Below are 72,089 nucleotides of genomic sequence, written 5' to 3'. Positions count from 1 at the left end.
AGCCTGTGTCTCTACAGTTTTATGCTGTTACTTAGCCATATCTACTTCTTTGACAAAAAAAGAATGACTACTAAGAGTCTGATCCTGCACTTTACTGATAATCCACAGCTGTCACATGGGATTGCAGGTGCTGAGCACCTCAGGACACTGCAGGATTGAACCATGGTTGTTCTGCAGGGCTAGGTCGGTGTCACACAGAAGGTGGCAAAAACACAGTCTGCAAAACTACAGTCATTTCCTTGGGGAACAAGCTGTAGGTTACAGAGTGTGCCAGACACTAATTAAATGTTGGCCAGTTTCTGGTTTAAATACTAAAAGTGCTTGCAGAGATGTTTGGGCTACAAATGAGGTGATAATGTTTAATCTCAGCTGGAAGGTTTGAAGAGCAAACCATAAATTTAATACAAGGTTATAACAGCAATCTCAGTAAAGGACACAAATTATGTTGTTTTACTCATGTAAAAATCCTGTGTGGGGTATGGGAAGAGAAGTGCTTCGGAGGTGATGGACTCCAGTGGGGTGAGGAGGAAATTTCTATCCAATGATTGCTGAGACTTGAGTGTTGTAGACTTTGAACAATGACTATAACTAAACGGAAAGATTAGTTCACCTTTTTTTTTTTTTCCTGAAAAATTGTGATAATTGTTAATAGTTAGTGTTCTGAAAGACATCAATACCATTATTCTTGTGTCTTCTAACTCCATTTGTTATATTTGTCATTCTATTAAAAGAGCTGCTCGGCTCTAATGATTATACATTTTTGTTTGAATAACAGCTGTTGCCTCTGTTTAATATATCTCCATGTACAACTTGTTTGCTGAAGTCTTCATTTCTTTCCACAAAGATAATATAATGATTTATTTCCCAGTTTTAATTTTTTTATGCACAGTAATGAAATGTTCCTTTATTTTATTTCTTGTTTTCTTCTGGATGAGCAGTTAAGTTTCGGTATGTCTTACATTTTGAATGTTAACAATCTACCTAGAATTAACTGAAAATTTAAAGGATGACATTTCCTTGAATATTTTTTAAAGAATTCATTGGCATTACTGCTGCTTCAAATAGACAAAGCTGGATACGGATATCTTTAATTATAAATACTTCATCTGTGGAGGAGAATAGGTAATTATTCTCGGTGTCTGCTCCACTAAGATGTTTTTTCCCTCTGTTATTGAGTTACAAGAAGTTTGGCAAATCCATCACGAATTTACAACTACACATCCTTGACTAAAATTAAGGACAGTCAGAATTTTTCCTCATTGAATTTTAAATGTTTCCTTCCAGTTCCAACTCTATAAATCTAGGAGAAAGGCATCATTTGTAAATGGACAGAGGTGCCACCTGGAAAACAAATGGACAACCGTGGAAGCCAGACCAGAAAAGAGGGAAGTTACATGGTCGTGCAGCCACTCTGAATAATGGGGTCATTATAATGGCTTTACAGAATGTGTAAATCTCTAACACTGGACATCTTGGGGCAGCGATAGCCAATTCCTGCTCCAGCTGAATCTGGAGTTAAATTGCCACTGATTCTGGCATGATCACAGTTAGGTCAATGCTGAGCTCTTTTGCAAAATCCACCTACTGAGGAATGAATAAAACCAGCATTTGTTTGTTCAGTATCATGATATAAAGGTTTTCTAACTGAAACATCCAGGCAAATATGGGTCTGTGTTTAGCTTCCCAAGTTATTCATTAGAATGACGACTTCATTTCCTGCCCAAACTGTGCACCAGTGCTCTCATCACACAAAAATCTGCAGTCGTCTCATCTCTTGTAGGTAGAGTGTGATACTGTCTGCTATAGTAGTTCTCTAAACGTTAGCAACCTTAAAAGTAATGCCTGTAGTTCCCCATAGTTGTCCATGTGCTAACAGAGCTTTTGACGATGAACAACAAAAAATAATTCTTCCATGTGTATCATCCTTTTCCTAACTTTGGGCCATGTTGTCAGCAATTCAGCATGATGCATACACAATAAATACTACTCTGTGCCTCAGATCTAGACAGCTGGTTCCCCAGATTTTGTGCAGAACTGTTTTACAACCTGTTTGTTTGGCATAGAGCAGTTCCTTGCTAAATTATTCACTTTGTTCTGTGGCCAACAGACTGGATGCTTGTGACATGTCAAGTGAAATTTGGTCACTACATCTGATGTAAACAAACTCTCAAGACTTGTCTCTTTGAGGAACAGAGCTTTTGATAATGTGATCATCTTCTTCCAGTCTGTCCTAGCACTCCCAAGGGAGGCATTAATAAAGTGAAGGCAAGATCCTCATCATTTGATGGTAGTGCACTCCCTAACCCTAGGGCAGCTTAGATCATGTTGGGATGAGAATGAGTAGGAATCAGAAAAGAAAAAGGCAATTTGCTCTCGAGAACCCACACCAGAAACCACTGTAGTAAAAGGGGGCTCTCCAGTAACCCCTGGTGGGATTTGGAGCTCACACGGATCCTTTTCAATAGATGGTGGGGCGGAAAGACACAGTACATATGTGGACATGAGCATCATTTTTTTCAGTAAAACATGTCTTGTTTGGGGGCAATCAGGTATGTTCTGGAGTCTGACTTTGGATTTTTGAGTCTTCAAGCTGCTGGCACTAGACACTAATCATAACAGCTGACTCTGTATGGGAGACTGCTTTATTTTTTCATCCCTAGAGTCAGGAGGTAAGGAATTGGGTGGAGGGTGTACTTTTGCCCCTGTCACGGGAAGGGAAGGTTGTGTGTTTAAAAAATGGCAAAATGGCACTGTAAAATTTAAGCCTTGAGATTTAGATTTCCTCAAATTGTAAATGTGGCATGGAAGCCGCCTATGTATCATTTGTTCTACCATACAGCCAAAACTGATAGCACAAATGAGATGGGATTTTTTTTTTTTTCTTCTAATACTAGGGAAAAAAACACTGGTTTAATTCCCTCTCTTCCTCAGGAAAACCTTGATGTGTCTTCAGTGGAAAAAATAAAGAAGATTGTTACCACAGACAAACTAGAAATACCACTAGTGAAAAATAAGTACTTCTCCAAGCACATTATAACTGGAAATACAAAATGCTTCAAAGAAAAAAAAAATGTGCTTTAGTTATAGGCAGTATCTCATATCAGCACAACATTCCTAGATTGCCTCTTTTTCAGGCCCCTTCCCTTTATCTGCAGGAGATTTGGAAACTTTTCACCATTTTCCTGAGCCTGACTGTGACGAGCCATGTACTAGGTCAGATGATGGAGGAGGGCTTGTAGGAAAGCTTGCAGCTGGAAGATCTGTTCCCTTTAAAGGCACTCCTCTGAGAACAGGAGCTGGGCCAAAAGCCTGCGCCCCTTGTTGCCACGCAACAGTCAGAGAGAACCCCGGGTACCAGACACAGCTCATCCATCATTTCAGGATTTTTCAATATCCTTTTCAAACGTGGCTACCAGACTGCACAGTCCTCCAGTCTGCCTCAGCTGTGCTGAAAAATAACTTTTTTACTCCTACTTATTAGTCCCACACATACGTTTGAAGATCCTGTTAGTATTTTATGCTACCACACCTCATTAATTTGTATCTCGGTGCTGTTCTGTCTCTGTTCATCATAACGCAACAAGGTCTCCTCATGTGAATTTAACAGCACATCAGTCCTAACATTGGACTCATGGCTCTGCTAAGATAAGATTCTCAGTGCGGGGAAAGCGGTTAACACATGGCTATGAAAAAACAGTCACTGATCCAAATTTCTCCTCTTTCTAAGTAAGCAGTTCCTATGGGAAGCTGTGTTCTTCAGGCTGGATTCAGGGTGTTGTTCTATCTGTGACACAGTGCTAGGAATGTGTTACAGGGCTATTTCCTGCCAGCTATGACGAAGACCAGGTTTTAACCTGTTGATCTCTCTTCCAGTTACATCAGTAATATGAGTGGCTAATGTTGAAAGGAACTAGTTCTTTCTTTATGTTGTTATAAACTGTATGAAGGTGTTCAGAGCATGTGATAAATGAGAGTTACACTTGTCTGCATGTGAGAGTCTCAAAACACTGCCTATTTTTAGACTGCACTGATAGTACATGCTTATTTTCAGTTCTTGGATGCGATACATTTCCATACATTTCCATTGATATTCAATAGTGAGTGCTTATTTGTGCAGTAAAATGCATAGCAATATATATACAATATCAAGCTATAAGGATGTATGTAGGACTACTGCTATAATCTCCTGTTGCATGAATGTAGTTTGTCTGGCTCTCTGCAAAAATGTGAAGCCTATGCCAAGCAGAAGATTATTGGAAGGATCACACAGTCATAGCCCATTTGGATAAAACAACCAGCAGGTTTAAGAAGAAATGGATTTAAACTTTAACAGCACCCTAATTACATGGCTGTAAAATTCAACTCTTATAATTCTGGTTACATTATTAGAAACTGTATCTTAAGCTATAGAAGAAATCCATTAGAAGCATAACCTGAAAGGGACATGAAGAGGTCAACTTTCATTTCCCTACTGTAAGGCTACATGGGCTGAAAAATTTCAAGCAATGTATTGCTTCAAAAATGGTGTGTGTACACTTGACTGCCAGGGGAAGTCTTAAAGTAATATAGTGTAAGTTTCCTATTTTCAGATGTCAAAATACGTAACTTGAGCAGGGTCAGTAAGACATGGTCATATAAATAAGAGAAAGATGGAAACTGAGAGGAGGCACATTTTGAAAATAAATTGGAACTGGAAAACAATCCTAGAAACGACGTGATAAATACTTGTGAATCAATACTTGTCAGCATGTTATTTGTGCATATTGTGATTTTGTTATTCAGCCAGCCGTGAATAAAACTCCATCTAAAGCTAGTGGTTATTTTACTGCACTTTCCATATTCAAAGACTGTTGAAATTAAGCTAGTGCATTAACAGTTAATACTGTGTGCTGGCTGTTTTAGTTATCATGCCTGTTCTGATCTGCACCAGTAGTGTCTAGGGAACACAAGCGGTAGTAGACTCAAAGCACCTGTAATTATTACTGCAAATTATTAAATTGACCTTGCCAGAAAAAAATGGAGCAAAAGTTCTCTTGTTAATTAATTTCCTCAAATGCTTTTGTAACTTGTGTGTATGGTATGGAGGTAGATCAGATAAAGAAAAGGCAGGCAGGGAAGAAATGCACTTAGGGTGGTAAATGATGGATGAAATGCGGTTAGCCATTTGGGCATTGCGTTTCTGCATGTACTAATCTGAGAAATACCACAATTATTAGGTGCCAGTGTCCTAAGAAAATAGGTTAAAATGTTCTAAAAATGTTTAAATATGATGGCAATTAAAAAGGATTTCTTTCTTCATTGCAGTCTGCAGGGTTCTGCTCTGGTGACAAGGACCTTGTGGAATATTCTTGTTTCAGTTGGTTGATCTTGGAATAGAGCAGTTTCCCTTATTTGCCACTGACTTGCAGGTTACAGCACAGGTTTGAAAGCAGAATTTATGGGTAATAGCAGTCCTTTTGTGGGAAGCAGACTTCCCGGGATTTGGGCCTTAGCCAGCACAGCTCGATGTAAGGGGGCAGAAGCTTCACAAGCAAGAAAGGGTCACTGGTTGTTGCTGACCTGCTGTTCAGTTTCTGTTCTGCTTACAGAGTTGCCTATCTATGGACTGCTGGCACACAGGACAGTTTGCAAGATACAGTGTTGATAAACTCTGAAATCAAGTTACTGGTAACATCCTGGGTATGTTTGGAGGTGCCAAAGGTTCAAAGGATCTCAGGTATCAGAAAAGATGGACTGATGAGATTTTTATTGTTTTGTTTCATTGGCATTTCTTATAATCCCAATATTCACTGTCTTCAGTAATTTAAATTCTGGGGCCCTAGGACAATGGGACCCTTTGGCTGGGCTGTAGATGAAGCAAGTGCTGGGATTTGCCTGGATCTGGAAAGAAGGAAAAGTGTTTCTTTCATCCTTTAAATCAAAGCCAATGGCAACCATTGATTTCATCAGGAAATTACTGCTAGTGTCAGGAGGAACTCTAGGGACATCCCTTCCCGAAAGCTCTTTTCTCTAGAAGGTTGAAGGAGTTGCTTCATATAACAAAGTTTCTTGCGTTTAATTTTCTGCTCTGCCTTAATTCATTCAGAGGGAATACTGAATGACCACCCCTGCTTTTCCGTTCTGCAGCCACGCTGCCTCCTTTGGCAGACTGGGAACGGGGTCAGCTCAGCGAGCTCTGCCAGCTCCTGCCGGGGCAGAACTGAGGCGAGGAGCTGCCCAGGTAGTTGTTGAAGCTGGTTTGTGCTTGCAGCAGATTCCTCCTCTTGGCAGCAGTTTCTAGTGCTTTGTCAAACTGGCTGGCTGTGTCACTTAATTGCTTGTTACAAAGTCATAACAGAGTGCTTAAAGATTGCAATGCACTTGTTAATTTGATTCTTTGAATAGTTTAGGAGACCTCAGTTGTGCTGGGCTAATACAAAAGCAATTTTACAAAGTACCTGCAGCAGGCATGCCTGCCAAAGGCAAGGGTAATCAATCAGAGTGCTGCCACCACTATTGATGTACTCCGAGATAGAGTTTGACTTGAAAGATGAAGAGGAAATTAAGCATAACAGAGTGATAATAGAATGATCAATGCTGCTTGCTGCGGACTTTGCATGTGCATTGTAAAGGAAGATACTTTGTCAATGCTAGCCACAGATGTGTAAATGAGCTGATAAGTCTTATCTGAAATTCAAAGCTAAATAGAAGTGACTAGTATGGTAAAGTTAACATTGGTGCTTTATTAACAAAACAAGAAAAAAAGGAATGATGAGATAATGTCCCAAACTTCCTCTTTCAAGAAAGTGTATCTATGCTAGTTCTGGTGGTTGCTGAAATTCCTTTTTCTCAATATTTGAATCATGGTTCTGTTTTCTCTCATAAACATTGAGTGTAAAGAAGGAATTAGCAGAGAAGTCATTTTCCTCTAGCCCTTGAGTAGCTTGGGTTGTGAACCAGAAATCTGTTGTCATAAAAACGCTTTCTTGCTATTAAAAGACTGCTTTCAATGGCAATAAAGGCATCAATTTGGGACAAAATTTTCCTTTTCAATGGGATATTCTGTAGAAGGAGTCTTCATTCAATAGCAATTTGTGCTAATCATGGGTCTCATTCATCTAGTGTGGGGCCTTTTGTTCACCAGTGTTCCTGAATGTTAATCTGGGGAGGAATGTATTTGTGTCTTACCTTGGGAATCCTCTGCAGTCAATAGGATTTGTCTCTGTAGCAAGTATGTTTGCAAAATTCTGTTTGTGTAATGTCATTTTGAATTTTTTACTATGTTCATAGTTCCTGCAAAGGAAAACAAGACTTCTGAATGTCTGATTGCTTATAGGATCTAGCATTTATTATTTATTCTACATGCTTTTATTGATGGTGGTTGCGAAAGAGATAAACTCATTGTTGTGGGTTCTGGTGCTTTTATAGAATGACACATTCTCAGGAAATCTTTAAGAAGATCATTAGGGATCTTCATCTATTTCCCATCCATCCACGCATGTAAGAGTTCAGTGTCACTCCACTGTTATTTTCAGCAGTCTGACTTGCTGCAAAGACTTAAGGTATAGATTTCCACACCCTGGGCTTTTTTTCACAGCCATCGAGGTCCTTACTCACAGCATCTAATCCACTCTCTGAACAGTTCTTAGCTACTGTCCTCAATAATAGCAGATGATGAACCAGATAATGGGATTGCCTTATCCCAATCATATGCTTTAAAATATCTCGTGCGGTCAAAATTTGATTATTTTAATCTTCCATTGACCACTCTATGAACTCTTTCAATTCACTGTGGAGTTTCTACAAAATTACATTACCTGGCAGTGGCTTGTATGAAATCTATTTTTAATATCCCTGAATAGTCAATAGCTTTTTAATACAAGTTTTTGTTCTAAAATTTCTTTTCCATGTAGTAGACTTTTCTTTCTTGGCATTACTGTTAATTCAAATGCCAAGTCATCTACTTTTGTATTTCATTTAATGTTAACCTCAGGTTAAACCCATTTACACCTCAATCACCACTTAGCTTTAAATCTTTGTAGATACGTTGTGTAGAACTTTTAATTAATTGAATAGATATCCATAGTGAATCATAGCAGTCTTCTAATCCAGAATGACTGCAGCAGTCTGACCACCACCTGAGCAATTCTATTTACGGTTTAGATGATGACAATCACTGCGTCATTGTTGGTGCTCTGAAATTGGCAGTTTGTCAAAACAGGAAGTTTTGAAGCAAACGGGAGAGAATTTAATTGATATCTGGGGAACCATTTGGAGACCAGTCACCAGTTTCAGAGATCATTTGAGTTTTAAAAGTCTTGGATGTGTAGGAATTTTTCAGAGTGCACAACAGTGAATTATGCATTCAGAGAGAAACTCGGCCTTGAGCAAGGGCTTGTAGTGAAGCTCTTCTCCATCAGTGTCCTTCTTAGGTTCTCTTTTCCACCCACTGCGGGTAAATTTCGGTCTCCCAGTATGAGTCTGTGTAGTTCTTTGAAATTAATTGCATTGAAAATGAGTCTTGTTGGGGATTTTCTTCTTTTGCCTTTAATTTTGTGAAAAGTTGTTTTTAAGTATATACATTTTCAAACTGGATGCAACCTAAGCCAAAACTCTTGAGTGTTTTCACCAGATATCTGGATTTGACCCAATCACATTATTTTATATGTGAATTTAGAGCATTGAGTACATTTGGATCCTACATTTTTGAGAGATCATGCTTTCCCTCTTCCTTACAATTGAGCCAATGCCAGTGCAGAGCAAGATCTGTTGTCATGGCCGGCAGGGTCTTCTTGATCTTGCCCATCAGTGATGTCTTCTGATAAATTCTAAGTGCAGCTGGAAATAAGCCTCCCTGCAGCACAAAGGGAAGAGTTCACTTCCTCCCCCACAGTGATCATGCCACTGTGCCCCTGCCTTGCATCGAGATACTCGATCTCTTGTGTTGGTGAAGGACGTGGGCTCCATAACCCCAATTTTTCACATACCTTCCCCTCTTGAAGGATTGATGGTAGGTAATAAAAATCTCACAGAGCTCATCTAACAAGCCCATATCTTTGAAATGAGTAAGAAGTACAGCAAGAATCGTACTTGGTGGATGACATGCTTTAACTGAGCTGAGTCCTTAAAGAATTAGTCTGGTGATTATAGGAAGACTACAGATGAGTGTCTTTTAAAATCAGGTAATTTGAAATTATCTTTCTTTTTCTTATCTAGTTAGTACAGTCCATTGTTCTGAATTTATGGCTCTGGTTGCTATCTGTTGTTTAAATCATAGCATTTCCCAGAGTGTCTCCTGATGAGTTTAATGTAATTTGAGACCCTTTCATTCTTGAATGCTACAACTGCAATAAGATTAGGAAGCAGAGCGGTTAAAATGAGTTTCCATTGCTAAAAAAGATATCGGGAGATAATTCAGAACTTTTCAAAAGAAAAAATAATAATTAAAAGACTGGAAGGCTGAAAGTAATCCATACTGAGAAACTACCTGCTGTCTGGAGCAAGCATGGAGTCCAGCTTCAACCTGCAGTTCCCTTTGCTTTCTGATAATACGCCAGATGTAACAAGAATGTCTCCCAGATCAAGTGTTGCTTAATAAAAATGGGTTAGAGAAAAGAAATGCAGTGAGAGCTTGCCAGTTCTACGCTGTGCAGCTCACCCTGCCTGCCAGGCAAACAGGCAGCACAGCTATTATCATTCAGATAGCAATGAGATGTGTGATTTAGGTTTTTCAGGTCTCTACCTTTTATACCCTCGTAATAGAAATGATTAGGGATTCACTGAAATATTCCATTTATCACAGTAAATTTAGATGACTGGTGACATTAAGTGCTGTTATGGGTCTGGGTCATGATTACTGCCAAGCAGAGTCCTGTTCTGGCTGAGTGAGTAGACATTAACTCAGATAGCTAGATTATTATCTGTCATGCCTGGTGAGTAAGGCCCAGTTTTTCTAGCAACAGGGTGGGTAGGAAAGTGTCCAAGAGAAGTGTCTGCCTCTTGCACCTGAGGATGAATTCAGGATCAAGTCTTCATTCTTTTGCTTGGGTAAAACAAAAGTGTTTGAGCTCATTCAGCCTTTCCAAACTGCACTTTTCTGCTTCTGCATGCTGACTGAGGCCAACTCCTATTTATGCACTGGAGGAGAGTTATTACCTGTGTGCCTAAGAAAAGGAAAGGAAGAGGCAGGCGTCTGGAGCCAGACAGTGATGATGTTACAAAGAAATTACACTCCCAACTACAAGCATACAGAATTATCACATACTATTAAGTGTTCTTCTCTTCTGTCACAGTTTTATGTCCAGTCTGTCACAGCAATCTCGCTGTGGAATTTGAAAGCTCAGTGAATCTGAGCCTTTAACTTCCATCCTCTCCAGACAGGTTTTTAGCTTGACAGCAAAAAATCAGGTGGCTTACAACATAAATTCACTGTCTCGAGTTCCAAACACTAGCTTTACAAATTGCACTTTCATTATGTAAAATAAAGCAATTTATATCCATTGACAGTAGGTACAATGCTCCAGTGAGTAGTGCTGTTTGGCTTGATCTGTTTGATAGCTTGAAACTAGCTGCCTTCCAAACGTACAAGTGTTTGTCCTTGTGTCGATAAGCACTAGCCTGCTCATCTTCCAGAATGAAGTAGATCAGTTTTAAATTCTGAGTTTAGCCATTTTAATCTAGAATGAAATGCATGGATAGAAGAAGTTAAGTTTTTTTTTTTCTTGCTGGTAAACCTCAGGCTTCTTATTATAAGGCTTCTTATTATAAGACAGCTTATCAGAAATAATAAATTTATGCGCTTTTTTTGCCTCTGAAACACTGGCAAGGTATAATTATATTATGATTTATTTTACATCCTCAAGACCAGAACCTGAAATATTTACTCAGGCAAAATTAGAAATCAAGGAGAATACTCAATCATTCACAGCTAGGGAACTGTAATTCTTTCTATGGCCATTTAGTAGACTGAGTACAGAATAACCATGTTCTTAGGACCTCTGACAAATGCAAAGAATAAAAGTCAGATTTATTGATTTCTAATGCCCTTTCACTCTGAGCCTTATTAATGCACCTCACCCTGAGTAACAGTCATAAACAGTAGTTCAGCCTTTCTAATACCAAGGGGTACAGGGTATTAGGGGAAATGGTGATAATTTGGGACCCCAGTTACCTAGCTAAATGGAAGCACTGGACAAAGCATCCTCCAACTTCCCATAGAATGTGGATATGGTGTATTGGTGGGACATCTTTCTCTGCTCAGATCTACTCCAAAAGCTACCAGTTGTGTAAGGTTGTGTTTGGGTTTTGGGGAAGGGATGTGTTACTGGGTTTTGCCCATGATATTTTCCTCTTCTCTAGGCCATGCTAGGCCTTCCTGATGGATACCTGCCCTACTGTGTGTTTTAAGATCCCAACTAGTCACTACAACTTTGGATGTAAACAGAAAAACTTATGGCATTTAGCTGTATGGACATACAAAAGTAGATTATAAATCAGCAATGTTTTCAGGGAAAAAAACTGCCCACCAAGGAATTGTTAAAATATGGGAAAACAAGCTGATTTGAGAAATAGCAATTAGTATGTCTCTGAAAGAATGATCCCTATTTTCAAGCCTGAATTTTCAGGTAACTATAAATCAGTATGCAGAAAATGATTTTTCATGTCTAATTTATGTTTAGTTAAAAGATCATAACATTTTTCAGATTCTGCATTCTTTTCATTTCCAGCTGTCTCAGGAAAACTAAGACTTGTCACCATAACTCTTAAGTCTTGACATGTGTTTAGCTAACAAAACATTTTGTAACATCACTCCATAAATCTTTACATTAATAGTCAATTTTTCAGCTTCTTTATTCAAGTGAAAGGTGAGTCTAGAATAATGAAATACAGTGGAATCCATGTCAACCAAAATCATTATTCAATGAAAATTTAAGTAACAGAGCAGACAGGTAACCATACCTGAGTCACAGAATGAGGTCAGCTGCTGCGATGTAAGTAATCCCTGTTCAATAATTTTGAAAGGTGCTTTGGGTTCATTTTGTAGCCTGTTAAAAATGAGACATCATCGTGTCATCTTTCTTGTCCCTTAGAAATGAACTGCACAGAGACAATCTCATACAGTTCATTTAAGAAATTACTCGCTGAATCTGTAAGAAGTTGGCTTTGTTTTTCAGTGGGGTTATGTTGGTTTACATCACCTGAGGATATGGTGGATATTGGATTTTCCACAAATCACTGCAAATACAATATTTTGGGAATACATCCCTCTGAGTGTGAATAAAAGTTTCTTGACTTCTGTGGGTTTTGAGATATGTTGTGTGTGGAAGGGCTCTACGCCCTACCTATCAAATATATGTAGGTGCATTTTGGCCAGAAGCATCCTGGAAATTACTCTGTTCATACCTTTGATTTCAAAAGTGGAACATTCACTGAAATTAGAATGGTGCATGTCAAATTGAACAGATCTTTTGCCTTCTGATTTTGTGTCTGTTAGGAAAGTTATTTTTCCAGTGGGAAAAAGAACAGCTCTGACATTTTATTCAGGCTACCGGAGCAATTATTCCTCCAAAATGGCTGTTTGCAAACAGTAACATCTACTGAATTCTTCCTTACAGTTTTTTTTCAGCTGCCCCGCATAGAACATGGGTATAGATATGCTCATCCGTTGCTCTTTTACAGATGCTGCTCTGGCAAGTGTCACTGCAGCCATGTCCATCAAAAATGTCACTCGAGAGAAACATTTGCCAGATCTGCCTGCCAGCATGAGCTAAATCATCTCACTGTGGATCAAATGTAGTTTGTCCTTGCCTCTCCCTCTGTAAGAAAATCATTAGCCAGCCACAGAAGAGCTGGTAACTAGCCATGAGTGACTTGCAGCAGATGCTAAATATTCTAACACTGATAACAATTAATTTTTTACTGTGAGATCTGAAACCCTAGAAACTTTATTCATTACTGAGGCATGGTTACTCTAATTTTAAGGGACTGAATAGAGGTCCTTGTGGGAACAGAACAAGCTTGTAAGTGAATATATGATCTGACTAATAAACATTTCATACTAGCCCTTAGCTAGGAGTACCCTGAGTTTAAAGCTAGCTCACATTCTCACTTGTTTATGCAGTGATGCTTAACACATGGACCTCACTGAAGCTACAGATCAGTAAGAGGCCTCCCGTGGGTTCACTGAACACTGATTTGGTTCATGTTTCTTGAGAAGAAGTACAAGGCAACATTAATTCAGGTGCCATAAGTGGGGTACATAGGAGATGGAGAGCAAAGCAAAATAGAAATAAAGGGAAATGGACTGTGAAGCTTGATTTGCCTAATCCCATTGAGATGAATGTTTCATGTACTTTATTACTAGTAAGTAGTTTTAACATTTTTCTCCTGCAGATTACCACCTATGTCTTGACCATCTATGCTGTTTCAGTATGGACAGTTGTTTGCTCCAAGACTGACAATAAATATTAAAATTAATTCATTCAGGAAGTCAAAATTAGTTCTTCCATTTTCCAGCATAGCCCAACTAAAGGATATGTACTGTGCAGAACTAAGACCCCAGTCATGCTGCTGCCAGTTTCTCAGCAGATCACTACATCCATGTCAGAACTTACTTGAAGGCAAGAAGTGCCCACTGCCAACTGCTGGGCCCAGACCTTGCCATAGGAGAGAGCTGACCCCAGAGCGGATGAGCAGGAACTTCCCAAGTGACCCTTCTAGCTGTCAGAGATTCCCACGGAGGTGCCTTTGATACCAAGGAGAGGCACGAACCCATGTATCACTGTTAAGATAACTAATTTTAGCAGCTGCATTGTGTTTAATTGGGATGCTTAGCAGAACATGACTGCAGAGTGAGCCTGAAGGAAAGTCAGAGATCACTGAGGTAGGAAATGAAAATATTTTAAAGCTTCACTCGCCCCTGGATGAATCCTTCCAGGAGCTGCAATATTTATGCTACTGCCATTCCTGGCCAAAATCCTGCATTTGGATGGGAAGTTTCTTCAAGTGAAGGAGAATATTTAATAGAAGTATACCAGAGATCTACTTAATATATGGCATTTCTCTGTCATACAGCATGATACTAAATATTTTCCAGAGCTTCTGAAGATATTTGAACATATCAAAGGCTGTTTTAGACCATTTCAATTACTTTCTTCATGATTTGAGTGCTGAACTCCTGGATTTTTTTGTTGATAGCTGTCAAAGGTTCCTTAAATACTAAAAATTTCTTTAAAATGTTCAGAACCTAAACCAACCTTTGAAAATCTTAAGTATTGCATAAGAGGCATATCAGTCGCTCTCTGAGTGTGTCTTACATTACTGAGAACTGTATCTGTCATTGTTATCTTTTACCTGTTTATCAGTCCTGAATGCCACTGATATTTCTAATAGAAAACTTGGTGAGAGGTGCTGCTGAAAATGTAATACTTAAATATAAAAGGCAAACCTGATCTAGAATTGTATCGGGAGGTTGGCTCTGAATTCACTATCTTTCTCATATAAAAATTAACATTATTTAAATATCATGTTAAGTTAAAATGTATCTATTTCATTGTTCTTTTGAACAATGTGACATTGCTGCCTAGTTAACTGGATATAACCTTTTCCGTCAATATGCCAATAGTACATTGTTTCTACATTTAGAAACAGAGTGCCAAAAGCTAGGGCTTGAACATGCATCTGCTTTGGATTAGATTTACAGACAGTTGTGGAAACACAAGAAGAGAATAAAGAGGCATTGCTTATAACCTGGAATAATCTGATTGCAGATTTCCAAACTTTGGTTGTTGTTCTCTTTTGAAAATGAAAGGTTGGCAGCACTCTCAGTTATGTGAAAGTTCCAGTCCCTTGTAGTGAGGGATTTTCAGTAGAACATGACATGTCAAACTGATCTTGTTCTCTTAGAAGATGGATCCTACAGCTGATAAGTCAGTGATGAGAACCTGAAATATGCTATATATTGTGCACTTATGTTAAAATAAACGTTGAATCTACCAACAGGTTTCTTTAAAATACACATAAAAACTTTTCACAGCGTTTTATCAGTGGTTTGCTGCATACCTTGTCAAACTGCAGCAATCTGACATGTCAGCCTTTTCCAGTTGTGTCAAACTGACCACCAGTGCAACAAAAGAGTCGCCCAGTTTATAGAAAGATTAATTATTATTAGTGCTAAGAAAAAAAAAAAAAAAAAAAAAAAAAAAAGACTGCAGATGCTTCCCGATCCCTAATGTTCTGTAATACACAGTTGGAAGCTGCATTCCCCTGGGAGAGGTGGATGGGAAAGTACTGCTGTTGAGAAAAACTTTGTCTTACCAAGACAGCGAGGGGGAAGCCAGCTTTTGAGAACCTGCAAGCTGTGAATTCTTTTTCCTGAAAAAGAAACAAAGGATTTTGTCCTACTGTTCTAGAGATTAGCTTTTGTTTAATCTTCCAATCTTCTGGCATGCTGAATCACTGACTACTCTAATAACGACATACTAGTTAATCCTTATGAAACATGTAGTGATAATTCAGCCTAAGAAACAATTCATGTTTTACTACTGCCAGCTAAAAGCTTATGTTAAAATTTCTGCTGTTACAGAAAAAAAAGATAATTTGTTTTTTTTCTTCTTTTTTTTTCAGTGAACTCTCTAATCACAGTAATCTCAGTTATTTCAGGCATCCTCATTTTAGATGGTCAGTTGATACTGGGTTTCATTTTATATTCTCTTAGAACACAGCAAAGATCCACCCTTTCACTTCATCAGTAAATAAGTAAGAAAAACCCCATTAATTACAGGTGATGTTTATGTCTAAAGATCTAATCTAGCTTCACATAAATCAACGATTTTAATTGTCTGTTTGGTAAAAAACCCTCAAAAACCTATAAGTGGAAAAAATCTGCAAAATGTCATTAATACTTTTTGTTGATATGAGGAAAAAATATTTAAAAAAAAAAAAGGACAGGTTGAGACAAAAAATGTCATATCAACTATTTCTCTTAAACACATTTCAGCAGTGTTATGCCACTTCAAAGGATATATATTCCTAATCTGCCACTTTCTGCTCATTTTCTGCAGAGAAAAATCATCCTAAAACTCCAGGTTCCATAGCAGCAATCATACAAGCTGGCAAAAAGATAACTTTAAATAATTTAAAAATTTTTAAAACTACCGGGCAAACAGCAAAATGTCTGATCAGAGTGAAATGTATGCTTTAAAGTATTCTTCATGGTCCTGCTGTGCTGCTTCATGCTTAGTATGTGAGACTGAACCAGTTGAGGGGCTTTCTCAGTACATTAATATGTAAGGGGCAGAGGGGTAGAGAGTTGGGTCAGGATTGAGCTGTGTAACTTTGTCAGGGGTCACCTTTGGTTTTTCATCTGGGATTAGTGAAAATCTTGCGTGGTGCTCTCCCAGGATTTGAATCTTCACATATTGTCAGTAATGTAATTAATGCTTTTGCACTGTTCTTGAAGTAGGGAACATCTACTTGTTAAGTAGTACCAATGAACATAGTGCTTCTACTGGTAACCTTACTGCATATTTGCTGCTGTCATCTGGGAGGGGAAATGGTCACATTTTTATTGTGGGGTGCATGCCACACAAAATGCAGGCTTGACAGGACTTCACAGACAAGTCAGTAAAAGAGTGAACATCAGTGAGACCTGATGATGACAAGCTTTAGCACTACAATTGAAGCTGTATTTCAAAGCATGCTTTTATGGCAGTGCGACAGCTCTCCTACACTGTACATGTTCCAGCCCAGTTCCCTGTGCAGGGACTCGCCTTCTTAACCTTGTCCACTGTGCTTCATTTTTCTCTTTTTAATTTGCCTCCTTCAGATCTTCCCACGGACTCACTCACTAGCACATCCTTCTGAGACGTATTAAAAATAGATGGCTGAAAATAAGAACATTACATAAAAATGTGGAACTACTAAGACACATGGAAAATTTACCTTTTGCTCTTCTGAGTAGACACCTTAATTGCCTCTATAGATAATACACTCAGTATACAACATTGCTGGACCTACAGACAGTTAGCAATGAGTAACCCTGTGTCAGACTTTGATTCAGTCACTTCAGTGGCTTAATCTGAAGGAAAAATCTACAGGCCGGACTGGATAATCAAAATCATGGGTTTGGACTTCCAGTTCAATGGAACCACATTTGTAGCTGTTTGTCAACGTAACATGGAACAGTAGTAACTACTGTGTCCAAGAATAGTTTTAAGAATTTCATGCTGGATTTCAAATAGCATTGGATATCACATACTCAGTGTATAAACAAACCATTGTCAAAAAATATGGCAATTATAGATTAAATTTAATGTAACATAAAAACATGAGGAACGGATTTAAATATTTTAAACGTGACATTTAATCTTTTGCCATTATAAAGATGTGAGTTAATTTTCAATATTCCCTATTTTCCTCTTGCTCTTATATTATTAACTTGAATTCTTTTTTGGTTTTGTGCTTAGATTTTTAAAATCTGGTTTACTTGTGTTTATTTTTAACAGAGATTTATCTGCAGTGGAAAGGCTGAGGTCTAAAGATCAATTTATTTTGTTATGTTTTCTTCCTGTCCACCTTTTCAAGTTTCAGAGCAATAAGGAGTAATCTGTTTGCTTTTCTGTATGCTTGCACACATTGTGTTTGCGTTCGTAAATGACAAAATACTAGCCTATTCTTTAATACTTCTGTAATTTGGCCCACTTGCTCTGATACATTAAAAAAAAGAAATAATTTCTTTCATCAGGATCTCCCAGGTAGCTCTTGAGCTATTAGTGGGAGCTTCCATTCTGGAAAGGTGCACATCAGTAATCAAGTCTATTTGCTTCTTTCATTGTGAATTCATTGTGAAGGAGGGTCAGTCCTGAAACCTCTCTGTGCTTGATGCCTCTGAACTGTGAAAGAAGCTGGTAGAAAGTCTCTGACAAAACCCACTGCCTTTTTTAATAGGGGCAAAAAGCTGAAAGTGAATTTCTCGCAGTGCATAACACAGCATTCTTTTGCTGCACTCTGTCCTGCGAAACTTACTGTGTCATTTTTCATCCCTCAGGATATTTTTTTCCACACAAAGATACATGCTTGGATGGGGGCAGCTAAAGCTTTTCCCTTTCTCTTCTTCCTTTTGGTTGCTTGGAGGACTTTACATAGAGACATAAAGCCCCAGCAAGTGAAGCAATATCTCTGTGTTAATTAATCAGGCTGGGGGATGAGGGCCAGCTGGGGATCATTATATACTGCTAGGAACAGCATGTAAAGTTCAGATGTCTAGGTGGGCAGAAGGAAAGGTATCCTCTTTTCTGGAGAGAATTTAGGCTGCAGGAAATAAGGAGGGGGTGTGTGTGTGTGTGTGTGTGTTTCTGTCAGTCTTTAAAGCTAAAACTAGTTTCTCTTGCATTATTTATTGGTTGTAGGGTTTCATGTATCCCTTCTGAGTGCTGGGGGAAAGTGTTACATGTATGTTGTCTACAAGGCATCTCTGGAGATAAACTGAGGGGTTTACTTAAGTTAGGGCTTGAATGTATTGAAGGTAGAGGCAAAACAAGCTTGAAGTCTAGTATGCTGAGATTTGCCAATACCTTTATCTTTGCAGCTGACCAGAACTTGTATTCCTTCAAAACCTACTTACAACCTTTCTTCCTAGTAGGAATCCAAGGCTGAGTAATCTGCCTGATGCTACTTGGATAGTAGTTTGACTGGCTACTGTGTTCTGGGGTCAAATTGTGCTTTTGACAGTGAGGTGTTCCCCTGAACTGTGTCAGTCTGTCTACTGCGAATTAACTACATATGCAGCTGCAGGCAAACACTGGAAGCAGTTAATTTTCTTTGGGTTGCTCATGATATATGGAATAATTATACCCAACTCTGAATACCCATGCTGACTCTTTTAAATCTTCTCTTTTTTTTTTTTTTTTTTCCCTTCCCTTAACACCAGAATACATTCCTGTCCTCTGGGTAAACCTGAATAAAACTTAATTTGCAATCTTCTTGCCTTCATGCTAAGCTACCCAAGATATTTTACTGTTAATTTCACAGTTCTCAGAACCTCAAATCAGTGCAGCACCTGTAAAGTCTCAAAACTAGTGAATGATGCCTATAGTTAGGAATGAGTGCAATGCTCTACTAAGCTTAGAAATGTGCTCAGCATTACATGGATTTCTGTTACTTTGTGATGCAAAGTATCTTGCTGATTTGTTCTAGCTCTCATTGCTTCTGATGGGGACAATGCAGACCAAGGTAGAAGCAGATTACAGAAGAGGTTAGGTGAAGGCAAAAGCATGACAAAGGTCTCTAGGTGATTCTGGGCAGGTGGTGTAAATCAGCATTTAGAATACAAAAGGATGTGATTGGTAACTGAGGAAGGAACTAGAAAAGCTCAGGTTGTGTTTCTTAGAGTGGGCAGGAAATCCTTTGAGTTAACTGGAAATTACTGTAGCAAGGACCTTAGTCTGCAGAGGGAATCAGACAACTTTTAATTGGATTGCACAAGATGTGTACTTGAAAGCAGGGGAGAAATAGGAGTGGCACCGAGGAGGAATATGCAGAGCTAAAGGCTGCTGAAGAATCTCTGCTGTGTGTGTTTAAAGAAAACCTTTCAGCAAGACTTGTAGAGAGGCTAGAGTGGCATTTTCAGTGTCTGTGGTTGAACTGTTTGTACACCTTGTATATGTTCTGGATCAATCATCCATTGGGCAGCAGTGGAGGAGGAAAGCAGGAATACCCTGTGCTTAGCTTGTCCCTAGAGATGGAGAGGCCTAGCTGCAGGGTGGAGGGAGGTTTTGCACCAACATTTGTTTGAAGGAAGCAGCACTGCTGGCCGTTATCTGTTATCACCTCAGAGGCAGGGTGCATCAGAGTGTAGTTAGCAACCCTAAAAAGTTGACAGCCATGGACAGCATTGTGGTGATGTGTTTAATGTATAGAAATACACAGTAATATTTTATAGTATAATAGTATAAATTCCATCCTCCCAGAACAGCTTCTAGCTGTCACAGGAGAGGACCCATCTGCCTGAGCACGGAGTTAGCTGCTCCTTTCCCTTGCTAAGCCGTGCAGGTACCACTAGATGGCTGTCAGACAGAAGGTGTGAGGACCTCTGGGAGAGCATCCAGGGCAGACCAGAATTTGCTGCAGGGCCTTTGCAAAGTGTTTTTGAGGTGGGGTCTCTTCCCAAACCAGGAAGTTTGGGAGAGGGAAGAAGACTTGGTTGTGCTGAATTGTCTTTGTATGATGCAAATCATCACTGTCAATTATAAACGGACTAATGTTTTGGCTTGGAAAGCAACATTCAGAGGCAGGGTGCTCATGGTCTGCTATGGGTTTCATAGGCTGGAGGTATTTTTAGGAGCCACTGCTGTCAGGTTGAATGAATTCTGATTTGGTAGTTCATATGTTGAAGAGACAGAGGTTCCAGAGATAAAAAGAGCTCAATCACTGGAGCAATCTATTTTCAGTGTAGTGTTATACTTTGAATAAAAGCATTAGAAGTGTATCTTATAGCTACCTTGTGATATTATAAAGTGTTTGTCTCAGAAGGCAGTAACAAAATAGAGAAGATCTTAAATAAGAAGGGGGCTGTGACAGTGACTTGACTGGGGGGGGTCCTCTTTGGCCTCTAGTCTTAGGCTCAGATCTGGCTGGAACGGAGCTGAAACCAGCCCCTGAAGAGTGAGCACATCATCTGTCTGTGTGTGTTTCGCTTCCTTGATGGACAGGAAGAGTGGGAGAAAATCCTGAACACTGATGTCTTAATACTGTCTCAGTGCCAAAGCGGTGTTCCTGCGGATTCAGTTACACTCATTTGGACATTTGGTGCATATGTTGATCAGACACTTCAATGATTTTCTGCAGTCAGAAGTACACCGAGTGACTGTTTTGGGAGGGAGGCCAATGCAGTGGTAGAGATACACTTCACTCCTCAGATGTGTGACTGCAGGTCACAGCTGGGGAGATGTTAGCTTAAAAACTGTCTGCCATGGCATAGCGTATTTACTGATCCTTCTAAAACCTATGAATAAAAAATGGATTGTCCCTGTGCAGCACAAAGGCATGAGGGGAAGTAGAGAAAGAGGAAACTGTATCTGTGGCAACCAGTGAGCTGTGGAAATTGGAGTGATTACTTATGGGCAAACCCACAGGCTTCCTGAGAAAACCCTCCATTAGTACTCATTCTTCTAGACCTGCATCCCCGCTATCTCATGAGACCCAGTCATGCATAAATAATAACAGGGTTAAACCCTGTGCAGAGTCTTCAGTTTAGAAGCCACTTGACTTACCCACCACATCTTGGTAGAGGAAAACTTCCAAAAATAATATAAGCTTGATTATTAAGCAGAAAAGCAGTTAAGAGAAATGAGTGCTAGTGCTGTCTTGTTATGTTCAGGGTGCTCCAAGGCTCTTTGGCTGGTTGTTCTTGCTCTCTGCATAAAATGAGAGAATCACATAAATATTGGCAAGTCTTCGGTGCTGCTTTTTAGCTGGAGTTGGGCAAGCAAACAGCTATGACTGTGCCAGCTTTTCTCTCCAATGAGCATGCCCTTAAGGAGCAGGTTCAGCACCTCCTTGTACTTGGAGTGTATTCTCTCCCATGCACAGGAACACAACACTTGTCTAACAGTGGTTTATGGGTTGGGATATTCCTTGCTATTAGAAGCCCTTTGGTGGCTCCTCTTCTCTCTGTTGGAAACAGGATGAATCAGTAATCGTATCCCTTTTCTTCCAGTTTCCCACTCAGAATCAGCCATGGTGGAAATCTTTGGAGGTTTTATGAAACTTCCTCCCTTTTGGAAATGCAGGTGTCAGGGAGAGTTCAGTGTAGCCGTTTCAGAGAGTGCATGGTCAGTGTTTATAGGAAGATCAACATAAATATAAAACTACAGCACGCAGTGGTAGGAGTATAGATAAGAATGGAAATGCAAAGGCTTGTGTTTGTGTCTGGGTTTGCAGATCTCGTCAGCAGGTTGCAGGGATCACAGTCCAACAAAACTTGTGAAGCCTGAAGTGTTGATCGTGGTGGTAAAAGGAAGGTTGCTTTTTCTCTTCAGCTTTCTGACTGACTTTTTTACATTTCAGAATCACTTGATGAAGGGAGAGAATGACAGTGAACATATTGCAGCAATGCAGAAGTGCTTACAGCCTTACACTCAACCGTGGTAAGTTGGATTAAGTCTATGGATTTTACTGATACTGATTTACACCACATCTAGGCTGCTTTTCTTTTTTCTTTGGTATTCCAAGATGAGATATAGAAGCAGGCAGTGTGAAACATAGAGGTCTCTTCTAAAACCAGTCAGAATCTGTGTTACTTCAATGAACTAAAGTATAGTCAGGGATAAAATTTAAGTACCTTTAGTTAAGTTACTATTTAGTTGTGCTTCTTAGAGTTTTCGGTGTACTGGGTGATTCAAACTCTCTAGACTTTTACGAAGCCACAGGCACTTAGCAGGTTGCAGGAATTATCAAACAACCTGCAAAAATGGGCCTTTAATTTGCTGTTATTTCAACAGACAGTGACTAAAGAGCATCAAACCTATGCTGCTGACATATTTTGCTCTTTTGGGAGATAATTTGAAACTGATTTATCTTTTTGTTCTGTGTAGTGTTCCCTCCAATACCCTTGCTCTTGAAATTCTGTAGACAAAATACAGTTTCAAATTCTGTTAGAACATTTCACAATCTCTGAATTACTTAATGGCATAAATATATTTGACCTTCAGTTTTCCTTGGGTATCTTTGTATCAGTATAAAATTAGTTTAATTTGTTTAAGCATGCATGCTTACACCTTAATGAGCGCATTATCTTTATCAGCTCTGGAAATGACTGTACTAAATCCTGCAAACACTGTTCAAGGTACGAACCTGTGTCTTAAACCTGGGATTACGGATAGAGATGGCTCCAACATATATGGTTTCACCTTCTTTTTCCTAAAAATATCCTGTAAAAAAACATAATTGTGCTGTATGACTCTATTTGTGTATCTTTACCAAACTGTGTAATAATAATAATAATTTTTTTTAATCATGAGTAGCTCACAGATATTTTGTCTCTCTGAAGCATTGAAATTTCTTGGAGTTTGTTATCTTTGAGCCAAGATTATTTCTGTGAAGTTCTCATATAAAAGTCTCTCAGAGGTAGCAGAGCTCTAACTAATTTGGTGTGGAACTAGGCAATTAGGAAAGCTTCAGGATAGCTAGGTAAAACATCAGACTAATGAAAACTTATATAATTTAGAGAACTAGATCCTCAAGGCATAATGTTTCATGATTGTTACCTGCTTTGTTGCTCTGGTGAAGATATTTCAAGAACAGTGATTTGCAAGTGAAATTTTAATTAGAAAATTTTAACAGATATTTTATTTAAACATGGTGTAAGCCACTTAAAGGACAGTATAAGACCTGTTGTTTGAAGGACGTGAAAGCACTCCCTTTGATTTGTTAGTATTCTCTGTTCCTGAGTGCAATCCAATTATCTTTAGTATTTGTCACATGCTACCTTTAAGGTTATGAATTTTAATAAGCAAGATCTTAAATGAGATGGCTTTTTGTATAGCAAAGGAACAATTTCTGATGTGGGGTTCCAAAGTGGGCAGGCGAAAACAAAAAAAGCTGTGGAACTAGGAAGGAACTTGGTCTGTCTCCTGTCTGTGGGAGGTGATGTGGACCTGGATGCGGAGTTAAAGGCAAATGGTGGAACATCAGTGAATGATTGTGCTGTTTGTCTGAAATAAAGTGAAACATCATTGGATTCTCGCAGAGGCATTGTGAGGGCTTCATTGCCCTGCAAGGTCAAGATAAAGTGTAACCTCATCTGCTTTAACTTTAGGCAGAGGAGAAATTCTGTATCACTCCATTTGTTCTTCCTGAGAATAGTCAGTTTCCTGAAAGCTGAAGAAAAGAAATTATTTGGAAGAAACTGAGATAAAACGTGTTTACTTGTAGTTAGTTTCTAGCTGACTAATATTTGGCTGAATACTAGAACTGCCAATTAGGAAATTTTTGGAAGATATTATGACTTTATTATATGCATGTGTGGAGTTTTCCGCTAATACATGAAGTCCTAAAGGATTTTTTTAATAAACAATATTGTCAGGTATCAAGCAGTAGACCTTTTCATTTAAGATTTAAACTTTCAAGTGTTGTTTCAGGATAATTAAGTTTTATTACTTAGTTATGGGACTTACTACTGGTGATAACAGACTGTAACTTTCAGAAGAGAGGCACCTGAAGGGTCTTCTACAGCACTTCACTTTTAGACATATGCTTGATTTTTACAACTGGTGTAGTATGGCAGGAGTCAAGCATGGAAACAACGAAATCCAAGCTGGATTTTTATCCCTCTTTCTGAATCTACTGTAATATTCTGCTACGGTGCTCCTTAAACACGTGGTGCTGTGATCCACACCTATGATTTTTACATGAGTTGTTTCCTTGGCTATTCTGAATGCAGATCTCTCTTACAGTGAGGTAGCTTTGGGACAGATTCTTTTCACCTCTGTGTGAGCTCTTCACGGTGATCAGATACTGGCATAAGGGAAATACTGGAACATTAAGCTCTGAGGAAAACAAGTGTTTGAGAAGTAGCTTCTATTGGAAGTAAAATGGTAAAGAAATGGAAGGAAGGGAAGCACCTTAGATCCTTCTCTTTATCATCTTTTCCTTGTGAGTATTATTTTAGTCATCCAGAAAAAAAAAATAAAAATAAAGTAACCTAGAATATTAGGTTCCATCCTGATATTGCAAATCAAGAACTTTAAGTTCCTGACAAGGTCTGCTTCCCGTATGCAACAATTGCTTTGCCCAAACTAGTGGGGGAGTTCTGCAGACCTCAGGTGGATGCTGGTGTCCTGTAAGAAAAGAGGAGTATTCAGCTCAGATTCTGTGCTTTGCCTGCTGGGCAAATCCAGTTTAATGCCCCATGTCAGAGGCCAGGAGAGAACATGGTGTTCATACTGTGTACCTGATATATTCACAACCTAGTCCAGTTTCTTAGGGCTTTGCCAGGTACTGTGCCATGAATACGACTCAGAAGTGGTGAAAGCCCAATTTAGCTTAGATAAGCCACTGTTGCAGAAGTAAAATGGTTCATAGGAAGGAATTTAATACTTTCATTGAAGTGTGCTAGAATATCTAGCTTTTTACCATGCAGAAACCAGATTCCATTTAGGAAACATGAGTATTATATCAGCCTTTTATCAGTTTTAACTTTAACATGTGGCTAATAATTTATTACTTGTAGAAGTAAAAATTTTCTAATGTTCCATCAGGGAATATGCTGTACTTTTCGTTTCCTTGACCCTCTAGGTTTTCATCATTATTTATCTACTACTGCCATGTATTAAAATCATTTTCTGAACAAAAAAAAAAAAGAAGGGAAAAAAATCATTAGGAATAAAATCAGAGGGGGCAGGCTGAGTGTAATTTCTGTCAGCAGATGTGCTAAATTGTGCAAAATAACTGCAGAGTACTGTTTGGGTATGTTTGAAATAAAAATAATGATCAATAAAAGTTTTAAATAGTTCTTCTACAATTTATGCATGGGATATACAGTACACTGTGAATTCTTCTGCAATTTACCCCTAAAATAATGTACTATACCCTCCAATGAATTTACTTGACTTAAATAATAAACCTGGTAGCATTAATTATATTATGAATACTGGTGACTGGATGCAGACTTCAGATTGCCAAAGACAGAAGAAAAGCAAGTTTCAAGAGATCTAACAGTGGGTAGAAATAATAAAATACTCGACCTATGAAATGAATGGGAGTTCATTACTGAAATAATAATATGTCCATCTTATGTAATGCTTCTCTACCAGTGGAACGGATGAAAGGCAAAAGGAGGAATAGCTGGGAGGTGCAAGGACTGCAGTGAGAATTTGAAACAATCTGCAGAATCCCTGAAGAAATGAGAGTTAGGTCAAAGCAAAGGTCTTAGCCTCTCAGTGCAATTTTAACATCATAGAAAATTTGCATTTAGTCCGTGATCAAAACCCTTTCACTGTGTTTTGGTTCCAAGTCAGACCAGTAATTGGAAGGGTCCTGTATTGCGTTTTCATGAGACTGTCACTCTCTGGTGTCTGTAGCTGGCTTGTGGAGCAGGGTACTTATCTTCTTCCCCAAACTAAAGCAGCGTGGTGGGGAGTTTTGTGGGTGTCTTCATTATACAGTAGGAGTTGGTGCTATATCAGAGTAGCAATTAGAAGCTCAAAAAGAGTTGTAATGCATCAGTGAGGGCTGTTCCTCAGCTGCTTCTCAGATTTAGATTTAGGGAAAAGGCTTTGAACTAAGAGAAGCTAGATGCCAGGCACCTAAACTGCTCTTTTAATTAAGTCTAGTTATGAAACGATATGATCTTGGCAACAACAATATCTGCTAATTGTAACTGCTTGTTCTGAATTTGTTACTCAGTTGAGTTACACTGGAACTAAATGTTCCTCTCAACATATTTTTTCCCTCCCTAGTAACAAGTGAATCATGAAGGACATTTTCTATGAAAGCTGGTGCAGCCCAGACCCAGCTATAGGAGGAGATTAAGTTAGAAACAGAAATATGTTATAGTCCTGATTTTGCTGAAAGTACAGGCACTTGCTTCACTGTTAAACATTGGTGATATTTCTGTGTGTGTAATTTAACTCCCATGTTTCAGCACATTCTTGCATTGTGTTTTGGAAGAACTTACAAAAGCTTAAATGCTTGATTGAGTCAAGGTTTGGATTGCTGTGAATTTGGATGCATGTTATGTCCACAATCCCACCTACATCCCAGAACCTGTTGGACATCAAGCTGTTGTAAGTACTTGAACAGTAAAAGCCCCAGTATTTTTCCAGCTATCTGCATGTTTAGAACAATGTGTCTGGGGTAATTTTCTGGAGGACCATGTTGAACTAACTCCTGAACTAGCAAGAAAACTGTTAATTAGAAAAACCAAATCAGTTGCACTACCTAATTGTATTACCAAAGCGTGTGTCAGTGGGGACAAATGTTTTTTAAAATTGTGGCTATTCTGCATCAGGATATGTGTTCTAGCAGGCATCAGTCAGCAAGGAGCAAGCACAGAAGTGGACTGTGCTGAGTATTGTGGCAGTGTGCAATTGTTTTTCCTAAGAAACTGGAATAACTGTAAAGAAATCCAGACTCCCAGAGAAATTCAGGTGACATCACCATGCATAGGACCCTGGAATAGGTCTGGGTCATGGTCTGGATTGGGGTTGGATTTTGTCTGGTTTATCATCTAAGTAGTCCTAGGGTAGAGAACTGACGACAAATAAAGAAATGCTTGTTGAAAAAAAAAAAAAAAAAAAAATCCAGCCTTATCCTTTATGTGGCAAATATAAGCGCTTGTTATCTAGTGTTGACCTGTTCCAGTTGTGTTGGAACATCCCATCTATAATCTGCTACAGTTTCGCTGGTTTACATCATAGGGTCAGTGGCAAGATAAATCTAAGAGATTAATTTGAGTCATGTGATCCAAACTGTGCCAGCAACTGTGCTTTTCTGTACTTAAGCTGTGCAGTGAGGATAGTATCTAAAAACCGAAACTCCCAAATGCCGGCATAAAGTTGCATAACTGCAAGGGACTGTGTCTGCATGTCCACGTGGGAGACGGGTCACCCTGGGCTCCAGACTGCGCCGTACTGTGCAGCAGTGGTGCCTGCTGAAAACTGAACTGAATGGTCACTCCACTGAGCTTTGCTCCATCACAAGGTCATAGGGACCTTGGTGAGATTTAAGAAACGGAATAATGAATGCTGAAAATCTGATTAAAAAAATAATTCAGGCCTTGATTCATCTCAGTACTTAAATGTGTCCAACGTTCAGCATGTCAGAGTCCTGTGAGTCGAGGCAGGCCCTGGACACACAGGTGTTTGTACAGACCCAGCTTCCCGACTTGGTATCAGTTTTCACTGACTGCATTCACAGCATCTAAAAGGTGGAATTGTAGAAGATCATCTAGACTATCCCATGAAGTAGCATTGCTCACTTCTGGGTGGTCCTGTCGCTTTCTGCTGGCTGTGCTTGGATATTCCAAAAAGGACATCTTCCATTTGCATTAGGGCATCTTCCCCATTGCCTCTCTGGCAGTCATTTGCCTCATTCTTTAGTATTTATACCTTTGGATACTTCTGAGCTATCATCTCATTTTCAATAACTGTATTTTTTTTTTTTTATGTTTCTTCCAGAGAAGCCATCACCATTCAGTGAAAAAGATAACACCAACTCATTTTAATATGGTCAATAAGCTTGGGGCTTTTTATTCCTCATTATTATTTTAAATAAGTATATGAAAAAGAAGTTTGAAAACTTTTGCTGTCTAGTATGAAATGTTTACAGTTTGCAGACTGCAGCTGCATTTCAAGCAAACTCTCTTGCAAGCACTATGTATTTTATACAATAGCAGTGCAATTTGTTATTTATAGATTGATCTTCTGGCCACAGGCAAACTTTGAAAGCTTTCACATACAGTGCTTTTATTTTAAGCTTATTAGTGGCTTTAGATGCAGAATTCACATTTGTATTGAGGCTTCTTCTATATGCCTGGTGGATGAGCATTGTATAAACAACACTGGTGCATAGCCCTGAAAGAATGCATTCTAATGCTTGGCTTAAGATGTTAATTGCAAGAATATTAGAAATTCAAAGGCAAGTAAAATAACAAGTGTATTTGTGCCAGCAGAAGCTGTTTTGTTTGTTACTCTTTCAGTATTAGGCATTCAGCAAGATACATGACTGGCAGAGACAAAGTTTATTCTTATTAGTTATAGAGAAGAATGAATATTTATTATTGAATAAACTCTGACTTTTGACATTCTCAAAACCTCCAGCTCCATAATGATGTGTTGGAGCTAGCTGTGTTGGCTTGGCTGCTTATTATACCTGTGCTGGCAGAGGAGAATAGCATCGTAACCTATGTTGTTGCATTGTTTTGTGTATTATGTTGATGTACGTATGTGTATATTCCTATTCCTGTTCTTGGAAATGCTTTACAACCCGGCTTAGTTCCCTGTGTAAATGTATTTGATTGGTGATGCTTGATCCTCCAGGATCAAGCTGTCTGTCTCGTTGAAGGTGTCGCTCTCATCAGAGTTATTGCCGTTTTTCCCTCTGTTTAGCCGAGACTGCAGTCGTTCATGTTCCTTTCTCAGCTCCGAGTAGGAATGGGAGAAAGTGTGGAATATTGATGTTGCAGGAAAAGACATGATGAGAATCCCACTGAGGATGCTGCTGAGAGCCACCATCTGGCCTGGGACGCTTCGTGGTACCATATCTCCATACCCCACAGTGGTCATTGAAATGATAGCCCACCAGTAAGAAGCGGGTATGCTTGTAAATTCAAGCACCTTCCCAGATTCGTTCTCGGCAAGATAGACCAAAGGAGAAAACAGAGTGACAGCCACGCATAAGAAGAGTAAAAGCAGGCCAAATTCCCGTGTGCATCTCCGAACTGTGAGGCCCAAAGTCTGCAAGCCCAAGGAGTGTCGGGCAAGGCGCATTACATACAAGATCCTCAAGGCACGTAAAACCCGTAGCACCAAACCAACCTTCTCCAAATATGTGTTACTGCTTGGCCTGTCGTCCTCCTCATTTGAGTCATCCTCTGACAAGATGAGGGAAACATAATAGGGTGAAATAGCCAAGAAGTCAATTATATTTAGGGGTCCTTTGAAGAACTGACACTTGCTCCTTGCCTGGATGAATCGGAGGCAGAACTCCAGGGAAAACCACGCCACACAGATGGTCTCTATGACGAAGATGTAATAGCACTTCTGGGAACACTCGCCCTGACACAAAACAAAAAGATAATTAAATAAAAGAACAGTCTGTGAACCAGCATCCAAAACCACTGAGGAGGATGCAATATGTATCTGCTTGAGTCAGTGGTATCAGAAATAAACAAATCCCAGCTAGCACGTAGTCATATTGCAGCCACCTTTCAATGGTGTAGGGACAATAATGAGCACGTGAAATATCTGAATGAACAGATATATCTACCTGCTTATTTTTATGTCATTTCTTCCAGTCTAAATGAATGAAACTAGTCTCTGTGTAAAGTCTTGGCATGCAGCCTGTAAGTTCCAAATAAGTCCCACTTTCTGCTCTCAAACAGAAATTAATTTAACCTTGACTGGTTTATAAGCCTGTACAAAAATCACTTTATCTTCAAAAGAAAGATTAATGTTTGAATGTCTTGGTAAACTTCTGGTTGTTATTCAATGCATGGTACTTTCACAAATGCTGTGTACTCTGGTGCAGTTAGAAGAGATTCAGAGATATTAAGTCATCTGGATCCTTGACTCAGTTATGCCATATATAAATCTTGCTTCTTTCTATACATGCAAATGTTTGAATCTAAAGGAAAATAAATAACCACCCAGTACGTGAAAGTTGCCTTGAAGAATCCTCTCCCAGTATTGAGGCCACATGCTGCAAGCAGCATTTGCTCAGTTTTGTTATCAAAGGAATTGCTTTAGTTGAACTACCTTGGATTCACATTATTTCATTTATATTTGAGCTGAGCTTAAAAAAAATGAGACTTCTTTTGGCCTATTCCAGTGAAACAAAAAGGCAAATGTAATTTGACTTGTAATTATTTGGGTAAGCAAGAGGCTACATTGAGCCTTGTCCTTTAGTAATGGAGAGCCGCTAGGTTACATCTACCCGAAGAACAAACTAACAGATGGACACGTTGGTTACAGGGACTGAGGTGTGCATGCTGCCTCCCTCATATGCACAAGTATCTGCTGCCTGCATTCCAGCTGGCAGAAAACAAACCAGGTCCTGCCACCATTTTTTTACCTTGCAGAAGATAAGAAATAGCAATGGAAGTAGCATTTACTGCTTAGCAGTTGGACACCTCCCCACGAAAGGAACACATCGCTTTTAAATACTGGTGTCACTGTTTTCTTACCCTATCTATCCTACTGATAAAAATACATTCCTGTACCTGCACAGAGAATTAATATGTTCTTAAGAAACCTGCTTTTGTGATTGAATTAATGCTGTTTTTTTGCTCTTAAGCATTGTGAATAAGTTTCTTGAAGAATTCCACCTACCAGGTACTTGTATATTTTCCCAGTGGTGTGCTGCTATCTACATTAAGTTCTTGCATCAGTGCAAATATTTGGATTACAGTTCTAATCCAAAACCAGTTTAAGTGGAGTCTTTAAAAGACTCTGATTCTGAAGCATACTTGTGTGCTTTTTTTTCTTTGCTGTGCATATTATCAAAAGACCGGCATATGAAGTGTATGGGGTTTGAATTTTTGGTCAAGATGAGAAATCTTGGCTATTACTGGGAACCAGAGAAAGAGATTGAGCAGTATCTCAATCTTTAAAATCCCAGGCTGGACTCAGAATATGGGTTGTCTCTACATGTTCTGGAAACCCAAATGTAGAAAGTGGTAATTTCATTTTAGATTTTTAAGCTACTTGAAAATGAATATTTAGCAAATAGCTTTTTCCAGCTACAACGTCGTCACATGAAGGCTTAGCAAGATTGAAGAGTCTTCTCCTTGTATTCTTGCATCTCTGAGGTGTTCACAACTGCAGAAGATGATCAAGCAGAATTAGGGACGATGAAGGAGGAGCTGTGCAGAGGAGGAGAACCTCCTTTTGGGGGAGCAGAGTGTCCATGTGTTATTCAGGAATAACTGCAGCCCCTTGGTTTGTGAAAGGCTTTTTTGTAACCTCCGTAGAATAAAGTCAGGGACAGTTCCTCATACAGTCTTATCCATTCTTAGCCAAATTTCACAAGCATTATCAATTAAAAACCACGGGAAACACATACCCCTACTACTAGTTAAACTTACTACCGATGTTCAGTGACCCCCTGCACTGCAATGTGATGTTGGCTTTTTAGAGTGTCCCTTGTGATAGAATTACAGCTATTCTTGGGGGTAACAAGTCTTTTTGTTCAGGCAGCGTTTATGTTGTTGGCTATCTGAGTTTCTCCAGGTAAAATGCTAACATATCCCTCACATATGTGTTTTACCCTGTCTAATCCTCAGGACAATTTGGCTCTGCAGCACCATTTGAGGGGTTTTTTTTCCTCTTTCTGCACAGTAGACTGTCAAGATCATAATTTGTCTCTTAAAGTAAACATCACAAAAGGTGATGAAGACTTGACCCTGCTAGAGTTACACATGCAGGATCAGGTTAGAGCTCCATTTGAAGTCATTGCCATGGCAGCGCCCGGAGTGCATTGATGTTTGCAGAGCTGCTGACTTGGCTTGATGAGATTGCTTGCGGTCAGCAGTTGTGTTATGCAGTGTTCAGTTGTAAATTATTTGTACAGTGCAGCCTGGACTCTGCACAGACCTGCCTGTGGTCACTTTAGTGATGTGGCCTGTGAATTATTCATTGTTCCCATCAAGATTTATTGTATTTTTTTTATTAACTGGGCTGAATTTCCAGTACATCTGTTACTTATTTACCTTTATACATTTACAGGTGACATTGTGCTCAGATCATCACATAGCTTTCACTATTCCTTCTTATGAAAATTTGTTAAGATCTAGGGTGTCTGTTTGAATTGAGTGTGAAACCTCAGGGTATAGCATTGTTAAGGACTAGCCGGGAGATTTTTTTTCTTCTCTCCATCTTCAGTTGCCTCACTATTCCCCATGGAAAGTTATATATATTTAGAGACAGCAATTTGTGCCGTCAGCTTCCTAAATGAGTAATTCATTTTTCAGAAAAGCATCCTTTAAATCAAACTTTTCAAGAATGTTACTGTGTTTTACTTTTCCTTTGTGTGTAGTTGTGGATGTGAAGGACGGTGAGTTCTCCCCTGTTAGCACATTTTGTCTTTTTTATGTACTTTGCAAAAGATATTACAGAAATGGTTGCATGTGATTCAAACCACAGTCCCTTTTTCTGCTGCAACAAACAAAAGAATGAAAATATCACTCTGACACTATGGCTAATGCAGAGAATTTTTTTTTTTTTTTTTTTTTTTTTGGAAGAGACAGAAAAGGACGGATGTGTTTGCTTGAGACATACCTACGCTATATGAAGACATGCAGCCAAACCATCCCTGTTTCCCTTGGAGGGAACTGATCTATCCGTGTGGCACAGTAATTCTGTATGGAGGTGACTAACTTGAGCCCTAGAAATAACTCAGCTGGGCTACCATCTCGCAGCAGGGCCACTTCACTCCATTACCTAGTGTAGATGTACCATGATTTAGTCAGTCCATGCACAACATTTGCCAGAAACTTCCAAGCTTCTTTCTCTGCCTGTCTTTATTTGTCTGTCACAAGTGTCTGGAAAGAGAGTGTAGGATCCAGGCTCTATGGTATTTAATGAGAACATGCTCATTAATTTCCTAGTGGGAGCTTGATTTCATTCAGTGAGTTTGCATGTGAATGTTTTATATATTAGGAATATTTGCATCTATTATGTAATATATGTGATATAATCTATATAAAATATCACTCTAATGTCAGTCTCTGAAGATTATTGATCCTTTTGAACATCTTGTTCAAAAGTAGAAAATATTGGAATAAGAGGGAAAAAGAGGGGATATTAAGTTCTAAAGCCAATTCCCGTTTTTTCCCCAGTATTTTAATGACTTTTAGGTGTCAGAGTTCTTTATGTTCACCAACTGATGTCTAAAGAGCAGACAGAATAACATACTGACTTCAGATGTTATGTTGTTACTAAAGTACAAATGTCTTTATGTCAATGGTAGATTTCAAATTTGCTGTTGTCACCAAATTCCCATTAGATGAAGGTTACTTTCAGTGACCTCTCAAATTATGGCCCAAATACTCTGATACATGAAAGGGGTTTGTTGCATAAATGGCCAATAAAGGAATTTCTGTGCCACAATGACTTCTACATATTTTCTCTTTCTGAGCAAAGCAAACACATTTAGGAAATTCTGGTGATGAGTGCCTGCCAACAAAACACACCAAACAACTCCCTTTCTTGACCTCGCCATTAACTAGAGCAGAATTCCGAGCTTTTATTTTCAGGTCTTTGAGTCAAATTTGTCACTGACTTTTCTCCTGTCTACATTTTTGCACCCGAAGTACGATGGTGTAGTGGAATGTCTAAAAGCTCCAAGCTAGTGTGGTATTGACTGTGAACATGAGGGGAAGATGAGATTTCATTTATAACTGACCACAACATATTTTGAGTGGATTGTTTCCACAAAACCCTCTGACATGTTTTACACTACTGTAGCATCAATCAGTACTCAAACAATCATTGACTCTGACAGATGAACAGTTATCACAAAGCCGTTGGTGAGTGAGGATCTTAACTCTTTATACATTATTCAACCTGCAGATTTACTTTTGAACAATGCAAGATTTTATGAGGATTTAGTAAACTTGTCTCTAGCTGAAATTCTACAAAGTATGGTATAAATGTAATAAAATGAGTGCCTGGTATTGATCTTGCGTATGAAAAGAGTATTTGGCTCAGCAATAAAGGAAACAATATTTTGCATGTAAAAAGATATATACTGAGCCTGATGTCTGAAAGAAATACTGAGTGATTTTTTTTTTTTAATTTAATTTATAAACCACCTTAAAGAAGCAAAGTGGCTATTTCAAACTTTTGTACCACCAAAGATAACAAGAAATTCATGTTTCTTTTTCACTATTGCCTTCTGCTGTATAAGGCAATGGCTCATTTTCTGGGTTCTCTGATGTGTTGGAATGTTTATAATGTTACAGTAAAATGGCTCATTTTAGGATACTTCTATTAACTTCTCTTTAGATATGACAAAATAGGCTCATGATAAAATATAAGAATGGCAGTACTGAGTACAGTTAGCCTGCTGCCTTATTCCAACAGCCTGAAAAAAGAGACACCCAAGGCAAATCTTCAGTTTCTATTTTCCACTCCAGACCTTCCTGAGCTGAAGGTGGTGTTTGTGTAAATAAACTGAATTGCTCTTCTGTAAGTCTGGTCATTCTTTTGTCTGCTCCCTATTGCATGAGACTCAGCTCTTTGCTTTGAACAAGGTTCCTTTTACTTCCATCTGATGGCCCTAAGCTCTGCTACTGGAAGGGACTCTGGCTACTTGATTGCTGTTCACTCGGTTCCTGCCAACTGTGATTTTTGTAGACCTCTGCTGCAGCCACTGTCATAGATTGTTCCCATCCTGAGGAATTCTACCTGCCTTAATCCTTGTGTGAAGTTGTTCCATCCTTGTTGCCTTTCCCTGGAACTTTTCCTTTTTGTGGTGGAAGGGACTGAGACTGCAGTTTTAAAGTGTGGGTGAGCTGTAGGTTATATAGACAAATTTATATCTGGTTCATCATCAAGAATTCCATAAATTTTGCGCTTTTTTTATTGTGTGCTCTTTAAAAAAGTTTAAGCAAGTTGGATCTGTGTAGGGACAATGCTTAGAATGTGGTATTTCTAATAGTGAGAAATCAAGTGACTCTAAGCGTCACTGCAGCTTTCTCAGAGTACCTTTTTCTGAAAGGATCTGAGGTTCAGGAGTTCGGCACCTCTGAGGTCAGGACTGGCCAGGGTAATATGTGGCAGATAAATCTCAGACCTTAGTTGCACAGGTGAGTTTACAGGGAAGAAAATTTATTCACTAACTGTGAATTCAAGCTAAATGAACTTGAGATATGTGCCACTCACAAGATAAATAAGATAAATTTCCTGGCCAAGTGCCCTTTTACTTTACCAGGAAACATTAGTTAAAGTGTAATGACATCTGGGATAATAAACAAAATCAGATCTCAGAGTTATGCTGCACTAACCTATCTTACAAGAGATATAAATCTCATCTAGTGAAAATAATATCTTTACATGCATCAATAATTGTAGTAATGCCTAGAGAGACTGAATCAGAATTTCCTCTGCAGAATATATATGTCTTGTTTATCCACCTTATTTTCAGATGCAACCCACTTTGTTACATATTCTAGACGAGGAAAAATATTATTTATAGATAACTGGATGAGAACACCAAGGAACTATTCTTAGCCCTTCAGAGTCTGTTCTGTGCTGACCATTGTGTCCCACTTGGTTGCACTGTAAGACACTTTTTAATTAAAATATGCTCTGGAAAACTCATTCTGCATCATCACCTGATCTGACAATTAATTTCCTACTGCCAAAGATTTACCCCAATACCTTTTGCAATGAATATTTACCCTTTAGTCCATTGTAATGCGTTTTTCCATAAATGCCAAGGCAAACACAAAGCAGTGATAATCTGTATTTTGCAAATCACTTTGATATGCTCCTCTCATAAAACTGTGTGAGGGTTCTGAACCCCTGAACCTGAGTCTGTCTGGGCTGTTAGCAGCTGAAGGCTGTGTTACACACTGAGAGAAAAGGTGTCAAGTTTTACCTCTGGTCCCCTCACCAGTATCAGCTGGTACACATCTGTTCTTTCTGACCCTCTGCAGAGCACTGTGGAAATCAGTGGCACAGTTTTGATGTAAAGTAGTGGCTGACTACTTAGCAGAAGGGTAGCAAAGTTTGGCACCTTTCTGAAGAGGGGTCGTTGGATCTCCACCTACTCTGTATTGTGGCCATGGACTGTTCATGTTTTGTTAGTGATTCTTAAAAGCAAACAACACCCTAAACAAATCCTTTTTAAGCAATTTCTGAAGTGTAAAAAAGGGAACTGAAACTATCTGAAAACATCAGAGGGAGGCATGAGAAGTTTCTCTTAATCTGAAGAAAAATGGGGAAAGAAATTCTGTAATTCCCATTATATTGGAGGTACAATGCTGCAGCTTGATTGGGATAGGAATTGGGTAGGTACCAATTTTCTGCCCTTGGTGTGACTGACTCTATGGAAGTTCACTGGCAGCAGTCTGAACCTGTCTTCCATGGTGTGTAATTTGGGATTTGGCACAATCTATAAATAGGGTGTAGCCTGAGATGTAGGACAGGCAAACCCACAGCATTTCTCATGGTCTCTTCTATGCCTGCCAGTTAACACTGTTCATGATGACGTTAGTGATTTTAAGTGTTTCTTGTGTCATATAATCTATTTCCTAGTTAAATGGTGAAAGTTGCACTGATGCTTGTAGAGAGCTTTGCTAGTAAGTACTGCTAGATCAGCATATGAATTATTTCAGAATCACATCATCCCTACATAAATTATTATTTTCTAAGGTTTAGAGTGGAAATCAACATGTACGTTAGCAATATGTATATGCGTTGCTTATACAGCATACTTTTGAGAAAAGCAACTAATATTATTTATGAAGCAGAGTTGATAAAAGTCCTTGAACCCAGCTAGACATCATGATTTTAACCACTGTATAACAACAGTGTTATTCCCAGGGTACTTTTATGGAAACCAGCTGGCTCATCATTATAAAACAAATGAGCGATGGGCAGAAAGGATCTGAAGCCTCGTCCCAGCTACATCCACCCTAGATGCTGTAGTGATTGCTTCTGAGTAAAGGCTGTTTTGCTGTTCAGTCACCCATACTAAACAGTCTCAGAACAAAGGAGGGAAGGAACTCATAAAGCAGTATGCTTGACTCTTCTTGATTCAGACTCCTACTGCAGTCCTAAAGGAGAGTTTCCTTAAACATAGGACCTGGACCTGCTTCAGCACCCTGTAGTGGAAGGCTAGTCTGCCGGAACGTTGACTTCCACACCAGAAACGTGCCTGGCTCCACAGCTGATGCAAGGTCACAACTCACATCTGCGAAACCTACCTTGGCGGGTCCAGATTTTGTCTGGCACATTCAAGTACAGCCAGTTACTGCTCAGATCCTTCCCTCACATCCACACAGTTCTGTGGACAGAGGCCAGTGTCCGCTGAAGTGGTAGCAGATGGGATCAGTCTGTGTTGTGGCTATGGACCTGCCTTCTGCCTGCTTGTGCTATCCAACACTTAGTTGAGAGGCTTATCTCAGCAAGACTGCAGACTTCTTGCAGTCTGGCCTTTTGGCCTTCTCAGAGAAAAAACATTCAGCCCTCTATGTGGAGGAGTTAGAAGCAAAACTCACAAGAATTTCCCTTTCTAAACCCAAGGCTGATGTTTCCTGGGCAGGGTGTTGCCTTTTGCACTTCTCAAGGTTATACATGGACTGTGCATCCCAGTCTACAGCTTATCCCAGGGCAATGCCCTCTGTGGAAAAAAATTCGAGCTCATATAGTAGTGAAAAAACAAGTTTAAATTCTCGCTCTTGCCTGCCTGCAAATCCAAAGTGATGGGTCTACAGGGTGAGGCTACAAGTCTGGAAAATGGTTAGGTGGGAGCAGAGGCTGACCAACACCTCGGTGTAGGGAATGGAGATACCTAAGCAGCTCCTGGCTGTTCTTATCCCTGTCTGCACCGGGAAATGAACAGATGGGGGGGAGAAATCCCTTTTGGCTGTAAAATGATGACTCAGTTAGGAAGTGTTGTGCCAGTCTGTGTTCCCTGTGTACCTGGAGCTGGGGGATCCAGCTGCAGTGCTGCAGGTACTGCTGAATCACTGCGACCGCATTGCTGCTATTATTTGAATAATTAAACCATGCTCTGCTGAGTCAAATGATGGTTAGGGAGAACTTGAAAACCCTATGTTATGGATCACTTCAGTACTTGGATTTATGCTTACAGACTGATGCAATAAAATCCAAAGGTTTACAGCCTGCTGAGAAAGAGACTAACCTGATTTACAGAATGATGAGCTTGTTAAAGGAGTGCTGCGTATTCTGATCAGAGAATGATTTCCCACTCACTTTGCTTGATGGGAAAGAAGCCCGGACTTATGAAAACAATTACAACTAGTACATTTGAGGAAAGTAAACTGATATTGGAAATACATTAATGCGGACATTAGGAAGAACATAGAAGGAAATTATTATCTCTATATCCAACACATAGTTGTCTCCTCCTGGGCAAAAGTGTAACTAAAATAAGATACTTCAATTAACTTTTAAGCTTGGGTCCTTAACCTGCAAACACCATGAGAACTTGCCTGAAGAATCTGAATTGGATTTAAACCGATTGGTGATCCCAGAGTGTTTGTGTTAGGGAAAAGATGTGGAAGTATTATCTTTTTCTTGTTTTTCTAGTAAGAAATTTAACAGACTTCATTTTGTAACTGTGAAGCACAATACAGTCAGAATGACAAGGTATTTATCTGGGACTTAAGAGGATGACCTTCAATTTCCAGTGTTGCTGCCAATCAGATCATTTGCCCTGTTACTGTCTCTTCTCTGCTTCTTTCCTTACTGTGTTGTTAAGTTCTTTAGAGCAGCAACTACTTGTTGTACCTACGTAGTACAGGATGTACAGCAGGGTCCCAAATCTGGTTGAATCTCTTATAAAGGAGAATGCTAGTGCTAATAGGAGGTGCTGACACTGTGGGAATAAACACAACATATGCCATTCATAGACCCGATGCTGCAGTGAAATTAGCAATTAGATTTGCTCAGAATTCAAAGACCAGATTGTGGATTTGACTGCAGCAGTAGACTGAAGAGTCCTCAAAGATTTCCATCATATTCAAAGAGGAATTTCTAAATTATGTACAAATTTGGGCGTTTATTTTTAATAGTTGTTGCATTATTGCTACGAACTTGGAGGATGCATTGATTTCAATTAGCATTTTCCAAAGATAGAGTGCCTCTGTCAGAGGAAATGCCCGTCTTCCCAAAGAAGGCGTTTATTAAGTAATGAACCCCATGAGATGAGTCAAGTAAGGAAAGCAAAGAGGATTTTTTCCTGCCGTAAATACTACAAACTTGAAAGCAGCAAATCAGAAAAGAAAGCATGATTCCAGTGAGGACCACGTGTGCTGGCACACTGAGTAGCAGTTGACTGACTGCCTCTTGCAGAGCAGCTACAACAGCTGGGTGTCCCCCCAGGGTAGCGTGCAAAGCCAGGAGACTTAGTGCTGTTGGGATACAGCCAGAACTGGATGAACATAAGGCAAACTAATAATGTCTAATTGTGCTTTCTGAACGTTGGACCTTGTACTGGCAGAGCCAGCTTTTAAAAACGATGCAGAATCCATTTACTCACTGGAGTGTCCAGACTTTCTAAAGAAAATTGTTTTCTGTAGCAGTGAGGGTAAGCTGAGACACAGATGTTCAGCAATGTCTCCCTCCCGCTGGTGCACCTCTTTGGTGATGTAAAGCAGGCCTTGAGGAATAGAAACTTCATCAGTGTTGAAAATATTAAAGTTAATGCTGAAGTATGCAACTCTGTGGATGCTTAGAAAGCACTTATTTATAATGTGGAACTATGAAATCAGAGCCTTAGCATAATGGTGCAATTTCAAGGTCAAAGCTTTTGGCAAACCTCAAAAAAGGCAGATCCCATAAAACAATAATTTTTTTATATATATATATCTCTATAGATAGATAGATAGATAGATAGATAGATAGATCTATCTCAAAGTCCTAGGCTTTCATATTCTGATTTTTTGTTGTTTAACAGCTTTTTCTTTCTTCTTTTTTTTCAATTGTTATTAACGTAACTAATTCAATCCATGAAGCGAATCTGTGCCGAGTACACCTAGTAAACTGGGAGGGTTTTGGTGCTTCAGTGAAGCATGTTTTCCTACTTTAAAATGCTGTAATACTTTACATTGCTGACCAAAATGATTAGAAGAAATCAGAATTGTACTAGATGACTAAATAGTTTGGGAGAGTGAGCATCCACAGTAAGTGTCCTGATAAGAACCCAGAAAAATGTACTGAGCAGATGCAATTATACCAGAGCACGTCCAGCTTTGTTTTGTTCCAAGTAATCTGAAGTCATATGTATATACCAATATATTTATAAATGGGCATGTACACATACGTCTTTGTAGTCTTACGATTTTGAATAGCATTAGAAGTGTTTCTGAAAGCCAGGGTTTCATTAATCTCTTTGCAAGAGAGCAGGTCATTCTGGGTCATGCTTTGTGTGGTGCATGCTTGTGTTAGAAGGTAAGTTTGAACACCAGGTTCCTGTGAAATCCCCCTGCTTTTCAGGTATGTTTTGAATAGTGCCCCACTTCATTAGTTGCACTCTGTACTAGTCACTGGAAAAGATACTTTTTCAGTAGGAATCATTTTGCCCTGGCTAATCAGCTAGAAAATTCTTTTTTGATCGATATTTAGACCCCCTTATTTAACAGCTATAAAAAAGGTAGCCAGCAGAATCTGTCAAAATCTGGCTGTCATATTCAATTTACCAAAAGTAATTGCTTCTAACAGTTGGCCAAATTACACTTTGATGAACACTCTTATCTTCGCAGATTACGTGAGCAGCAGGGCTAGGTTTACACTCCTCTGATTGACACTCTCCATATGGATTATTATCTCCTCCAGTTACTCCCAAGTTCTTAGGTTTTCCTTTAGTAAGTTCACTAGAGATATTTAATGTTATCTGCAGGTTATGGACAGGGTTGGAGCTTTACAATCTAATGCTTTTGTAATGGATTTAATAGCTTCAATACTGAGCAAGAGGATAGACCTCTTGCAAGCATATCTTCACATACTGAACTGGCTAGATAGAAGTCAGTGTGAATTTTTATAATCAACACATTTAGCTGTGGCAGTGGTAACCCTGATGAAACAAATATCTTGTTTGATTTTCTTTCTCTTCACAGTAAGACCAATAAATTGCTTTTACCCTATAAAAATTACTCCACTTTTAAAGAAAATGTGTTTCTCAGCAGTTTCCTCTAGAGTGGAGGAATATGATGGGTTTGGTAACATACAGACAACATCAGCAACATCAGACATCAAAAAACATAAGTTAGGGCCTCCAGAATAATGGTGTAGAATGAACGAATCATTTTAAAATGGTTCTACATATTAGGTACCTGGTTCTCTTCCTCTGTTCATGTTTTTTGGATTCTCAGTGCAACCAGAAACTAAAAAGTTACTCTTTTAAAAGGAATTAGATTTTCCCATAATCAAACAACCCCATGAATGGGAGCTTTAAAAAAATGAGTATTTTAAGTTTCAAGATAAAATCATTAGATCTGACAATGCAGGTTGCAGCTTATGTCGGTTATGTTTCATTAAGTGACTATATATAATACATAAAGAAATGACAAGCTTCTCAAGGTCAGTTTAAGAGCAAATACAATTAGTAGCAACAAGGTCTGAGCACTCACTGATCACCAGAGAAGAGGCGGAGAACAGAGAATAGACATTTCCTTCTCCCTTAAACCACACTTCCATAAAACATCATGTAAGTGTGAATTATTGGCAGTTCTCTACACTGGGAGAAAATGATTTGGTTGCTACCGGTGCTGAGGGACAGGGGATGGAAATGTCTTGGGTTTCTTTTTCTTCTTTCCCCCCGCCCCAACCTTAATTAACTTGCCTTCCTGAAGAAATGACCTTGCTCTATCCTTTCTGCTGAGTCATTTCTCTAGAGAATGCCAATTTTAGGGACTCATTAAAAGAAATAGCTCTTCTTAAGGAAAATCCCAAGAGTGCTTCAAGCAGTCTCCCTATCCAAGCCCTGTGGTGGTTTTATTTCATAGCTCTCTGGTGTAATGGTGTTTTTTCCTTTGGGTTAGATGTGCTGAGCAGCGACTATTTCAGTTACACCTCTTGGATCCTGATTGTAACTTTTATGTGGGACTGGGACTTTTGGGGGACTTTGATGGGACTTTTGCCTTGTCTCTAGTGGGATAATCTTAATTGCTTTTTTTGAGGGAAATACTGGTAGATTTTGTTGCTTCAGCTTTCTTATCCTATTTGTGTGGTGTCTGATTCAGATTTGTAGATCTCTCAGGCTACCCACTCAGAACAATAGTAAACAGAATTCCTCACCTCCTAATATGGCTTTTTCATGATCTCTGCATGCGCACATGCCTTGGTTACTATGTGTTGGTGGTATTATATCTTTTTTCTTACTGAAGACAGTTTGGTCTCCATAAAGAACAGATGCAAATATCCTAGCTAAGGAGGTATTGCCATTGGAGGATGTGTTCAGTTGGTTTATGCCCAAATAACATAATTTGTTACTAATGAGTCCTCTTTCCTAGCATCATGTATGATAAATCCTTTAGAATATCTGTTTCATGGTCAAACGTGAGATCACTATATACGTTTACTGCTCTCCCTGAACTTTTGGCCTCCTTCGCCTGGGGCTGTCCGCTCAGGGTTGGGATTCATGGCAGGTGCTATGTGATATATAGTTACAGAATTTTTTCCCCATCTATCTGTGTTTTTCTTCCTGTTCAATAATGAGGAGTCTCCTAAATGTCATTTGACATATTCTAGAGTGTGTGCATGGTATCAATTATAACTTGTTCTTTATTTTATTTTCAGCTTTATTCCTATCTTTAAGCTAACCTTCTTCTCCCTTTTCTGCTGCCCAAGGAGATGGCTCCTTCCCTCCCCTCTGGTTGCCAGGGTGACTGGGCTTCCATGATGCGGATGCTCTTGCCTTGGCTCCTTGCCATCCCTCTCCCGGAGACTGGAGTTTTCACTTTCCCTCGGATGGTGAGGACTCCTGTTTGCTCTTCTGCCTGCCCAGGCAGCTATTCTCCCTTCTAAGCAGATCTGGTTTAACAACTGCTAAAAGGAGAAGTGATTTCATGTGCCTGCAGGGTGGGATCAGCCAAGCCTCTGACTGAAGTGGAAGTCACCTTGTATTATTTTTCACTCTCTTAATGTGGCTGTGATGATGAGAAAAAGGACCCTAGAGTGGTACATATGCAGCAGAGGTAAAGCCTTTTTTATTTGTATTTCAAAATGGATAAATTCAATTTCTAGTGTTTGTGACACTGGAAAATGGATCCTTGCAGTACTTGTAAGCACATTTACCATAGAGGTTTTGCCAAGCTTTAACACAAAAATTAATAAACCTCAGGACAGGGCATCTTTGAATTCAGGTGTGGAATTAGAGGTTGTTCAGAAACTTTACTGAAGGAATTTGACTGTTTTCTGTCACTGAGCAAACAGATATCGCGTGATCTTTATGTTCAGCACAAAATCCAAAAATTTCAGATTCTGCATGCCTGTCCCAGGTTGCTGGTAAACATGGCCCCATCTTGGAATCACTTTCAGAGGTCAGCCAGTGAACAATTTTGTGTTACAAATCAACGTAGAGTTGCAATTTGCCTGGGTATGATTTGGCCACAATCAAGAAGCAGTGTTTTTAGTCAAGCTCTCTGAGTTATTTGTTTAGTTCTAGCTCAAATGCTTTTTTGAGATCCCAGTAAGAAAATCTTAGGTGTTGCAGGGATGGAAATTTAGAGAATTTTCCATTCTCTAGGGGTGGAAAACCTACTATTTAGTATATTCTCAGCTTTTCCACAAGGCATGAGTATTTTGTCTCATATATTCCCCTATGTTTTCTCTGGCATAATGTTATATGATTCAAAAAATAAGACTTTTAATACTCTGTTCTGTGCTTCTGGGACACAATGACAAAGTGCATTAGACTGATGCTGTAAGTGTAAATTATGTGATGTTTCCATATATTTGGACAAATGTTGTCCTTTGCTCAAGTTCATCCTTCATCCTCTCCTCTGCACTTGAAACATTCCATCTTTTGAGCTTGTTCCAATCCAATTTGCTTGTTTTTAAAGTAGTGATATATATGCAAATCTCTAAGTAGGAATGTCATCTGTGTTTTATAGGAAATCCAGGAACAGCAGCTATACTGCAGCTACCAGATATACTTATAACCCTCAACGTGCTTCCCTTTCTAACATACGGTTAATTATTTTTAAAACACACGACATATTACATCTAGCTGAGTTCTGAAACATTATGTGCTTTTTCTTTTGCATGAAAAGTATTTATAAAAGCTTTTTCTGCAGTGAAATTAAGATAAAATGCATCGGGCTACTTCCATTAAAAAGTTAGTAGGAAGCACTTGCTAGAGCAGAGTTTGTAGTGTTTTTTACATCTAGCTATAAGAAGGATGTTCTATATTTAAAGCACTTCCTTAGAAGAAGCATTGGAACAGTGTTAAGAGTTTTTCCTGCCAAAAGTAATAGCTGTGGAAGGCTGCAAGAGCACCAGACTTACTACTGAAAGGTAATAGTCTTCCTATGCAAATGTAAGTTAATATTCAAGGGGTTAAATGGAACAGGGAATGATCTTAAATTTCAGCCTTCTGTGCAGTCCTTAGTTTTATTCAAAGATATCAAATATCCTGACATCTCTTCACCATGACTGTGCTGCTTTGACTTACTGCTTGAGCAATAAAATATATACAGATTTTTGTATTGTGCATGCCATGCTGTGCTATAAATTTTAAAATGACTTCATCAGCATACAATACTCTGAGGAGTGTCTCATCTTTATAGTAATGCTTGGGGCAGGGAGTTTATTTGCCCTGGATTTCCTCAACACTTTTGGAAGGGCAGTTTGCAAATGAAGTGCTGGATACATTAAAGGGATTAGTCAAGGTTATTTGATGAATTTGGACATTATTACCTCTGAAGTAACTTTGGATTGTCACTTTCCTCTGTTTTATTATTAGAATAAATAAAAAATTGTTAAAATGCTGAAATACTCAACAGTGTTATAGAGAAGATGCTGCATGTATGGAACAGGCTTGATTTATTTGCCCTGAATTAATGTGTGTGACTTACTTGAAAAGGGTTTAAATGCAGTTAGCAGTTCAGCTAGTATTTGGCATTACTCCTACAACATGTGTGGGCAAATACCAAATTCTGTTAGCATGGAATTACGATTTTTGGAGGCGCAGCTTCTAAGTATCAGTATCTGCAAAATTACTTCATGTCTCTCATCCTTTAAGCAACTAACTAAATGTAACATTCTAACATTATAAAAATTAATTAATATTACTTCCTCTCTAAAGATTTGACTGTATTCTCACAAGGGAGGATACCCAGCTATGTTAAAAGTAAAGATGCCTGAGGAAAATATTTCTTTAGGTGATGTTTCCAAACAAGAGGTTGCTTGTAACTAGAGTAAAGCATGTTGAAAACTCCTCAATGTCAGTTTGAGAGTCTCAATGTTAACAAGTTAATATAACTTACACTGGCAAGTGTTTCTAAGGAAGGAGACACAATGCTGTATTAGAGAGCTGCAGCGCTCTATTCTGTCCAGAAGCTCTTCCCTGTATTTTAGCTAACAATTAGTAAAATACACATGATTCTTAGCTGAATATCACTTTGAAAAGCCATTGTTGCATTTTCTGTTACAGACTGTTTCATTACCAGTGACAGTTTTGAACCTTATCGCTATGGATTTTCTGTATCTTTTTTTATCTTTTTAATGACATACACCTAGCAAGACAGACAAATTTCTTTTAATTCTGTAGTTAGACCAGTTAAAAAGGACTGACTTACCCTGTCTTCTTCAGCTCTTAAGTCTGGCATTGTGCTAACACAAAGGCTTATAGCTGTGGTGGCCACAAAGAGAATGGAGAGACAAGCAAAGACTTTCCCTGGGAGTCCTGACTGGGGATTTTCTACCATATCTCTGAGTCTGTTCATAAACTGTCCGAATTTGGTTTTCTCATCCAAGACACACGTAGCTTCTTTGCTCCTCTGAAGCTCCTCTTCTTTGCGTACCTCAGCCAGCTCCTGCAGTTTTTGAAATAGTTTTCGAAAGCAGCAGTTCTCCAGGTTGGATTCCTCAATCCCCCAGTATCTCAGCTCCTCCTGAAAAGACAAGGCACACATGTCGCTTAAGAGCATCAGCTTCCCTGCTGCTAGAAAGCTGACAATCATCCCAAAAGCATTGGGGTTCCTGTCAAAGAAGAACTCATGGGTGTCTTCATCGTAATCGTCACACAGCTGTATTATTTCTTCATAGCTGCTGCAAAACTTAAGTTTGCTCAGTCTGGTCAGAGGAAATTCATCTAAAGTACTCCAAGGTAGCAGGTACTTGATGCCTCCAACATTTATCATGATCTCTGTCTTTAGATCGACTGCAGAGACTTGATCAGGATGGTAAATCCTCCTGGCTCTTTGGTAATGGACCCCTTTGACAGAAGGGGTTTCAACGGAGACAGGAAAGAAGCGGCTCAAGGAATTACAGGAAGTGTAGCTAATGTTACTATAGTCTTGGTCACTGCCTCTGGAGAGAATAGGCATCTCTAAGAGTTCTCACCGGGACATCCGAAATGGCATCAGAGCAGGGTTATCTGTCAGCCAAAAGATATAGGAAGGAGGACAAAACATAGCAGAGGTTATTGTAAGAGAAAAGGTGTTTCAGGCTACTGTCCTAAATCACAAAATAAACGAGTCCCTGTTTTGTAAGTAAAAGTCACCTCTGTGCTTCTTCCCGAAATCTGCAGCCTGTGAATGCGATTTGCTTTGCAGCCTCATTGGTTGTCTGGCAACACACAGACACAGAGGAGAGCTAAAGCCTCATTCATAATTATCGCAAAGGGCCGGATGCCTGCAAATCCGAATGCGAACAGATCGGACTCTTCTCCAAGCATATCTCGGTCCTCATTAGATTGTTGTATTTTCCAGTGGCTGTCACTTTGCTTTCCTATTTCTATAAACCCTGAAATACACTCTAACTCAACTAAGCCGCTTAATAGTTATTAGAGTGGTCAATTACCTGCCATCAGCTGGATGCAAAGTTCCTAATTGCTTTAACTTGAACACTCAGATTGCAATTCCTCTGCCTTTCACTGCATGCCTGTTTTGCCTGCCTCTCAGGGGTATTGCAAGGATTAACTATTAATGTTTGTAAAATGCCCTAAGAGGTAAAGTGCTGTATAAATGGTGACTATTCTTATCAACCTGGTCACTGCAAATTACTGAGAAGGTATAGGGAACATTTGCCCATCCTGGAGAAAACTCTGTTACAAGGACAGAAAGAAAAGTATTTTATCAGCTTGGGAGGGGAAGCAAACTGAAAGACATCCCCCCTTCGCTTCCCCCTCTTAGGAACAAACCCCTGGTTTTGTTCATAATCTCTATAGATTCAAAGGCATTCATTACTCCAAGTCAACGAACTGCAAAAATTCCAAGAAAACTTCCCTGAAGTTACTTACCACCGCGCCACGGGCTGCTGCCCGGTGCCTGGCTTCCCCGCAGGTGAAGTACACATGCCGCAAGCTGATCAGCTGTCCTCTGAGTTACAATCCAGCAGAAAGACCTGGGGATATTTTACAGTATTGATTACATGAAAAATCAGTATAGCACTCTGGAGATCGCAGTCTCTTTCCTCTTTCTCTCCTTCTTTCCTAGAAGGGGAAAATACTCCTATGTGTTCATGGAATGTATGTCGTACTAATAGATCCTCTGCAAAGGAGACGGTGTCCGAAGTGGCAGCTCCTCTTCTGGACTCCTGGGGCTTCCAGGTGAAATGTGCTGAGTGAGAGCTGGTGGATCCTGCCCTCTCCCCGTCTCTATTCTGTTTCCCTTGGGACTGTCAGTGTGGTCCTGGAAGAGGAGGGGAGAGGGAAGGGGGAAGGGCTTAGGAATAATCTCTCCAGCATCCCTCTGTCTATTCAGCAAGCAGCCGGCAGCAACTGGGTAAGAACATGAAGTACAAGGACAGTCTCCGACTAATGAGGTTTAATAGTAAGTAAATTCTGGCAAACCTACTTAATAAAACAATTTCAATGTCTATTAACTCCTTCCATTGTAGTCATACCACAGTTGCTTGCTCTGGAGACACCAGTCAAATTCCTCAGGAGCAGTTTCCATGCCCTGCATCCCTCTTGACACTGGGATTTGCTCTTAAATATCCTTAGATGGAGAGGGAAGGTTTCTGGGTCCATGGATGCTGGCCCTCAGCATTCCTTTGGCTATTAGAGAAGTGCTGTTCTCCCATAAAAGAAAGGGTCTCTGGCTTGCAATTAATAGGTGCTGCGCACTCTCAGATCCACAGTGCTTTTCCAACAGCCAAGAACTTTTTCCTTTCTTCTTTAGAGACGATGGGAAATCAAACATAACCGTTTTCTTGCTTTTCTCATACATGGCTGAGGGAGAGGTGAGCTTGCTGTAATGTTCTTGGGTTCTGTACTGCTAGTAGGTCTTGGGCTGCCTCAGTCTAAAATTGGCATGACACAGATTTGACCCATATTCTGCTTGCTTGGCCTCAGTCACAGGGTGCAAGAAACCTACAATGAGCTCCTGTTGGCAAGTACTCTCTGTGGTACTCCCAAATGCAGTAAGAAATGCCTTAGCTTATGCCTATACCCAGTGTGGCGGAAAGCACTGAAGCTGAATCCTATTACTAGAGAGGTGTGTGAATCTGTAGGATTTACATGTCCCGCTGTGAGCGTGAAGGTCGCATGGAGAAGCGTTATGAGCTTGAATCGCAGAGCTGCTTCTCTGCCATTTGCACAGTGGGTAGAAGGTGCAGGTGGTGCCCTTTGCTACTTACCCTCGTAATGGCTGTGGGACTTGTGCGCTGCTGAGCTGACACTCCCCAGAAGCAGATGCTGCAGCTGTTTATCAGCACTGAGCAATGCGATGGCACAACCTAGGAAGGGAAGCCTTTGCTAATTGGACTTTTTGGCACATCTCTCTTGGCCCATGTGGTGCCCAGAAGATTAACTTCTTATCAGGCTTCACCACTGGGGTTTTCACTCAAGTCCTAATTATGCCATCCACAGAGAAAGACCAGAGAGATGCCTGAAGGCAACTGAGTTCTGGGAGCATAGCTCAAAATCACTTAAATCCTACTACCTTTGTGCAAGATGCAGTTTGCTCTGCCTATCAGTCCTTCTTACGGATTATTTCTGCAAAGAAAAAGCAAACCTATTCTAATTAACTTTGGATGGATTGTTTCACAAAAGGATAAAACCAATTAGCATTTTCTTCTTACCTTGTGAAGTCCTTGCATGGTGGTGTTGAAGGTTATATTTCTGAAATCAGCTGACGAGAAGGTGAATAAATCCAAAACAATGAGTAAACATCATACATAATCGAGTAATTTGAGTGCTATACTTATTTATCAAGAAATACATATGGTCTAATGTTTAAAACTTCACTTCCAATACTAGGCACCCTAACATTTGCTTTACTGAGACCTGCAGCAGTGTCTGTAGCTAGATCAGGATCTCATTGCCAGCTCGAATCATACAAATGACTGTCAGTCAGTCCTTAAGTCGTCTGTCTTCATAAGTGAGACAGAGAAAGGATAGAAATATTTTTATCTTGATTTTATTAACAGGATATGAAGGTACAGAAAAGAGAACGGCTTTGTTTGGTGTCTGAGGAAGACAGGCCCTGAATCCAGGCCCTAAACCCAGCTCTGAAGATCTTAAACATGTAACTTACCTCCAGAACTGTCCTTCCACCCTGGTCCATATCTGCCTTCTGCTCTCCTGGGCCCTACTGCCATGTCTGTACGATCTCCTCCTTGGTAGTGGAGGATCTAAAGCTATTAGTGCTGACATCACAAATTGAAATCCCTCCCCAAGTGGGAAGGGCATATTTCCTGGCTCAGTTTGAACCTCTGCTGACTTGGGTTTTTCACGGTTGGGTATTTTTTTTTGTTTTTCACAACTACTGCTGTAGTCTTCCTGTTAAATTCCCTTTGGATTTGCCCGATTCAGTACGAAGTTCATAATCTTTATTCTCTTTTCTTGTCCTCCATTTCCCTTACACTTTCTGGAATTGCTGCCTCCTTGCTCCTTAGCCATATGGTGGTATCAACTTCTTTTACATGCCATTTATGCCTTAAATGCAGGTTCCATATGCTTCATTTATTTGTTGACATGAATGACATTCCTGTCTCCTTGCTGTTGTTTCCCCCCTTTTGTGGTTTTGCCATTCTACTGTAATTTTTTTTAGACCTGCCTCTCACATCTCCTTTATACAACAATGGCAACATGCTACTGCTGAGAAGAAAGCTGAGCAGAAGAGAGAGTTCTTACCCAGATGGCCCGTGATGAAGCCATTGCACACCATTGTACACCTCTCTCAGTTGGACTAAGCCTAGCCCCATGTAAACCAAGATTAAAGCCTCAATCTAGGTGGTGTGGTAATTGATGGTGTATCTCTTACTGAATTCAAATTCAGAGGCACACAACAGAGATCTACTAGGCTGGCTTGAAACCTTGTGGGTGTGATGGTGCAGTTGTCATCATGCCCCTGCGACATGCAGAGGAGAATCTGGTAAGAGACGTCCCTTACGGTGAGCTGATTTTTCTTAGATAGTTCAATAATGAAATCATTTTCAGGGCTAGTATCTAGATATCACTAATAGTTAAATGCTGTAGAAAAGGGGAAAGCCAGTGAATATCACTGGCTTTAATAGCTTGCATACCTGTGATTTCATCTCCTGCATTGTATTCTCTGCAATTATGTCAAAATCCTGTGTCAAGCAGCAGATAGATACAGAATATAGATATACAGAAGAAGCAGGCACCTTTTTTAACCAAGCACATAATAAAACTGTAGAATTTATTGGCACATTTGTTGTGGTGGCCAAAAGTGTAAAGTATTTAGAAAAGGACTGAGCAAATTAATGCAAAGAAGGTCCACCAGATAGATCCCATGTCTGGCATGGAAAGTATTGCTCAGCAGTAGGGAGATATTTTAGTGCAAATCCCACAATGTATATGCTTTCCCTGTTCTGCTTTTTCCTGGATTCTTGATAGATGATGCACATGGGGGCTGCACAGACCCTGGTGTGACCTTTTGGAGATGTTCTTATGCTGAGAAACTTGAGGAGGGTGGCCTAGGCTCTAATAGTTTGGTCATGCATTTCTGGGTTGAACATGCACTACTTACCTGACAGTATTACTCTGTCAGAACAGCAAAAAAGAGATGAAGACAAAACTGATTAGATATGTATGTGCATGTATATATTTTCAAGACCAGTGATGTCTGTATATAATGGACAGTCTCACAGAGGGGTAGACTACACTCTGAAACTGTATGTGCTTATAGGTCTTCCAGTCATTCCGTAGGGAGCAGACATCTAATTTAATAAGGGCACTGTTGTCAATCTTCCTTCCTTTCTTCCCAACTGGACTTTTTGTAATGCTTAAATATAATACAAAGGTAATTACTTTGCCTGGCATCTATAACAGAAGATGCGTTTCAGGCTTTTAAAGTCAGAGAGAAAACAAAAGTGTAAATCAAAATAATTATTTGAGGAAATATGAATGCACTGAAAAGGAGGAGAAAAAATGAGAATGAAAAAAAATTAATTTTAAAAAACCTGTACTGTCTTCATTCATTGGCTTAGAAATTAGCCCAGTGCTGAAGCTTCAGTTGGTGCAATTTCATCTCAGAATTACTAGATGCTATTTCTTTCATCAATTGAGTATATGGCATTTTGTCTGTGGGGGCTAATTCTTCTCTAAGCCTTAGCCAATGTATAGCCCTGGCCTCTCCCATCTTTTTTGTTTGTGCCATCTGAACTCTTACGATAAATAAAATAATTTTTCATTTATTTGCAAAATAATTGACATGGGATTAAAAGGAGCATTTTAACACGCAAAAATTAGTTTAAATTATTTCATTGTGTTCACAGGTGGTTCACACTTCTAGAAGTAATTGGATTTAGATAGCCTTGTTACATGGAAATTCAACATCTTTTCAGGTCTTTATATCACTCATTGGACATAAAGAATAGCTTAGCCTTCTTTCTTTAGTTTAATTGTGACATTATATATTGCAAGGTGAACCTTCAGAATTTATGCCAACATTTTATTCAGTCCAGAAAGTAAACTTCCAGGATTTATGCCAACGTTTTATTTAGTCTAACAACATTCACTTCATGTTCCTGTTTATTTCCTCATAATTTATCTTCATGGAGCAATAGAAATACCTTTTCTTGCCAAATGCATAGTTTGTGTGGATAATTAAATTGACAGTAAAGGGCTAGCTTCACCTCTTCCTTATTCAAGTCTTACTGAGTTGTGGCATTATTGATTCCAGTAGAATAATGCTGCAATTGCCCAGGAATCTGTGGTAAATCAGGCAATGGGTGCCCTTAATTTGTTAAGCACTGTTATAATATACTGCTAGTTCATGCGAGCCCTTAGAAACCCCAGTCCTGGCCCATGCCTCTGTTGTGCCACAAACGTGTCTTAGCCTGAGTCACATATTGTTGGCAGTGTTTTATTCCTTATTTCCGTCCCTGTCTTTGTAAAAGTTGTTTCTTTTTTATCTGTTGAGTTTAATGAAAGACAAACAGGGCCACTTCTCAGTAGGCGAAATGCCACTAAAGGAAATGAACTATTTGGAGCATTCCTTTGCGATGTAAATGTAAAATAAGTTTCATTATATGTAATGCACAAATTTCTGTGTCCTTTCACTCTTCTCCATGCGTGAAGACTGAACCTAGGAATTAACTTCAGATAAGTTTCCCAAAGTTTTCTGTGCTTTCTAGAAAATTATACCTGTTAATGGACAATACTCAAGGAAACTGATTTCAAAAGGATAAACATTTCTGTGTTGATCCCAATGAATTTTGCATAGGGGCTGAATCACTTAGGTTTAAAAGGTTTCAGGGGATTAAAATGTTGTGTGACATGGGCAGAGGGAACAGAGAGCTCAATGCCACAGCTTATTGCTGAGTGCTATTAACTTTCCACATAGCAAGAGACTGATTAAGTGAGATATGCCCAGGTAATGTGAGTCATGCTTTAGAGGAAGACAATCTCAAGTCTTTCATAACCTGATCTCGAGAATAATTCCCTCCTGATTGCAGTTCTGGTGATCAGTCTTACCCTGGGCACCACACACAAGCTGAGTATTTGAGGAAGAGGTTTTTCTGCTGTCTCTGAGCAGCAGTCCGTTAGGAGGTGTGCCAAAACTTTTCATGGGAAACACATGCAACCTCCCCTTCGCGCAGTCCAAACCAAAGGGCACATGTGTCTAACTGCATGCACATCAGGAAAAAAAATTTGGCCTCACTGAAAGCCTAGCAACTGAGGGAATAAAAACAGAGTCCCTGGTGATAATCAGCATGAGGCTGTTGCTGGTAAATGGAAGTTTTCTGCAAGAGTACAAACTTCCATTTTCTCTCCTACTCTGCAGGCACATTTAGACTGTGCATCTTGATGTTTCTATCAAAGTTGAAACCATCCTGACAATGTAAAACCTTTGGTGAGATAAAAATTGGAAACAATATAGATATTTTTCATAGCAAGTGCATTTCATTTCAAAATTCCAAAGCATTTATGAGTGACACCAATTTAATGACTGATACTAAAAGAGTCATTTCAGTAATCCACCTCAGGATCATTGAAATATCACAAATACCCAATATATAGTATTGGGTACAGCTATACAGATATAACTTCTACTATTTCTGAAGGCCCTCTAAAACTTGATATTCGACTGCCATTTGACTGCAGAGGTTGGGTTTTTTCGACCATTTTCATTCATTTCTACAGTAGGTAACAAGAGACATGATTAAGGAAGAGAAAGCTTGGCTTCAGAGAGAAGCTATCTGAAGAGTATCTGCACAGGGATAGGTAACAGAGAAATTTTATCTGTGCCACCATGCATTAGGGAAAAATAACACCCATTTTGGAATTTGAAGAGGGAAATAGGCAGAAAAAGGTGTTGTGAATTTGTTAGCAAGAAAAAACGAACACTTAACCAGATGTTTCAAGTCCCATGAATGCTGTTGTTACGTGCTGAGGAGAGTGCGCACTCAGGGGACGTGTATGTCTGTAAGTGTCATTGATTTTGGAGATCACAGGGTAGGGGGTATCTGTCTGTATACATAGACATGCACCTGACGTACCGTGCACACTAAAATGTCTGCCATCAGGTGATGCAGTATTGAAAGAGAAAAGGTATATTGTGGTTACAGTCCAGAAGTTCTTTGTTTATCTCTTACCACTGTAAAATTCTCTCTTTGTCATCCCAGACATATTGCTTAATATGTCTGTGTCTTGGTTTCCTAGTCAAATCAAATAAATATAACTACTGTGATCTGGTAAGGAGAACTCTATGATACTAAGGTAAGACAGCAAGCTCCCATTTGGGGAGAAGGACAGGAGATATTAAAAAGTTGATCTTCAACTAGCTATGCTGGAGAAGACTGTTTTTACTGGGTGGATAAGTTACTAGTAAGACTGATTATCTAAAGTTATGTAGCTCAAGAATAAAATACAGCGATGCTTTCAGTTTTCAAATAGAAACAGTGTTAAAATTACATTAGCTACTGTGACGAACTGCCAGATTAAAATGTGAATTGCTAAGCAGGTGAGGTAGATTTGAATACTGAATGCTGATTTATTTTTTTTTTTCCCCTCTCATGTTAGGTTTTATTTCTCGAATCATTTAAAACTAGTGAAGGAAGGTCTGACAATTTTTTTTAGAGTTGTTACTGGTGAGATTGATTACTTCATCTTGTTTTTTCTAACACCATAGTGTTCAAACAAATTACCATACAAATCCAGTTCTCCATTTATGATGCATTAAAAGTCAAAAAAAGGAATCATTCCAATTATATTTATTCCCAAGTCTTGAGACCTTGTGTGAAAAAGCAATATGCATAAATGACATTGTTGTGCATATAGTACCACCCAGGTGTTAAGAAGTACCCTTAAGCTCTTCTTAATAACTTATCTAGTTCCTTGTTGAGATCTGTTATCCATTTTAATCAATGCAATGTTAGCTTCATTTAGGCTAAAATACAAAGATGTTATGATTTGCTCATAATAGCATGAAACTATTAGGAAGAGACTGTATGCTTTCATTGCAGTCTCTGTAAACCCATGGGAAGATCCCCATCCACTGGACTCTGAATAGCTGTTTCACTTTTCCCTTTGAGAGAGGAAAGGAGAGAACTTTTCCTCCTTGTGCTGGTTCTGGGAGTTCCACCATCTGCTTTGGGGACAACTTTATTAGGCTGACACTGAGCATTTTTTAATAGCCCACCATCATGTGAGAAACTAAGCTCTTCCCCCAACCACTCTCATCAGACCCATCTTTCAGTCCATCTGACAAGACCTACTCTTCGCAGGTTCATATTTCAAAAGTGAACTAAGAGCTGCAGAGCTATTTTCAAAAGTAAGCCCTTGGTTTGCACTCTCCTCCCCTGCAAACTCTTTCCCTGTTGGTTTGGAAATTCGCATTGGCAGCTGAGGGACAGACCGCTCTCAGCATACAGGGCTGCAAGGCTTCAGCAGTGAAAAGCTTCAGTACTGCAACACCTAAAGGATGGCTCAAGTTCCTGTCCTGCTGTCAATAGGTATTTTCCACTTTCCCCTGATGTCTGGCTGCTTTGTCAGCCCTTCGTGTAGAAGACCTTTTGGATTGTTTTAAGGTACACTAGAGAGCTGGTTTGGCATGCAACAGCACAAGGATTAGGAAGTCTAAGTGCTCCTTTTGAGCTTCTGAAGCTGACATTCTGGGCCATTACCTTTTGCAAACTGATCACTCTGTTCTCAGACTGTATTCCCTACCTCCCCCTATCCTACAAAGTCAGGAAGACTTATCAGCTGCAAATGCTGAAAGACTGGAGGGGAAAAGTAATCAGAAAATGTTTCATTCACTATAATCTTAAAATTATCAGCATACTGATTTGGAACAAGTGTGACTCTGAGTGGTTGAGAAACAAATGGATGTGATTCGCATTTATAACCCAGCTTTTGTTGTAAACACTACAAAGATGCATTAATTAATGATAAAATCAAGGGAAATGTCTGGCAGGATCAATAGACAGAGACGGCGCGAGAGAGATTAGAGGAAAAGGTAGGCATTAATAAAATTAGACTGAACCTGAGGAAAAACAGACTAATATGTCCACTATGGAGGACTAATCTAAACAAAACAGCCATGAAGTAGGAAGAGAGATGAATGCAATGAAAAGCAAGTGTCTGGAAAGCAGAAATGCTGTTTGGTTTTATAATATAATGGGGTAGCACAAAGCAAAACATAAAATTACTCCATTCACGTAGTCTATCCTCCAAACTAATCAAAAGATGCTTGTAGAGATATTTAAAAAGCTGATGCTATGGATCATGGATTAAATGTAAATAGGGTTAAGTTTTCAGTTCCTGTGGCTTTGGATTTCATTGTTTGAAAAAGATTTGCAGAATTTGAAAGGATTGGGGTTGGCAAAGTTATTTAAAGACATTAAAGTTTTGACTTAACCAAAAAAAAAGAAGAATTTAAAAGATTATCAGTGACATGACAACCATCCACAGTTGTTGAATGAGTGTTAACAAGAAGCAAAAGGAAATACTGCTTTGAAGATAAGGTAAGACACAAAATTTCAGTCTGAATGCTTGAGCTAGATAACAGAAAACATCTTCAATTAAAAGGTCCCTTAGGCTTCTTAAGGGAGGGGAACTTTTCTAATGAAGCAGCTTTCCTACCCAGAAGTTTTGTCCTGCCAGGTGCTAGCAGCCAGTGGCTGGTCTAGATGAGTGCAAGCCCTTGGCATAAGCAGGAGAGAATGTTGTTTGAGAGGATGATTTTTACCCTTCGGTTAAGTAAGGGCAAGATACACGGTTGTAAACTACAAAAGTAAGGGTCCTGAAAAGCTGGTCAGACAGACAGGAAGCACTGGAAAATGCCAGTATCCCCCAGTCCTTCCCTGAAGTGTCTCCTGAAGCTGTGACAAGAGAAGTAGCTGTGTAGAAGAACCCATGGCTGCACACCTTGGGTACTGCTGGGTATTCCCCCAATATTGGACCTCCCCATGCTGTGAAAAGGTAAGTTGTGTGGGAGCTCAAACACCCCCTACTCTCTGTTGAGCAGTACAGTCACCAGTCAGAGCATTTTCACATTCACGGTTCTCATTTGTGCTTTAAAACCTCTTACATGGAGCTTAAATGACAGATACTCCTGTTTCTGCAGTGCTTTCTTCCTAGTCCCTTTCAATAATACATATTCATCTACACCTCATTCCCGTGCTCCTTTTCAGTGCTCCTTTGATAATTAAACAACGGGACATGAAAGGTATGTGAGATGCTGAGATATCACCATGGCTCAAAATACACCTGACGTTTGAGTGAGGTAACTTATTACCACTTGGTCTCTTACTGCGTGCTTGGGAAATAACCAGGCGGTTGTGTTACATATAAATGTGTGGCAGCAAGCGAGAGAGAATAGAGAATTTAAAGGCTCCTTCTGGCTGTAATATTTCTTCATGTATTGAAGTCAGAATTCCTGTAGTTCATTTTAACTGTTTCATGTGGAAAACCACAATAAACATGTCTCCATGCAACCCTTTTCTTAAGGTAAGCAGAAATTATCATCATGTTTAGTTGAAGTGGTTTTACCCTCAATAAAAATTCCTTGGTTTAGAGATAGGCTGTGGAAACTTTAAGTCCCTGCATACATTTTGTTCACAGACTGTGCCCAGGACAAATTCTGTCTCCAAGATGTTGCTGCTTAGAACTTCGCGTTTTAAGAGTCTTGCAGAAGGACTTAAGTAAATGGCAGCACTTGGCATAGATCCATCTCTCCTTAACGAAGGAGGCTAGTTTGAAATGGATTCATTCCAGAGTATTTATTTGGATAGCAGAAAACAAGCAACTACTTAAGGGGTGATAGAGCTTTCAGAAAGGCTGTCTCTCTCCTGTTGCTTGTCCTCTACTGGGTATAGAGCTGCCCAAAAGGGACTCTTTCAACTGCAGTGACCTTAAATAGATGACTAAACTCAGTGGATGAGTCCAGGCTTTGTGCGTGGGTGTCAATAATCCTTCTAGCAATATTTAATCTGTTGAAGAGATTAGAAATAGGAAAAGATATTCATTAGAATGAAATAACCTAAATTGTCATAAGCTTGTAAAAATAATGCAGGGAGCAGAAGTATCAATAAGCTTTCCCTGATATAATTCTTGATGGGCTCCTGCGACTCCCTGGTTCCTAATCATATACCTAATGAGTTTTCATTACCCTCCACACTCTGATTGCGGCTGTGGTTTGTTCGTGCTGCCATTTTGTGCTACTACTGCAGTAATTGTCCTTTCACCAGCCTGTTTTCCTCTCAGGAGTCATCTTAGTGTATCACTCCATGTTGATGGAACCAGGCAATATAATGCATCTTTTTATTCATTAGGTGACAGTTTAGTTTATTATTGCTTGTATTCTCCTCTGAGCCCTGCTGATCACATGCTACTGCAAAAGCTTGTAAAATCAATGCAGATACTTTACTTCTTTCATCTGTAAATACAGATAAAACTAGGTAGAGTACTTGAGGTGATGTGATCTAAACACAAGATTAGCGGAGGGCATCAGTTGAAAGGGCAGTCTACTCTCAACAATGACTAAAGAAAAAAATGTTACTGCTTTACTCAGCACCTCTGACTCCCTACTTGAACTCAGAGGCAGAACTGCTGCTGGTACTGATAGTGCTGCTCTCCTCTAGCTTTGGGGAAGCAATCCTGCTAGCAGAAAAGCAGCTAAATCATCTTCCTTTTTGTGCGTTGTCAACAAAATTGGTCACTGAGTTCAGGCAGAGTTTGATGATAAACGAGAGCTAAAAGGGACCCAAGGGCACTAAGGGCATTGCCTGGACTGTAAGTGCTTCATTAATGATAATATGAGAAGGAAAGAACTAAAGGTGATCAGAAAACACAGAAGTGGTATAATGTTCTCCTGGGTTTAGGATGAGAACTTAATTTTAAGAATCAGCTTTGTGAAGCTTCATATTCCAACATATTTTGTCTGGCTGTAGGGCTTTGGAAGGACTAGTAGATTCTGGATTCACATTCTGGTAGTGCTCATAATTATTTTGCTGTTACAGAAGTGTTATTATTTTCATGGAAACTGATCTCTCAAAATTTATAATCCAACTCAAGTGTTTCAGGATATTGGAATACAACCACCTCTGTAGCACATCTACTTTTCCATGTACTTTCTGTGATATTTTTGCTACTACTTGGTCATTAGTGGTGTTGCAGCAGAGCTTAAGAATCCAAGGAACAGAACACCCTCTTGTTTGATAAAAACACAGGACAAACAGATGGTGGTTGTCTCAGAGAGCTCACCCTTGAAATAGATGCAACAGACTAAGCCAGGCACTGTGGGTTTGTTTGGACTTAAGTATTGTATGAAAACATTTACCAGTTTCAAAGCAAAATTGGGTCTCCAGTTTCACTGAGAGACTCTCAAGTGAATTCCCCCTAATTGTCATTAACTGGCCAATTGCCTAATACGTATAATTTAAGGGCCAAATCCTGTTTGCCTCTGTCCCAAGATTATTCTGTTAATTCCAGTCATACTGGATGCTGTCCTCTTAATTGTGAGTAGAAAATGTTCATATGGGCATGACAAGCAAAATCTGTCAGCACTTGTTTGAGGAAGAGAAGGACCATATGTTTTCAGGCCCAGGCCAAAGCTGAATGTTTTAGACTCCAGTAAAGTAATGCTGAACTGTAGATCATATGCAGAAAAGTCTGTAGAGAAGAAGTATTAGTCTCATTCATATCTTCAACTTCCAATTCACTCCAGGCAGTAAAAGAGTCTTTGGCTGATAAGAGCACATATTAAGTTAATGAGTCCTTTGAATTGTGGTCCCTTCCAGAATCTGTTTGCAATTGGCTAATGCTTATATGTTTGCACTTCATCCTTTAATAATAAATTTCACTGATAATTCTTTGTTTTTCTGAAGCGTTGTCCTGTTAGATTCACACCATGTATCTCCCCTAGAGTGTCTTTAAGAGCAAATTGCAGTTATGCAGTCAGAAGCTACACACCTTAATAAAAGATTCAATAGTCTTCAAAATACCTTGCTTTAAAAAAGATTTTAATTATTTTTATAACTCTAATAAAAAGCTGTGTACAACACTTAGTGTTTGTTCGATAAGTGTTTTGATTTTATGTGCCCAGTATATGGAAGCTGGAATGAATTTGTTATAAGGGACAAACTCTTCTTGCTGAAGATGGAATGTGGAGATACTATCTTCCCATATCCTTGTATTTCCTTTTAATTCAAGTTTTTAAAAATCAATTTTTAATTACTGATCCCAAGCATGCCCAGAATACATAATGCTGACTGACTAATGGCCCTTTTAGTGTTGTTGGCATAGCAGAGTCTTGTGACCATCTCACCCAGCCCCACTGCCCTGCATGCTCCTGAATTCAGGATTGTCCTTTATCCCTTCGTAGGAAGAGGTCGTGGGGGACATGGCACAGTATCAGCAAATGTTTTTCTTCTTTTCTCCAGATGTACTCAACTACAGTTAAGTTTGTTTAGGCTGGCTTAAAGATGAAAATAGAACCAATCTATCCTTTAGATTTTACTGAGTTATATCATCTTTTAGTATGCATGTGGACTCTTCAAAAATACAGTCTCATGACTAACTCATTTAAGATGTTATATTCATGAGAAAGCCTCAAAAAGTGCCAGTTAGCTTATTATTAACATTTTTGTGACATTACTCTAAAAAAATTTCCAAAGTAGTTTTTTTATTATTAAGTTTGATCATTTTTATGCAGAAACCATAACCTCCTCAGTTAGTTGCTTCACAGTTCAATACATAATAGACAGGAAAGTGGTTTTATTGCTATTCCTTGTAGCATTTGTTTCAAATAAACACACACAAAAAAAAAGGCCAAACTCATCTGTGGATAGATTAGCTTTGAGAATACATGAGGCTATTCCCATAGTTTCATCTTCTTAAAGCAGTTACATGCTATGCTGTTTATTTGTCCTGTTGGCTGGGTTCAAGGAAACCTGATTTTAATCCTTCAGTGCTTAATCGATACTATAGTTCTCCTTTGTTACCTAAGGATATCAAATATTATAATGTGTTTGGTCTTAACCTCATTTTTGCTCCCCCAGGCATACACTTAAATGAAGATCTGACCCTTTGTGCCTTTGTTTCCCATCTGTAGACTGATGTTTCTTCTCTCTGTAGATTTAAAGCCTTTAGGAGATGATTTATCTTTCAGTACATGTCTACACAAGACCTAGTACATAATGGGCGAGTTCTAAGAACCTCTAGGAGATCCTCAACAAAGAAATAATAAGAATAAGTTTCAGAGGAAACTCTAATATTTATGACAAGAGGGGGACTCTACCTCTGAACCTCTCCAAGACAGCAGTACAATGAACAAATTAAAGCAATATACAGGGGCTTTGATCCAAACACCCTAAAGCAATCAGTTATTAGGGAATTTTGCTAGATATATAGATATAGATATAGATAGATATATATATATAGATATATATATATTGCAAAATGCATGACAAATATTGGTGCAGAAGCACTCACCCTGCAGTCCAATGTTATTTTATTTTGTAAGCTGCACTTCTCCCACATCAAACTCTCTCTGTAGTGGAGCAGAAAATACTTGATTTACACTAGTGACACCGGTATTTGGTTTTTACACTAGTGTTCACTGCTGAATCTTCCGAATCTTTCCCTTCTCTATGCGGGTAGGTAATACGCTCATTTTAAGGAACTCATGCTGCATGAATAGATGAACTGCAGTCTGATCAGAGACTGAACTCTCATGCAAACTAGATGCAGAATGACAGCTAACATTCTTCATTTAAGAAAGGGAGTTTTGGGGATCTTGTAAAAGGGTGATTTTTCTAGGGTCCTGGTATTTCTTTGAACTCATATTCCATACTGTGCTCTCTGAACGATGTTTGCGTTGTAATAATGCTGGATGTGGAAATGACAGGGATTAAAATATTTTATTTTTACTCAGTCTGCTTCAGTGAATAAACTTGCAGTACCTTTGATATCCTGGCATTTAGAATTTATTTTTTTAAGGGACATAAAGGCTTTAATACCTAACTGAGTAAGAAGTCCACTCATGCATTCAAAGTTGCAGAGTCTGGAAGGTCTGGCCCATGCTGGAGGTAAAATGAAGGCATATATTGAAGGATAGTGAACCATGACTTTTTGCTTGGGTATTTCTGGATTTTCTATATTAATTTCTTGGTCACTTCTCCCTGAAGTATTTCAAATAGTATTGTCTAATGCTGGTTATCATGACCTTTAATTTTTGCCTATTCATTTGTCTTTTTACCTAGATGAAAATGTAGTCACATGATTTCTGCCAGTTTCTTTTGACGCCTTGCAAGGGGAGAGAAAGTTATATTGTGACTTTTAGTAATAATTTCCAAATGTAACTTCATTTCTGCAGCTGATTTCATCCCCTCAAGAACAAAGCTGTTATATTCCATGGGATTACACCAGCTGAGAGAGATTTGAGTAGAAAATCAGGCCAGGGATCTTGAAATGTATTGATTGCATTGATACATTTTGATTAAACTGTATATTTAATGTTCTTGTTTAAATCGTTCACTTATGCAAAATAATCTTATTGCAAAACAAATGGCGTCATCATGTTTGTGAACGAACCTTTATTGTCTGTATTTCTGTCTTTAATGCTGTCATTGATAGCATCTAAAGAGGATGCTACTGTCAGTAATTTTCATTGCTTCATCCTTTTGCAGTTTGATTCCATTGTTGCTAATCTTATTGTTTTTAAGGAAAAGTTGTTTCTTATTTACCTGTTATTAAAGTTGATTCTGAGTCATTTGACCCATGACTGATACCCTACTCTTTCAGAGGGGGAAGTCTTGCTCCTAAAATGACCTAATCAAGTGAGTTCTCCAGCAGGAACCAAGTGGGAATGCTCCCAAAGTGTTTGGGAGACAATCAGTCACTGAGCCGCCCCAGCTATCCACACTTGGGTTACACCAGCGCTGGATAGGTGTCTGCTCTGGCAAAGGTTAGCTTTGTCTCTTTGGTAACTAACTAACTAGAGAGGTCAGAAACTTGAGGTCACCTCAGTTGTTAAACATCTTATGCTGTGAATTTGTCATTTTTGTTTGGAATCCGTAGTTACGTGACAGGAATAGTTTTCTTCATTGGTAGGTCTTGGTTTTGTTCAGTTTTTGAAACTGCTTTGACATTTAATGAAGGAAAACACCTCTCTTCCCAAAGGCTGCTTATCTTCTTTTTAATATACGATCCTCCCGCTGTCAAATATATTATTAATGGTTTAATCAAACAGCAGTGGTTTGAATAAGGTCTTCTCTTGGGTCATGAGCAGTGCGAGATCATCAATAAAACTAGTGACTCGGTCATGGAAAGACTCATTCCAGGAGGGGAGGTTTAGAAGCCTCTTGTCAAAAAGCCCATCTCTTCAGGGGTGTGTTTGTTTTGAAATCGGCCTGTTTGTTGGTATTTGTTGAGGAGATGATCTTGCTCTTCTGCCTTGCCCTTTCATCCCTCCTGCCTGCCTTTGTGCCCCCTAAGAATGCTGAAACCTGAGGCTGGGGCTTCCTTCACACCCAGGCAGCGCAACGGCATCGCCACGTCGGATCATGACCCCCTTGCTCTGCAGGAGAGTAGCCCTGGGTTTTGGTAGCAGTCACAAAATATATCCAGAGAAAACATGTAAAGAATCATTTTGTCAGGAATGAATGTATTTTTCCTGCATTGGCAAGAATATTTACTGAGATAGGAATATGAGAAATACTCATATTTATGTAATTCCAAAACATTTCATTTTCATGCAGTGTATATGCAGCAGATGATGTATAAAGAACATTTCCTCACAGCCATTATTTGTATGGATCACTTCCATGCATGTTTCGTAAGAATTATTGTTTACCCCTACTGTGTAACACTGCATGACTATTTTCCTAATTCTTATTACTTGTGTTGAACTTATTTTTATGTGTGTGTAAATAAAAATACATATATGCACCCAGTGTAGGTTGTATACATGTCACAAATGGTGAATGGTATATCATACCTGATTTTGAGAAACGAAGGAGGCAAAATCACTGCTCTGCCTCTTTTAAGAAATCTTTGGGCTCTCACTAGGCAGGAGTGGTGAGTTTTTTTCTTCACCGTTTCTTCAGGACTAATTCACAAAATGCAGAAATCATTTCTGCAAAACATTTCAGTGTTATAATTTCCTGTAAAGAGATTTAACATATTTCACAACATTTTGTATTTCAATACAATTATTTTGAGTTAAGGCTCTTTTAGTAGCTAGAGAAATCAAAGGGAAGTTATTTAAACTACTGATGGATTATTCACATTGGCTTGTCTATTGCTAATAATTAAAAGGGTTGTACTGACTGTGGACTTGGGGCTCACAAGCAGCAGATTTCAGGTTCAGTCCTGATTTTGTCCTTTTAACTTCCATGTTCAATGAAGAGTTCAAAGTTCCTTGCAAAACTATCTCTGAACTTGCCTGGTTTAGACGTGCTAGCAAAAGAACAGCCATTGCAATTGGTGGGGCTATGGCTTATGTCTAATATTAATGTCTCGCTCAGTAATTATCTTATGAAACAGGCAGATGAAGCAATCATATGGCCACACAGATGCAGAGCACTGTCATGTGGGTGACACTGGCGGATTGTACTCATATTAAGCATTTTGTCTAAGGAAAGGTGAGGAGAGAGAGTTGTGTGACATGGCTCCTCACCCCTTTTACCTTTCTGTGTTACGTATCTCTGGGGCAGTGTGGAAGGCTTTGAAAATTGCATAGAAAGTCCTAGTGAATGAACTGACTGTGTAAAAGCTAAAGCTTGTCTTTGATAGAGCAGGAAGTAAAGAGAGATTGCTGTCTAGAAATGGCATTCTTCCCATCTGAGTTGCTCGTATGGGTCCGTTATCATGGGGTCTGAACATCTCACTGTCTTTAATGCAATCTTTGCAATCTCAGGAGGGGTAAGGAACTCTAATCCCCATTTTTTCTATGGAGGATAGAGGAGCAGACCTTGCACCATCCCTTGCCTACTGCCGCAACCTGTGGTGCACTTCAGGATCCTCACCCTCTCACTATCCAGACCACAAACTCTGCAGAACATGTTGTACCTCCTTCTTCGGGAGCCATGGTGTGAGGAGTTGTCCCCCACATTCCCAGATCTTGCTGCAGTGCAGCCAGAGGGAGTACCTGGATCAAGGAATGTGGAAGTGCTCCTCCAGTCTGTGCAGTGGGCAGAGACAGGGTAAGAAAGAATGAACCAGTAATGAACGTGAGACTGAAGTGGGGGGATGAATGGTGAATGGTGGAATTACAGCCCTAAATCCCACACTCAGTTTCCATCCCCGTTTGGAAGCAGCTGCCCTCTGTAGCTACTTGAGTTCTTAAATCTTTTGAGGAGCTCAGTGATTTCCTTCTGCTTCTTCATGCTGTGCTGAAGTTCAACAGGGACCCAGAACTGAGATGCAGCTTCCACATGCCTCTCTGCAGAGCATTTCTGGGTTCAAAACATGCACGTGAACCATGCAGTTCAAACTCATCACAAAGCGTAAGGGTGGGAATCATTTTCTTTATGCAAATGGTGAGAATGGCTATTTTTTTCCCCCTGATTTGTTTGTGTTGTTGTTTATGCTAACTAGCTGTATTGAGCAACTAACGCATGTCAGGTGCTTCAGGTTCCTGTCTGCATGTTTCAGTAGAGTCAGAGCTGAACATGGGGCTGCTTGCCACAGAGTTGCTTTTCAGGAGACTACTTACCCCACCATCTTTTTCAACCATCACTCTGTTGTTTGGCTAAATCTGACTTCCTGCCTACACCCTACTGGTCGGAGCAAAACCAGTTCCAGCAGATCAAATTAAGAGAAAGAACAAAAAGCTTCATGTAGGCATGAATAGTGTTCACTGCAGTGCAAAGGTCAGTCCTCCCTCCTGGTCACAGCTCTTTGCTCACACCGGGTGCATACTCTGAAGCTATACGGGTGCAAATGTGAAACATGTGGCACCACAGGTCCGTGCAAACTATATTTTGTACTCTAAACATTGCGTAAAATACATGGGCTTTAAGATTACTAAATATTTAAATTGAAAAGTTTGTAGTGAAAATCCCAAGGGTTCATAGAAAATCCTAAAAATGAAATAATTTCTGAAATTTCATAACCTGGGGCAATTTGCCCTCAGTTAGTTAAAATTCTAAGAACTGTATTTCCAAAGCATTCTGAAAAATTACTTACTCTTGATTAGTTCTTCCCTATGAGCTCTGAATTCTTGTTGCTTGTGACAATGTAATGAGTAATAGTACAAATTTTTGGTATTGTAATAAAGTGACTTGGTGGTATGGTTGCAGCTGTATCGAGGTGAATAAAACCTTGAAGATCTAAAGGATTTAGGTACCTCATATACCCCAAAATTATAGAAAAGAGAATGGGAGAAAGAAACAAAGTACAAAAAATGGTATTCAGAGGCCTAATGTTTGAGGAAAGTCTCTCAAATTCAGCATCGCCCACGTGGTTGGAGATGAAAGAAATGCGCCATTTGTTTTGAATGCTTTGGGTTTGCATTTGAAAGTCAAACTGCCAAAGTTAAGCTACCCTTTTATTTGCTTTGCTTTTTTGTGTCTTTATGTTTTCAGAGTTGGGTAAACTTTATTACTTTAGCTTTAATAACATATCTGGAAGATGTTTGCTCGTGTGTTTTCTATATTCAGCATACTGACATCAACATTTTTTCATGAATTTGTGGATAATTCTGGTTCGTGTTTCTGGAAAACATGAAGGCTGACCAGTAAAAATCAAGTATGAGAGGTCATCTGGATGTGTCAGATAATAAATATCTAAAGGGAAGAGGTCATTTTGGACTCAATCTAGAGGTTCTTAAAACGTATTTCATAAAGTAAGCATTCCCTGTTAAAAGGTCACCCATCAGGACTTGAGAATATCCCGCTTGCTTGAGAGAGGGGCAGTTCCCTTCATAAGCAAGTACTCCCTCACCTGAAACCCTGCATGTTACCTGAAGTCTGGCTTGAAGCCTGCTCCTGGCCTATGGCAGTCACCAGTGCCTAGCTTGGAAATGCCCATCAAGGAGGGCTTTCTATATCTAGGTTCTCCAGTACTATCTGGTTTTAATGCCTTCTCTCACATCTCTCTCTCTCTTCGCTCTCTCTTCTCTGAATAATTATTCTGTGAATTCCCTCTTATTCTGTAAAAAAAAAAAAAAAAAAAAAAAAAAAAGGAAAAACTATCTCACCTTAGGATCTGTAGCTTTATATTTTCAATAGGTCTTCCCTCTAGTCAAACACAAATGTGACTGGCCCATTGCCTATTTGTGAGTGTAACTAATGCCTTCCATCCCCACATTTGGATATTCCAAGAAAGAAAAGTATGTGGTGTTAATAAAATACAGCAAGCCAGGGTCATATTCACATGCCAGAGAAGTTTGAAGAGCTCTAGAGTCATATCTAGGTTTAAATTTTAAATCTAACCCTTAAGGTCTGTAAAATGAGCTGACCCTGACCCTTAGTTCTCTGTGTGCCACTGAACAGTGAGAAAGGTAATTTCTTATTGTCATGCCTTTGTAACAAGTTCATCTTGATGACACATTCCCTGTGAAATAAACCTTTGACTAAAGCTGTTATTTCTCAAATACTCACCTCTGTTTGCTGAACACACATTTTTTTCTGTTTAGCTTTTTATATGTTTATTGCATTTGTTAGAACTCTCTTTTTTTCCTCTCATTTTTAGGGAATGTAGAAGTATCCAGACAGCAGGGTGAAAGAATTTAAATATTCAGTATCATGAATATTTTAATATCTTCAGGATTATATTTGAGTCTGAAAAGAATGAAAAGGAACATGTACTTCTGCCCATCTCTCAGACTGTCACGAGCCTGGGTTCAGTAGTTACAGACTTGCTTAGCAAAATAATCACCACACTTTAGAGATTTTACTATTGGGTGATGTTTGTTTAACTGTAAGGAATTTTACACATTCAAGCCTTGATATGTAAGATTATGTGACAGTGGACATGTCACATGTGAAAGCGTAACAAATATGTGTGGGTTTTAAAGCATAAGCCCAGTAAAGCCAGCAGAAAACTTTTATTGACTTCAGGACCACTGGGAAACTGGATGAGACTTTGTGATGCTTCTTGGATGGGTTTTCTTCGCCAGAGCATGGTCTCACTTTGTACTTCTGTTCCTGCCATTTCTCACCCTGCTGCCCAAAATGTGTGGAAGAAGATATTTCACCTCCTTCCCACCACAGCCAGCAGTAGCCTAGGGCTTCACTAGGTTAATATGCTTTTTGGTGTGCTCCTCATACCCCATCCCTACCAGAGACCTCTGTAGAGATGCTCTGAGCATGTTGTGGTCACCACAGCACCTCCAGGACCCCGTGCTGTGCCCACATTATCCAGCACTGATCAAAACGAAAAACATTTTGAGGAATTTTAAAACATTCCCAGTGGTTTTATTAAGTAGCTTTTGTAGCTGTCTTTAAGACTCAGGACAAATTGGTCACAGGTTTTAAATTTTAAAACAAATGTAATAACTCCTTTAATAAAAAACCTGTCATCTGGTATCTTATCATTTTAAGGGCCAGAAGCAAGTTAATTTCTGTATAATCCACTAGAAAATTTGTAATCTCTGCTCATCTAAAGCTGTTGTTCAACCCAGGAAGGACTGCAATAGTAAGACCCTTCAGAGACAGGTGGTTGTTCCAAGCATGGCTATTAGTCAAGCTAAGTGGGTTGTTTTTCTAAGTGTTCAGAGGAGAAGCAAACTTTACTGGTGCATTTATTATGATTTCTTGTGCTCAGATGGCACTAGCAGTGTCAGGAACAGCTGAATAGTGAGCAAGGCAGAAGTTACTTAAATTATTCTGTTTGACAAGTTCATCAAACTGGTACAACTGTCATATCTCTCTTGCAATAAGTGGCATAATGAAGCCCAGCTTCTGGTCTGAATTCAGAGCTCTGAATTGCATTGAAGTCCATTTAACGTGGTAGCTTTAATACTCAGCCTTTGCAATAATTTAAGAATATTTTTTATTTCTTAGTGCTAATTTTTGTTTGAAATCGGAAGAAGGGGTTCTATTTTTAACCATTATTGTCTGTTTAAGGTAAGATCTATAAAGGAAAAAGGAAAAGCAGATATACAAGCAAACTCCAGCTACACAGGCAAGGCACGAGGCAACGTGTGACTGCACTGTTAAGCACTAGCAGTGCTCAGTTACAGCCGATCTTTACAGCGCAGTGACCCTCTTCAGGTTACTCCTGCTGACCCATATTGTACGCGGAGCTGATCTCTAGATTGGTTTTCTGTATACCTGACACTGGCAACACAGTGCTCATTAAGCAAAGAAACTGATCCTTACCTTTCTCTGTGTCTGACATGTTCATCTGACGGTTCTCTGCCATAATTAAATATAAAAGCATTTGTTTTAGTGACAAGGAATAATAAGGGTGCCCAGGCATTCGTTTGCAGTTCGGTATATCCACAGACAACACTTACTGTAGTTTTTGAATGAAGTCATGTGACTACAGCTTAGTCCAACAGGTATAATTACAAGTATAATTACATCCGATACCTGATTATGCCGCTCTTACCTGTCATCATGTCAACATTCTGCAGAGCATGATTCAGCCAACACTTCCTCTCAGATACTAGAATGTTAAGTACTTACAAGGCCGAGTACGACTGTCTCCCAGCACCAGTACTTGTTATTATACACTATGTATTATTGATATAATACTATTATACACTATGTATACAATATTGATATAATTATAGACTATGTATATAATGTTGATATAATACTATGTATTATATCAAGAGTAAATAATGAAATTGTAAAAGAGCAAGAAAGAAGCTGGTAGATCAAAAGTACATTGCTCCAGTGATGTGCTCCAAATTCAAAAAGAAATATTCTCTCTTTTTTTTTTTTCCTCTCTTTCTTTGGATGTCTTTCTAAAATAAGAGGTATAATGGAGCAAAACAAAATACCTAGCTTATAATGTCAGCCTAATGTGAGTACCTCAGAGGGACAGAGCAAGGGGAATATGATAAATTTTGAAACACCAGCAGTCTGGCTAGTACCCAGATCATAAGCTACACACTGGCAAAAAGTACACATGCTGGGGGAAAATGTGCATGTACTGTAGTTGTTTTCATTAGGATGGAGGACAGTGTGACACTGGAGGTTTATAAATATCAGGTGGGACTCAAAATTATTTGTGGTTTGGAATAAGTAGGAAATAACTCTTACTGTAAAGCATTTAATTTTAGATTTTCCCAGAGACCTGCAAGTACCTAAGAGTTTGCTTTAACTGCCACCATTTTTGGTAAGAAACTGATGGAGGAGGTACTTAATGATGCTCTTTACATGAATTACTTCCTTGAGGAACACAGGAATAGTTAATACAGCCCATATATCCCCTGTTGCTGGATGAGACCCTCTTTGGGAGAAATACTGTTGCCTTTGAGGAGTTGCAGAATCATCTATGCCTAGAGGGACTGCAGAAATCTTCCATCTAAACACAGAGTAATAAAAAATAGGGAGGGAGAGAATTTCTAGAGGCCACATAAGCCTAATCCCAAAGCAGGCTTAAACTATTTCCATCCCATTTCTAACAGATGCTTGCCTAGGTTGATCACCTTGCTGTCCATTCCCCCTCTCTTGCTATAATGGCAAATTGAGAACATCCTGTGTTGATCCATTCTTGTGCTGCTGGTGCTGAACTCTAACAGCAGACAGAAAGTTGGGGTTTTTTCTAGTTTTCCAACTCCCTTCTGCAATTCAAGCCTGCTCTTTCTTGTCCAGTGCCGCTGGATATGGAGAACTGCAAAGAGAAGAGCAGTCAGCAAAATCATCTCATGTAGCTTAAGGCTGTTATAACTTCTTTTAGAGTCTGGACCAAACATTCCCAGTTCCATTCTTTCCTTGTAAGTGATGTTTTCCAGCTCTCCCATCAGCTTTATTGCTCTCCTCTTATTTCAAGAGACACACTATAATATTCTTTACACCCCTGGGCTACAGATACCAAAATAGTTCAGATCGTAAAATGGGAAGTTGTGGGGTTGTGCAGCACCTCGCATAGCAGTCTGATTGGGGGCCCACAACCACAAAACTGGAGCTTTATCCTGCGCTTTCAGAAATAATGGAAATTTTGGTACTAATTTAAGAAAGGATCAAACCCTTGAGGTTGTTTGCATAGTGTTTGCAACAGTTCAGGCAACCCAGTAATATGCTGAGTCTGCAAAGCAGGGTTTTGCTCGCATAATGTATTATTGCATGTAGGAATAGATGTAATAATTTTTGAACACAGTATAGCTGGCAGGAAAATGCTTGGATTGTAAATGATATATATAAAATTAACTGACCCCGGTCCTATTGAGAATGTATCTTGTGACTGCATCTGGAAGCATTCTCAGGGGTACTCTTACTTCTCACTTTCCCAGCCTCCAAGACATTAATCTGCATATTGTTGCCAAGTATTGTATATGGAAGACAACATAAAGCATCATTCATTCATTTCATATGTCAACACAACTTTAATGTGAGCACTGGAGCAAGGTTTAGTCATCCTTTCTGGAAATACAGCAGAGGAACTTAACTTCTAAAGCTTTTCATTTCAAGTGTACATTTTTTAGAGTGAATATGAGTTAAAACCAG

At 39.3% G+C, this 72,089-nt stretch overlaps 1 protein-coding gene and 2 long non-coding RNA genes across 5 annotated transcripts; 1 reads left to right on the top strand and 2 right to left on the bottom strand.

Annotated features, from left to right (window-relative positions):
* Positions 1 to 2,521: 2,521 nt before the first annotated feature.
* Positions 2,522 to 13,460, bottom strand: LOC113484505. Its single transcript, XR_003399242.1, has 3 exons — positions 11,938 to 13,460; positions 7,168 to 7,272; positions 2,522 to 5,880 (listed from the first exon to the last, which is right to left on the bottom strand). It is a non-coding gene; the product is annotated as an uncharacterized LOC113484505 (long non-coding RNA).
* An 11,501-nt stretch (positions 13,461 to 24,961) lies between these two features.
* On the top strand, positions 24,962 to 27,262 carry LOC113484506. Its single transcript, XR_003399243.1, has 3 exons — positions 24,962 to 24,972; positions 25,995 to 25,998; positions 27,019 to 27,262. It is a non-coding gene; the product is annotated as an uncharacterized LOC113484506 (long non-coding RNA).
* A 12-nt stretch (positions 27,263 to 27,274) lies between these two features.
* Positions 27,275 to 50,173, bottom strand: KCNG4 (potassium voltage-gated channel modifier subfamily G member 4). 3 transcript variants are annotated; one of them, XM_026856903.1, is made up of 6 exons: positions 50,090 to 50,141; positions 49,635 to 49,684; positions 48,090 to 48,241; positions 47,851 to 47,954; positions 46,187 to 46,986; positions 27,275 to 29,753 (listed from the first exon to the last, which is right to left on the bottom strand). In XM_026856903.1, the coding sequence occupies exons 5-6, from the start codon at positions 46,934 to 46,936 to the stop codon at positions 28,968 to 28,970; spliced, it is 1,536 nt and encodes a 511-aa protein (XP_026712704.1). In that variant the 5' UTR covers positions 46,937 to 46,986; positions 47,851 to 47,954; positions 48,090 to 48,241; positions 49,635 to 49,684; positions 50,090 to 50,141; the 3' UTR covers positions 27,275 to 28,967. The 3 variants fall into 3 exon arrangements, with proteins under 3 accessions (XP_026712704.1, XP_026712705.1, XP_026712706.1); XM_026856904.1 differs by lacking the exon at positions 48,090 to 48,241; XM_026856905.1 differs by lacking the exons at positions 48,090 to 48,241; positions 49,635 to 49,684 and having other exon boundaries at positions 50,090 to 50,173.
* Positions 50,174 to 72,089: the final 21,916 nt, after the last annotated feature.

The sequence above is a fragment of the Athene cunicularia genome (genome assembly GCF_003259725.1).
Source record: "Athene cunicularia isolate RWA chromosome 11 unlocalized genomic scaffold, athCun1 chr11_part1, whole genome shotgun sequence".
NCBI lineage: Eukaryota > Metazoa > Chordata > Aves > Strigiformes > Strigidae > Athene > Athene cunicularia.
This window is presented reverse-complemented; position numbering and strand designations above follow the sequence as displayed.

Coding starts and splice junctions, on each gene's coding strand:
- KCNG4 (XM_026856905.1), bottom strand. CDS start 46,936: ATGCCTATTCTCTCCAGAGGCAGTGACCAAGACTATAGTAACATTAGC. Junction 29,754..46,186: donor TAAGAGCTGAAGAAGACAGG/GTAAGTCAGTCC, acceptor GTTTTGTGTCAG/GGCGAGTGTTCCCAGAAGTG.